This window comes from Miscanthus floridulus, unplaced genomic scaffold (assembly GCF_019320115.1).
Source record: "Miscanthus floridulus cultivar M001 unplaced genomic scaffold, ASM1932011v1 fs_329_4_5, whole genome shotgun sequence".
Lineage (NCBI taxonomy): Eukaryota > Viridiplantae > Streptophyta > Magnoliopsida > Poales > Poaceae > Miscanthus > Miscanthus floridulus.
The window spans coordinates 1-60000 of record NW_027096594.1 but is presented as its reverse complement, the minus strand read 5'-3'; the positions used below and the strand labels follow the sequence as shown (position 1 = coordinate 60000).

Here is a 60000-nt window from a genome sequence, read left to right as displayed (position 1 = left end):
GTTGAATTGTGTGAATTGTTAGGTTTCTTCAAAAAAAAAGGTGAATTGTTAGGGTAGATGATGGCACCTTTGAACGTTTCAAAGGAAACGTGATATTTGCTAGAGGATAGGATGCCAGACGGAGTACTAGCCATTCATTTAGAGACTACTGTAATTTGCAAGGTTCAGTGATGTTATCTTCAGCCTCAGGTAAATCCTGCTCTAGATTCAAAACTAGGTATAATTTGCGAATGGCCTAATGTCTATTGTTCTATGAGCTGCACTCGCACTATATAGTTGCATTTTGCCAGCTTACTTACAATGGTACATAGGGTGCAATTTCTGGTATATTATGTCAAATCTAGTGTTTCATTTCCATATTTTTCCGTCGAATAATAGTGAGTACCTTGACTCAAACTGTCTGACCTGTTGGATAACTGAAGCGAATGTTAATGTTCCGCATATTTGTTGTTGATTGTGTGCATCACTGTAAAGCACTATACCATGTCAAACTGTGCTCATTATTTTTTTTTCTTCTACAGATTTCCATGTTCCTCAGTCTATTATGTGGAGGCATTTCTCAATGTCCAGGCCTAGTTCTCTTGCAAGACATGACAACTTTGGTCTGGTTTCCTGTTTGCACACTCAGATAAGATGGGCTTCGCAGGCTGCTGCTGTGAAAGAAACTGAAGCCAGTGGCAGCAAGATAAGCATCGGGCCCAAACCAAAACAGATCAAGGAGGATGACGAGGATGCTAACCTGGTATATCAAGGGCCAATATCATCAACCATAAAGAAAGTGAAGCTTCTCTCTCTGTCCACCTGCTGCCTCTCCGTGTCGCTAGGGCCAGTGATAACATTCATGACTTCACCGGACATGAATGTGATCCTCAAGGGAGCTGTTGCATCCACCGTCATTTTCCTCAGTGCCACTACAACTGCAGCCTTGCACTGGTTCGTGAGCCCATACATTCACAAGCTCCGGTGGCGTCCTGGTTCAGATAGCTTTGAGGCTGAGGTGCTGACATGGCTAGCTACTCCCCTAAAAAGGACTGTCAAGTTTGCCGATGTCAGGCCTCCCGAAACAAACAGGCCTTTTGTCACCTTTAAGGCTGAGGGGAACTTCTACTTTGTCGATGCTGAACACTTCTCAAACAAGGCCCTGTTGGCTAGGCTAACACCCCAGAAGCTTCCTCATGAGTCTGCGTTCAAGAACTTGTGATTGGAAGTTGTTCCACTTGCCCATGCCTGCACTTTTGGTCCTGAGCTTTCGTAGGTCGTTTGAAAACATTTCTGTGATAATTATTCCTGCTAATACTTTCCTGAAGATGTGTTACTATATATTTGTACTGTTGCTTACATTCTATATGTGGAGATTTGCTAGCTGCTTGTGCGTAGCAGTTTTAGTTTAGGAAACACTATGAGTTCTGGTGTTGACAGTTGAGTCTGCACTTTGAATAAGTAGGTGGTAAGATATCTGCCTGGGATCCTTAATAAATGTCTTTTTCAATCTGAAATTGCCTACTTCGCCTTGCTGCCGGAAATGGCTTGGAATCTGATTGCTCAAATGTAATCTGGTGCTCCTGTGTTGCCTTGGGGCAGCATGACAACTATTTGCGTGGGGGACATTATTGAGTCGTTGTACAAGAGTTGTGTGTACCTTTTCCATTTGCTTCCTGGTTGATTCGTGCACCTAAGGTTCATCCATGCACGGAGCACGGTTCTCGGAACGGTGCGGATAGGCCTCATTTGCCGGCGTTGCTAGCTGACATTCTGCTTTGTGTGACAGGCTGACAGCCGTCGAATGGCTTTCAGTTAGGTTTTGCGGCAGCTTCATGTTACCATCGAGGAGACCAGCACCCTTCGATATGATCTGACCACGTTTCTGCTTTACTAAGAACTCAACATCTATGACAGACCAAACTTTTTTTTTAAAAAAAAGTCAGTTCGACAATCATTCTCACATTAACATGAAAAGAAAAAGAATAAAGGATAATGTGGTATATTTATCAAACGGAACTCTCAACGCTGCCGTTCTGCATTTTGTCTCACAATCCACATCGGCTAAACTATGGTTCTTATCTACTATAAAACATGTCTTAGGACACCACAACTCAAAATCTCTTGATTTGATTACTTCAGCGAACAAATCCTTGTTGCAAATCAACACCGATGACACCACCACCATTAGCGTTTCAGTCAGAATCACATACAGACAGCAAGCAAAATGTGGACATTTCAAACCATGTGGACAGCAGCAAAATTCCACATTAGTCAGTTGAGATCAGGTCTATTCGGACACCAAATCCTCAACTTCTTTCGGAACTTTGGAACAGCGTCAGCTTTAATTGCCATCACTAAGCCCATCTCTTTGTAATTCTTCATCTGCATGAAGAAGCCAGAAAGTTCAGTTTAGGAACAACTTCTAATTTTTACAAACAGGCATATCATTTGAAACATTCAGCGATGGATATCAATGGCAGATTACAAATAACCATCAGGAGGTAGATTACATACACATAATTATCAGGACGGGACTATAACAAGAGTTTAAGACATGGTGAGAAGGAACAAAAGTTCCAACTTCACATTCTTTGGCTCTGGCTACTAGTATTTTCTCCAGTTTTTAAGGACACGATATGAGTGATGTCATGCAATCCAAATACCAACTAAAAGTACCATAGATATAATAGAACCAGTCAGCAATTGCATATTTCAAGAGCACAAAGCAGCAAATGATAAAATGCAACTGACCTCCTGTTGAGCAGACTGTTCCGAACGTATTGGAAAAGTGAGAGACCACGAGCTAAGCTGAAGAAAAAAGAATTTGTTAGCATCAATAAAAGAAATACATACAACGAATATCTGAATAGCATTCTTTGATACCTCGTGAAAAATTTCATCCTCTAACTTCGTATAGATAACAGGTTTGTCATCATCTTTGCTCTTCTTTGATTTATGTTCTGCAGGGGTTTTCCTCTGCAGCGCAGCAATCGACAAGTGAGTAATGGCCAAAGCAATCCACAACAAAATGAACACTCATTCACATATAGGGGGACACAAATACTGGACATTATTGATCAACACATCATCTTACATGGTTCTACTCCACTGAGCATGGAAACATGCCCCTTTAAACATTGAGTGAAATCCACTGGGTCCCTAAACTTGTCCTGTGTTCTCAACTAAGTCCATGAACTTTGAAAACCTGGAATTTCGGGCTCCTAAACTTGATAAATGTATTATTGGAGGTCCAATCCGGGTTTAGGCAGCCTGTTTCGCCAGCATGGACTGCCACTGTGTCTGTTGGGCGCGTGAGGGAGCAGCCTGTGGGTTGGCAAATATTGGAGGAGCCCCCTGTGCGCTGCTCATTTTCATTTCTCATCCCCGCGACCTCACACAGCAGGCGGAGGCGGCGAGCTTCGAGGTGGCCGTCAGCGCCATCGGCAGAGTCGAGGAAGGCTTCACACCTCGCCGCCTTCCTCTACTCCGCCGACGGCCGCCTCGAAGCTCGCCATCTCCGCTGCCACGAAGCAACCAAATGATCTACTTGACATCATAAATCACAGCTGACATTTTTGTAGCCGAGACAAAACAAACAACTTCTAACAGCAAGATTTTTTTTATCATTATGCATTATGTTCTCAATAGGTATAATTGTAGTGAGACTTCTTGAATTATCACCTTAACAAAAATGGTCCTCATCACTAAAAACAAGACTACTGCGTTATCACAAATGCAGTATGTTATGCATTATCATAAAGGATTTAGTCTTCGGTGTGGAATCTAAAACAGGTGAGGAAAAAATGGCAGGCAAGTTTGTTTTATCATCATCAGCTTGAATAGAAGTATAAGAGCTTATGACATCAGCTTTTGAAATGCAATGTTGATTAAGGAAAACGTTGGAAATACTAATGGGATACTCTGCAAATAGAAAAGGACGTGTGCAGGTGCAATATCTTTCATTTACTTGGAGATAGTAAAATGTTTCATGAAGAAATATATATTACCTAGCTAGCAGCTGCTTATTGACCAGAGGAAGAATTAATCTGATAACTTGCTAATAGTGATCAATTGAGCAGCTGATGTCCTAATGTTCCAATAATAAATATCTTGGAAACAAAAAGGAAAGGTTAGGATATGTCTATTAACATAATTTGCACATTCCATCCTGTAGATAGATCAAAATGTGTAAACTGCCATATTTCCTTGCCTTTCTGAAAGGCATGTAGCAGAGGACTGTCAAGGAGATTACAGATCCTACAATGACACAGTATTAGTTCAAATCATAACTGTGTAATTCTAAAAAAAAGTTCAAATCATAACACATAGAACCAATTTATTGCAAGCTAGTGTCAATTTGATGAACAGAAGATCAAGTTAATAACTCAATATTGGATTTTTAAAGAACATAATAAGTGCTGAGTCAGAACACAGAATTAAGATAATAAAATTACAGTTTGCAAGCAACGCCATCAACTCTTGGAAGACATGCTGTTAGGACAAAAAAATTTTTGTCAAGTACAACTTATATAACTTGGCGTTGTCTTAAAGGAAACATCATTTCTATTGGGATGCAAATTCAATATATAAAGTACTGCAAGGAAACAAGAGTAGCGATTAATGAAAATCACATTATTGTAACAAAATCTTTGTTATGAATGAATAAGTTAATGCTACAACTTACAACAAATGGAGTATAAAAAGTACTCCAGCATGAGCCCATCGGCATATTAAAAAAATATGGATGATCTCTAAGGCCTCCAAATCTCATCCCAACAATTGTCAACCACCTTTTGAACTCTCTTAGTCTGACAAACTCCTCTCACTACGGTATACCAAATGACAGCCTCTGGCACAATATACTTAGCCAGCATGACCATTACAACATCTCCTGCTGCCCTATATCTATCTCTATAGCATAGCCTCATGACCAGTCCCTCTAAGAATTCCCTACCTTTCCCCTCTACAACTCCAATCTCCCGCAAGAAAATATTGCATGTTACTGTGTCTGGATCACACATTTGATCAAGCATCTGGTTAAGCAAGTCCATTGCCCGAGGTAGGTCATTTGTGCGGATCAGCGCATCCAATAGAACATTATAAGTAATGACATCTGGTTTGGCATCACCCTTTGCCAGCATGTCATTAAATAGACGGAGACCACCATCTACCATCCCAGACATGCATAAACCTTTCATCATTGAAGTATAAGCAATGGTATCAGGTGCACAGCCACGACCAAGCATGTTTTTCCAGACCATCATAGCATCTTTTAATCTCCCTACATCGCACAACCCACTGATCAATATGCTGTAACTAATGGCACTTGGCACACAGCCAACCTTTATCATCTCCTCCCATGTAGAGAGTGCCCGTGATGAATTACCAATGTGGAAATATCCCCGAGTCATTGAGCTGTATGTCATGATATTTGGGATACATTTCGCATCAACCATTTCTTCAAATAACGTTTCAGCTTCTGTCATCCTCCCAGACCGTGCAAAGCCATCAATCATTGCTGAATACAAAACAACATTCGGCTTTACCCTAGCTGCCACCATTGCCTCCCACACCATCAATGCCCTGTCAACCTCTCCTGACTTGCAAAACCCAGTGATCACAGCCGAGAACACAAACTCACTGGGTGCAAGCCCCTTACTCCCCATTTCCTGAGCCACCTTCCATGCATCCTCCACTCTCCCACACTTCACCAGCCCATCGACCACTGCTCCGTAGGTCATCAACCCTGGCACAATACCTTCATTCTCCATTCTTCTCATGATGTTCATTGCTGCCCTCGCCTTCCCACACAACAGTAGACCATGCAGCAGCACATTGTATGTCACCGCGGTCAGTGTGCAGCCCTTCAGCTGCATAAACCGAAATAGCTTGGCTGCCCCATTGACATCCCCTGCACGCAGCATCGCCCTCAGCACGGGGTTAAAAGCCTCAGCAGACACCACTCCATCAACCACCATCTCATGAACCAGTGCCACCGCGTCTTCCACCCGCCCTGCATCGGCCAGTGCAGAGACGACGGTAGAGTAGGTGAACTTATCCGGCACAAGATTCCACGCTGGAATGACATCGTGGAGGATTCCCAACGCGATTGCAAGATAGAGGCCGGGGTTCCTTGGGACCATAGAGGAGCAGATGCACTTGAGGAGGAGGTTGAAGGAGAGCAGAGTGGGAGTGAGGCCAGGGAAGCGGCGGAGGGAGTGGGAGAAGAAGGCCGGAAGGAGGTGAGGGGGGAGGGGAAACCGGAGTAGCGCGGAGTTGAAGGAGTGGTGGGTGGTGGCGGCGGACGTGGGCGGGGAGAGGAAGAGGCGGAGCGCAAGGATCGGGCGGGGCGAGCGGGCGAGGGCGGCGACGAGGTGGGGGAAGATGTGTGGGGAAGCGTCGTGGGGAAGGCGGCAGAGGAAGCCGAAGACGGACGCGGCGGACGGGGGCGGGGAGGCGACGGCGAGGGATCGCGCGACGGATAGGAGCGTAGGCCCGGCGGCCGGGAAGAGCTCGTCAGCGAGGGGCAATTCGTCGTCGGATGAAGAGGACGAGCGGCAGCAGCGCGCGATGGAGGCGGCAAGGGAGGGTAAGCAGGTGAGACGGCGGAGGGAGAGGGGGAGGCGGGTGGCAGGATGGGGCATAGGGGGAGGCGAAGCATGGCGGTGGGGAGGACGGCGGCGGTGTTCAGGCGGAGGAGGGCCGGCCTTGCAGCATTTTTGCTGCGGGGTGGGCAATTCTTGCAAAATCTTGGTCTAGGGTTTATGTGAGCTAATAAAATACAGAGCGTTCGCTCGATCATTTCTAAAGCTTATTGTTGTTTTATTGTAAGAGAAAAATACTATATCATGGCTAATAAATATGACTAATACGATCAAGCCAACAGGGTGATTATCCCGTCTTAGTGGGGTCATGGCCGTGTCATATGAAATGAAATAGAACTGGGATAAAGCACTCATTCTGACAGTTTAATTCTATGATTTCATATGTATTTAATTTCCAGACTCACAGAGAGTTAGGCCTTGTTTAAATTCAGAGGCTAAAGTTTAGTGTCACATCGAATCTCATATCAGGGTGTTACATGGGAGTGTTCGGATAGTAATAATAAAATAAATTACAGAAGTCCTCCGCGAGACGAATTTATTAAGCCTAATTAATCCATCATTAGCACATATATTACTGTAGCTTATTGTAGCACCACACTGTCAAACCATGGACTAATTAGGCTTAAAAATGTCATGTAAATTAGTTGCAATATGTGCAATTAGTTAATTTTTTACTCTATATTTAATACTCCATGCATGTGTTCAAACAACCGATGAGATAGGGACTGAACTTAGGAGGAAAAACTAAACAAGGCCTTAGTAATCGTGCCACGAGAGTTTCATCATTTCTTCTCTCTCTTTTTTGAATACACTGCTGTGTTATAAAAAATGCTTACGTAACAACCTATTTAATGCAAATGAAAATCACAGGAAACTCCCGCTGAGACTTGCCTTATAAAAGTTTGTAATTTCGCCTATATAGTTAAAAAAGTTGAAAGACACATGTTCCCTGGCCTGATTTTTTTGTTTGCCCTCCACACTGCTTCCGTTAGATTTGGCTCTAACGGTGTCAAACTGTGATGGAAAACGTCAAAAATACTTTTGAGTCTGAATGTGCTATTATTATTTTTGAGCGTCTTACCGCCTAAAGTAAAGAACTCAGAACTAGAAAATTATAGATCTCGTCACTACTATTTAGATATAAAAAGTATCTTCATTTAATTTCGTAAAAAATGATTTTTCTAAGGCATATTAATCATATTTTTCTGTACAAAATCATATCTTTTTTGTACGGAGTAAAATGAAGATATTTTTAGATGAAAATTATACAACTTTCTAGTTTTGGATTTTTTCATTTGAAGTCATTAATACGCTAAAAACAAGAATGACACATTCAGATTTGAGGGTATTTTTAACTTTCTACATCAGACACCGTTAGTGCCAAATCTGATATGAATGGTGTGAAGCCCCAAAAAAGTTCAGACTAGTCACTAGTGGCACTGGAATTGTAGACTTTTCGGGTCTGTTTGGAGCAAAGGAACGAAAAACACACGAACGGAAGAAAAACAGAGGAATAGAAGGAATGGAGATGTAAAACAGAGGATTGAAAAACATAGGAATAGGTGTTTGGAACACGAGAATAAGACTCGTATAGGAATTTTAGAGTTAGCTGCAAACTCAATGCTTTAAATTAAAATTAACAGCATGTAATATTTCTTTTCACAAAGCCCGTACGTGTGTGTGTGTATATATATATATATATATATATATATATATATATATATATATATATATATATATATATATATAATTGATAAGCATGGCTAATACGATCAAGCGAGCAGAGTGCTGGTTGTGGGATTGGGGCCCTCTTCCATGCTCTTTATATATATATATATATATATTAGCCATGCTTATCAATTATAATATAGTGTTTTTTTTCTCACAACAAAACAACATCAGCCGGCTTATAAGCCACAGAAACCAACAAGCGAAAAAGGTGTAGCATCTTGTCCGTTCTTCACTCAATGGCTACCGTACACTGCTGCTGTCTTTTCTCTCTTCCTCACGGCAATAGCAGCAGCCGTTGTCATGAGCTTGATTAGCCCATGAGCGTGCACGCAAGCGCCGCAGGAAACATTCCCTCGGCTCAGCGTGGATGTTTTCTTTCCTCCAAAAGTAGATGATTGCTCGCCATTCCAAAGGTAATGTCACCGTTCATTCCTTTGTTCCAAACGCGACTACAGTTGGAAAAAAAACCATAGGAACTTGATTTCTCCATTTTTCCTATGCTTTTCCCGTGAACCAAACGGGGCCTTAGACTGTCTCCAACGGAGACACCCAAACGCAAAATCGGTGTTGTACAATACTTTGCATACCCGGAATCATCCTCCAACAGATGACCCATTCAAAGGACCCATTTTGGGTCCGACGCCATCCGGAACGCAAAAAAGCATCGTCGACGAGAGACGACGCAAAAATCTTGCGCCCGTAGTGGTGGCCCCGCGGACGAGACGGCGGCCTGGGTCAGAGCTTTGGAGCGGGGGAAGACGGCAGTGGAGGAGCCGCGCTCGCCGCGACCGCCGGCTATGGAGGAGCCGTGACCGCCGCGACCGCGACTAGAGGAGTGGAGGTGCCGCGACCGCCCAGATCCACGCGCGCCTGCGGAGGCGCTCCAGAGCCGGATCCCGCTGGGGCGGGCTCGATGGAGCTGCTGCTAGAGGAGGTGGCCGTGGCGCAGGGGCCCGGCGCCATCGACGGCGTGGACGGGGAGGACGTCCCCAGGGGCGCTCCCGCGCCGGAGGTGGCAGCGCCAGCTACGGTGGCGGTGCCCGACGTCGTCGTCGTTGGGCGCGTGGAGGGCCGCGGGCACGAGGGCGCTCCAGCGCCGGAGGTTGCTGCGGAGGTGGGGTGCACCATCGTCGGCGTTGGAGGTGGCATCCCAGCGCCAGCCGCGGTGGCTGTGCCCGGCGTCGTCGGAGGCAGGAGCGCGGAGGGCTGCAGAGGCGCCCCAACACCAGATCCCGTCAGGGAGGCCTCGGAGCTACTGCTACCGGAGGCGGTAGCGGCGGCGGCGGGGTCCGATTCCAGCGGCGGCACGAACGATTGGGGATCCCCCAGACCAGTGCCGGATCTCGCGGCTGGTGTACTACATCATAGGTCAGCTATTGGAGAAAGGAATTTTTTGGTGGGAGACTCAGTCACTGTGCATGACCCAATTGTTAGAATAGGTCTGCTGTTTGGGTTTGAACCGTTGGAGATAGCCTTATAATGGTTAATGGCACACATGGAAAAAAAAAACTCTAAAATATATAGCGTTATAACAGGAACTACCCATTGAATAGGCCCATTCTATCTCCGTCCGAAAACCCTAGGGTAGTCCCCCACACCACACCTGATCGATCGGAGGCCACGACGACAGGTGACACAGCCGTCGAATAACTTTCACTAAGCTGTTGCTGCTTCTCGTAACAGGAGGACCCATGATATGGTCTGATATTCTGATCGCGTTTGTGTTTCTGCTTTACTAAGATCGCAACGATCATTCTCACAGAAACATGAAAAAAAGGATATAATGGTATATGTATCAAACGGAAATCCCAACCCTGGTGTTGTGCATTGTGTCTCACAATCCACATCAGCTAAACTATGGTGCTTATCTATAAAACATGTACTGCCCTGTTCGCTTGGCTGATAAGCCATGGTTGAAAGTACTGTTGGCTGATTCATTGTGAGAGAAAAATATTGTTTGTTGGCTGAAAAAGTACGGCTTATGATAAAATCTCTTGATTAGTTCATGGATGAATCCTTGTTGCAAATCAACACCAAAAACAGTACCACCATTCGCGCTTCACAGTCAGAATCACAGTCGTTAATGACATCAAGCGAAATGTGGACATTTCAAACCATGTGGACAGCAGCAAAATTCCACATTGGTCAGTTACGCAAAGGACTATTCGGACACCAAATCTTCCAACTTCTTTCGAAACTTTGGAACTGCGTCAGCTTTAATTGCCATGACTAAGCCCATCTCTTTGTAATTTTTCATCTGCGTGAAGAGCCAGAAAGTTCACTTTAGGAACAACTTCCAATTTTCACAAACAGGTAGTTATAACTTATAAGCCACATATCATTTGAAACATTCATCTATGCATACCAATGGCAGATTACAAATAACCATCGGGAGGCAGATTACAAATAAATCATCAGGAGGGGCTATTAACAAAAGTTCAAGACACACGGTGAGAAGAAACAAAAATTCCAACTTCACATTCTTTGGCTTTGGTTACTAGTATTTTCTCCGAGTTTCTAAGGACATGATATGAGTGATGTCATGCAATCCAAATACCGACTAAAAGTACCATACAGACAACCAGTCGGCATTGCATATTTCAAGATCACAAAACAGCAAATGATAAAATGCAACTGACCTCCTGTTGAGCTGCCTGCTCAGAACGTATTGGAAAAGTGAAAGACCATGAGCTAAGCTGAAGAAGAAAGAATCTGTTAGTATCATAAAAGAAATACAAACAACAAAAACCTGAATAGCATGCTTTGATACCTCGTGTAAAATTTCATCCTCTAACTTCGGATAGATAACAGGTTCGTCATCATCTTTTCTCTTCTTTGATTTATGTTTTGCAGGGGTTTTCCTCTGCACGCAGCAATCGACAAGTGAGTAATGACCAAAGCAATCCACAACAAAATGAGCACTCATTCACATACAGGGGGATACAAATATTGGATATTGTTGATCAACACGTCATATTACATGGTTCTAATCCACTGAGCATGGAAACAGGCCCATTTAAACATTCAAGGCAATTGGTACCAGGCTAGGCAATAGAAAGGGAAAACAGAATATAATTCTCACCTCGAGCATTCTGACGACCAACAGGTAGTGCTTGAACCGGAAGGAGTCCCGGAGTTCTTTTGTTGGCTTAAGCCATGCAGACACAGTTGCAAGTTCATTATCCGAGTAGAAATAGACAGATAATAAGGTGCTTCAGAACATAAAATTACCTCATCTTCTGTTGCCCAGGAGACCTCATCAAAGAGCGCGTCATACAGCTTAGGCACGAGTTCATAAGGGAAATTCACAAAGCGGCGGCACACCAGCAGGCCCACACTTGACGCTTTCTCTTCAAGCAGATACCTGAGCTGCTTCTTAGTACCGTTGTCGGCACAGACAGCAAGCAGATACTCCTTAAGATCCTTAATGCATTTTTCCTCCTGCGAAAATCATCAGCAACAAAGAGATATAGCATGAGCATCAACAGATCAAAATCGAACATCTTGTTCATAAATGAAGCCTGGATGCGCAAATCATACAGCGTATCGTCCCAAATTGAGCATGCTAATGAGACCAAATAGATCATCATCGTCAGTGTTGTTGCTGGAATTGGCCTTCTCAGCACCGTTTCCTTCCCCTTCCTCGTCGTCGTCATCAGCCAACTTGACGACCGTGCCTACTGTCGTCTGTGCCAGGATAAGGTCAACGAAGCCGGTGAGGTCCCAGGGCTTGGAGTCGAGGTACGTCTTGAGCAGCAGCCTGACGCCGTGGAAGTCGCTCAGCTTTGGGTCGAAGAAGGCGAAGTCCGCTTGCACCGTCTCGAGCTGCAGGTGCCAGGTCCCGCATCCAAATTTAGGAGGGGGGAAATCAAAGGGTTCCTGGTAAGAGGAGAGCTACAAGTTCCAGGTAGGCGGTCACCTCCTCCGAAGACTCCTCGCCGTCGTCGCTGTCGCTGTCGCTGCCGCTGGTGCTGAAGCTCTCCTCTTCGCTTCCGCTGCTGCCGTGGTCCTCCACTTCGTCGCTGGAGGGCTCGGTCCGCTTCGCGCGCTTGGACGGTGGCCGCGGCATGTCGTCTGGTGAGCAAGCGAGACGTGCATTGAGTGGCGTGATTCGAGCAACGGGATAGGGGTAACTCGTTCCGGAACGAGCGGAAGCGTACCTTGGCGAGGGGTTTCGGCGTCAGCGTCGGCGGCGGAGGTGGAAGCGTCGGGGAGAGGAAACGGTTTTGGACAGCTTGAGGCGGCGGCGGAGAAGATGAGGGAGCGAGCAAAGGGGGAGAAACCGGCGAACGGGGCCGGAAGCTTTCGGCCGCCGGGCATTCCTCAGAGGTGTCGGGGGCAGGCGGAGCGGCGGCGGCGGCGGGGGAAGAGGGCGGCTGGCGGCGGCGCTCGTGAGCTGTGGCTTGTGTGGGAGTTGTGGACCGATTGATGTGGAGCGGACTGGTCTGGGCCTCAGGCGGGCTCTGTTGGCTGCTGGGCCGTGTGAAAAGCCAGGAGTAGAGATTAGAGAAGCCCTTCTTTGTCAGTTCAGCTAACGTCTTACTAGTCCTTCGGACGCGCCTATGCGCGCGGGCCACTGGCCACGGGCTGACCAATGGCTGAGACGACAACGTCCTGGGCGCATCAGGGCTCTGATCAGACGACGCCTACGCCCGTCGATCAACGCAACGAGAACCACCCATCACGACTTGGACAGTCAGCATTCCATTTGCTATCGTCGACAGCCTCAGCGCGCGTGCTGGCCACAACAAATGTAAACTTTAAATTATTCCGGTGAGTCCCCCCCCCCCCCCCCCCCCGCGGCGGTAGCGGCGGCGGCGGCGTTGGGCGCTCGTTTGGGAGAGGAAGGCGTTGCGCGGCGCAAAAGCCTAGCTCCTCGTCGGCGTCAAGTGCTTTCTGGCCTCGCCGACCTTGGGGGCGCGATGAGGGTGAAGGTGATTTCGCGCTCCACCGACGACTACACGCGCGAGCGCAGCCAGGACCTGCAGGTAGGCGTCCCTTATCGCGACGGTGATTCCTGTCCTTGCTGATACAACTGCCTGTTCATCCGGCTTCTCGTTGTTGTAGAGTCTAATTCTATGCTATCCTTTTAGTTTGTTGGATTGGATTCCACTTCCAACGCTGGTTGGAGTCTTTGCCCAACTGCATGTCAATCATTTAGGCATCGATAAAATTTCACCTCACTCCCTAATGCACTTGTTGGTCTCAACAGAAAGTATTCCGCAACTATGATCCAGCGCTTCGTAGTCAAGAGAAAGCTGTTGAGTATACTCGGGCACTCAATGCTGCCAAGTTAGAGAAGGTATGACACTTACTCCTTCCCTGCATTCATGTTTTGTTTCTTTATTACTTTCTATTTCTATTGGGATGATGATTTTTCTGCTCTACTTTGTGCAGATATTTGCTAAGCCATTTATCGGAGCTATGGATGGGCATATTGATGCGGTATCGTGCATGGCCAAAAACCCCAATCATTTGAAAGCAATATTTTCTGGTTCAATGGATGGAGGTAAGTACCTATTTCTTGACTAGCTTTTGTCTTATTGACTATATTTTCACACTATTATCTGCTGCTTGGTAAATTGCATCAATCAATTACTTATATGATCACAAGTACACACAACAGATTTATGGTTTTGTGACTTTAAGTGGCGGCCTTGTTGGTGATACTAATGTAAGGTTGCATTCCTGAGTTAGTTTGCATCTTTGTAACTGGCTAGCTGCTTCAAGTGAACTATTGTCACGCTTCTCCTTTATAGACAATCCTCCAGTCCTCATCTTCGAATTATGTACTGGTTTGGTGATATTTTGGCATGAATGAAAATGCTATCTGGGTGTTATTATAAAATAAAACATGGGCCTGCTATGTTTCCCTGAATTTGTTTGTCAGGGCCTTAAGCATGCATTGCACTTTCTTATTATCAGGAAATTGTAAAATGGCTTCTAGGATGCAGTCTATGGTAATTCCCTTTTGTCACCTATTGTTATTCTGAGTGATCACCAAGACTTACAGAAAAGTGATTCCATATTGGTGGACTATGTCTTATTATTATTATTATACCTAGTGAACAAGTAATCCGGCGCTTTTCGAAAATATTATAGTTTCGTTGTCAAGGCTCTTGAGCACCTCAAGAGTCTTGTGTCATATATTTATGAATAGGACACCATTGCAGTATTCACTTGTGCTTGTTGTAGCTATTGTATGCAAATTTGCAACCTGATAGATTTTGTTAGTCGCTGAATTCTCACTCTTGGTAGTAGGAGAATTCTTACTCTCATCGAGAGAAGATAACACTAGGAGTTGGGGCAATTTTCTTGTCTATTTCTCACACAAACTCACACAAATGCCATACCAACCTGAGGGGTTGGGGTTACATACTTATAGGTTGCTAGCCAGCCAAGCATATGCCAAGATGCTAGTCTAAAATGCTAATATGCTGTCCTAGCTAAGATGCTGTCATCTAGTCTAAGATGTTGTCCTCTAAGATGTTGTCCTCTAGTCTAAGATGCTGTCCTAAAAACAGAAAAACAGTCACAAGGACCATGTGAGCAGCACAGGCCCACAAAGACCAGCCACACATGAGACTTATCCATCATTCTCCCCCTAAGTCTTGTGCGTCGTCTTGTGGGAGAGTTGAACCATCCCGGTCCTGGAGCAGAGCTCAAGGAATTTGATCCTCCCAAGGGGCTTGGTGAGTAGGTCCGCAAGCTGGTCCTTGGTGTTGATGTAGCTCGCCTTGATGCTCCCTTCCTCCAAACAGCCTCGGATGAAGTGGTACCTCACCCGGATGTGCTTGCTGCGTTCGTGGAACACGGGGTTCTTTGCCAGGGCCAGAGCGGACTTGCTGTCCACCCTGAGCTCTACCGCTCTAGTGTCTCTGCCGAGGAGATCACCAAGCAGTCGAGCGAGCCAGAGCGCCTGAGTCGAAGCGGTGGAGGCCGCTATGTACTCGGCCTCGCAGCTGGACAGGGCCAACACCTGCTGCTTGACCGACTACCAGCTAACGAGGCACTTGCCGAGGAAGAAGAGGATCCCGCTCGTGCTCTTGCTGGTGTCGATGTCACCGGCGTGGTCACTGTCGCTGTATCCGACGAAGTGTGCCGCCCTAGGGCACCTCGGGTAGTAGAGGCCGTGGTCGAGAGTCCCCGCAACGTAGCGGATGATCCTCTTCATAGCCTGCTGGTGCTCCGTCGTTGGTCGCTGCATGAACCGACTAACATAGCCGACGGAGAATGCCAAGTCCGGCCGTGTGTGGGAAAGGTAGCGAAGGCTCCCCACAAGACGCCGGTACTGCGTAGCGTCCACCTCCTCCGTCGTGCTGTCGCGGCTCAGCTTCAGCCTCTCCTCCATTGGAGTGAGAGCTGGGTTGCAGTCGGTGAGCCCAGCTAGCTCAACGACACGCTTGGCGTAGGCGGTCTGTCGAAGAGTGATCCCAGAGTCATCCTGGTGCACCTCGATTCCTAGGTAGAAGGAGAGAGGCCCCAGGTCACTTATCTGGAAGGTGACCTTCATCTCTTCCTTGAATGCCGCCACCTCCGCATCCTTTGTGCCGGTGATCACCAAGTCGTCGACGTAGACACCCACCAGCAGGGCATTTCCTCCATTGCCCCGTCGGTAGATGGCCGCCTCGTGCGGGCTTTGCTCGAAGCCCATCTCCTTTAGCGTGGAATCCAACTTGGCATTCCACGCCCTCGGTGCCTGCCGCAAGCCATAGAGGGCCTTGCGCAGGCGGAGTACCTTGCCCTCCTTGCCGGGGATCGCAAATCCCGGTGGCTGGTGCACGTAGACCTCCTCCTTCAAGTCGCCGTTAAGGAACGCCGACTTGACGTCCATGTGATGAACACGCTAGCCCTCCAGGGCAGCTAGCGCAAGGAGGAGTTGCACGGACTCCATCCATGCCACGGGAGCAAAGGCGTCGTCGAAGTCGACCCCCTCCTGCTGCACGAAACCTCGTGCCACCAAGCGAGCCTTGTGCTTGACGATGGCGCCAGCTTCATCCCTCTTCAGCTTGTACACCCACTTAAGGGTGATCGCGCGGTGACCACAAGGAAGGTCACCAAGCTCCTAGGTGCGGTTCTTCTCAACCGCATCCATCTCCAACTGCATCGCGGCGCGCCATGCCGCGTGTCTCTCGGCCTCTGCATACGACCGAGGCTCGCCGTCGTCACACGCAAGGTGCAACTGTGCCTCCAGGTCGTGAGGCACCGGTCCTGGCACCGGCTGGTCGCTGAGAAGGTTCTCCATCGTATGGTACCGCTATGGCTCGCCGTCGTGGTACGCGTCGATGCGCTCCTCGTCGTGAGAGAGCAGAGTAGCGAGCTCAACCGGGCTGTGCTCGCCACGAGCTGGAGTAGACGTGCCCGGAGAGGTGCCTGTCGATGCTGGAGTGCGTGGCGTTGCCGGCTGTGGTGGAGCTGGCGAAGAACTCATCACAGCCGAGGTCCTGGCTGGAGAGCATGGTGCTGTCGGAGTAGCAGGCGCCGGGGTCGGTGGAGGCTCGCGGACTGGGGTAGACGCGCTCGCCGAAGAAGAGCTGCCTACTCCCTCAGCTCCCTCGAAGTGGACGTACTCGACAGTGAAGTCATCGTACGTCGGAGCCGAGCCATCGTCCATCGCCTTGTCCCACGCCCATCCTCGCCCTTCGTCGAACACAACGTCGCGCGCCGTGCGCACACGCTGTGTCTTCGGGTCGAGGATGCGGTAGGCCTTCGAGCCTTCTGCGTAGCCGATGAACACTCCCAGAGTGCTCCTGTCGTCGAGCTTGCTGATGTGGCCAAGCTCCTTGGCGAACACGAGGCAGCCGAAGACCCGCAAGTGGGAGACCACCGGCTTGCGCCCATGCCAAGCCTCGTACGGCGTCCTGCCGCCGAGCGCCTTGATAGGCGAGCGGTTGAGGATGTAGACGGCCGTCACCACCGTCTCTCCCCAGAAGACAGCCGGCATCCCCCTCTGCTTGAGGAGGGCCCGAGCCATCCCCACAACCGTCTGGTTGCGCCACTCGACGACGCCGTTCTGCTGCGGGCTGTACGGCGCGGAGTAGTGGCGCTGAATGCCCTCGTCAGCGCAGTACGACGCGAATTCAGCCACCGTTGTCGGTGCGCTGCACGCGCAGCTTGCGGCCGCACTCCGCCTCCGCAGCAGCCTGCGCGCGTCTGATGGCGTCCGCAGCCTCTCCCTTGCTGCCGAGGACCATCACCCACATGTAGCGGGAGAGGTCGTCGACGAGCAGCAGGAAGTAGCGTCGTCCTCCCGGTGTGGCCGGTGTCACCGGGCCACACAAGTCCCCGCGTATAAGCTCGAGCCTCTCCTTGGCTCGAAAGCTAGCCCGCTGTGGAAAGGGGAGTCGCCTCTGCTTCGTCAACACGCAGACGTCGCAGAGCTGCTCCACATGGTCGAGGCACGGCAGGCCTCGCACCATCTCCGTGGCACTGAGCTACTTCAGGGCCTCAAAGTGAAGGTGCCCGAAACGCTCGTGCCACTGCCACGCCTCGTCGTCTCGACGAGCAGCGAGACAGAGGGGTTGTGCCACCTGCACGTTAAGGACGTAGAGTCGATTTGCGCTTCTGGATACCTTGGCAAGAAGGCGACGACGACGATCCCAAATCCTCAACCACCACGCGCAAACCGTTCTCATCCAGCTGTCCCAAGCTGATGATGGAGTTCCTCAACGCGGGGATGTGGTAGACTCCGGTGAGCAGCCTGTGCTCACCAGACACGGTGGTGAAGATGACGGAGTCGACGCCCTTGATCTCCACGCCGGAGGCATCCCCAAACTTGACGGAGCCTCGGACGCTAGAGTCAAGCTCGGTGAAGAACTCCCGTCAACCGGTCATGTGATGGGTGGCGCCGGTGTCGAGGCACCACCCGTCAGTCTTATCGTTGCCGGAGCTGTCGCCGAGGAGGGCGTGTGCTTTTGGCTCGTCAAGGTGGAGGAGAGCCGCTGCGGCCGGTGCCGCTGGAGGTAGCTCGATGCTGGCATGTGCCATGAACAGAGCCGGCTCCTCCGCCTGTGCGATGTGGGTCTGGCCACGTCGTGGCTATCGACAGTCCTTGGCCTAATGGCCAAGCTGGCCGCAGTTGCGGCAGGTGTCGTCTCGTGCCGGCTTGTGCCTGTTGGCGACGCCGCCTTGGGCGCCTCCGCGGGCATCACCCTCGGCACGTCCTCGCGCCCTGGCCTGGGCGTCTCTGCGCGCCTTGCGCGGCTTGCCACGCTTGCGGCCGCCTGTCGCGGAAGAAGGCTCCCCCTTCCTCCGGTCACCTTGGCTGGCAAGCCACTGCTCTCGAGTGAGAAGGAGCTTCCCGCCAGTGGTGATGGGCCCCGAGACGGACTGTGGCTCATCGCTGTCGACGACCTTGAGGCGACCTATCGCCTCCTCGATCGACATCGTGGAGAGATCCAGCAGAGACTCGATTGAGCGAGCCATCTGCTTGTACTTCTTGGGGACGCAGCGGAAGAGCTTTTCGACAGCTCTCTCCTCGCCGTAGGTGTCGTCGCCGAACTGCACCATCTTCTGCAACAGAGTGTTGAGACGGAGAGCAAAGTCATCAACGTCCTCACCTGGCTTGAAGGCCAGGTTCTCCTACTCATTGCGAAGTGCCTGCAGTGTGGACTTGTGGGCGCGGTCGCTGCCGATGCGTGCCGCAGCGATGGCGTCGCAAGCCTCCTTAGCAGTCCGCTTGCTGGTAAGCGAGAACTGCATCTCGGGCGGGACTGCAGCGATGAGAGCATCCAGCGCCCGTCGATCTAGGTCGTAGTCGACGTCGTCGTACCGGACTGCCTCCCACATGTGCCGCACCTGGAGCTTTACCCTCATCACCGCAGCCCACTCGACGTAGTTGGTCTTGGTGAGGGTAGGCCACCTACCGCCGGGGATGACGTCCCTGACAATAGCCTGGAACCTGTGGTAACCACGGTACCGATCCAGGGAGAGAGCCACGCTGCCTGTGAAGGCCGCGCTCTCCATCGGCCCGTCGGTACCGATCCGGGGAGAGAGAGCCACGCTGCCTGTGAAGGCCACGCTCTCCATCGACCCGTCCGTCACCGTTGCCGTGCGCGCCTCCTCCAGGAGCACCACCGCCGTGCCCGCCTCCTCCAGGAGCGCCGCCAGCGCGTCCGCGCCTGTCTGGACTGCCGCCGCGCTCGTGGGCGTGCGCGGCTGCCCCAAGAGCGCCACCGCCGTGTGCGCCTCCTCCAGGAGCGCCGCCAGCGCGTCCGTGCCTGTCTGGGCTACCGCCACGCTCGTGGGCGTGCGCGGCTACCCACTGCGCCGCCCGCGCTCGCGCTGCCTCTCTCTCTAGCAGGTCGAGGTCCGCGTCGGCAGTGTCGTCAGCGGAAATGGAGCTGCCGATGCTGCCGCGCAGAGCCTCGACCTCCGCTGCCGCCGCACGCGCTGCATTCGCCGCCGCCGCTACTTCTGCCTCCGCTCTGGCTGCTGCCAGCTCCGACGCTGCCAACCTCGACGCCCTTACCGCCGCTGCAGCGGTCTCTGCCGCCGCTCGCTCGCGTTCCTCTGCCGTGGCAAGTTCGGCCTCCTGCCGACGCCGCGTGCTCGAGGCGACCGAGCGCTGAGACTACCCTGCGGACATGACGCGCTACCGGGGGGCTGCTGCGTGGGGAGAGGGCTGCTTCAGACGAGCTGCTGCGCGGGGGAGGAGTGAGTAGGAGCGGCCGGAGCTGCTGCTCGCAGCTGGGGCTGTTGTGTGGCTAGGAGAGGAGATGAGCAGGAGATGCTCAGGCTACAGGATAATACGTCTCTGATACCAGTTGTTAGTCGCTGAATTCTCACTCTTGGTAGTAGGAGAATTCTTACTCTCATCGAGAGAGGATGACACTAGGAGTTGGAGCAATTTTCTTGTCTATTTCTCACACAAACTCACACAAATGTCATACCAACCTGAGGGGTTGGGGTTACATACTTATAGGCTGCTAGCCAGCCAAGCATATGCCAAGATGCTAGTCTAAGATGCTAATATGCTGTCCTAGCTAAGATGTTGTCCTATAGTCTAAGATGCTGTCCTAAAATCAGAAAAACAGTCACAAGGACCATGTGAGCAACACAGGCTCACAAAGACCAGCCACATATGAGACTTATCCATCAGATTTAACCACTTCTTAAACGTTGAACATGGTCCATCATCTTCATTATTTTTCATGATTTTTTTTGGATCCATGCTTTACCTTTATCTGTCAATCAACTTGAAACTTGAATAATAAATGGTAAAATCCACCTTTCTGTTTTCTTGGCAGATGTTCGCCTTTGGGACATCGCTGCGAGGTACTGCTACTGTATTGAGGATTACCTCATTCCTTAACCATCTGATATCTATTTCTTCCATTTGTTCTTGGATTTATATCATATTTCATGCCGTACATCGAAGTAAATTTGTGATTTTTACAACAATGACAACAGGAAGACAGTTTGTCAGTTTCCCGGACACCAGGGTGCTGTAAGAGGTTTAACAACATCCACCGATGGTGATCTTCTTGTATCATGTGGCATTGACTGCACGTAAGTCAATTGTTGATATCACTTTCATTGTCTTCTATAGACAGAGGCGTTCTAGTGTCCACTGGATTTCCATGTGTCAAGTTGCTTTATATCTCTAAACGATAGGTAGCAATAACGCATCTTATGCACTTACATACAGCCAAGAAAAACTTACTGTAGGCATGATTGGTGGGGTTAGAGATAATAAATAAAGCTTAAAGATGCCTTGATGCCAATATTTTAGAGCATCAACTGATGGCCTATTTTTGGAGTGGTTTATACGCCTAAGCGGCTAAGAACCATCTGTACTAAGTACATTGGGCTGCCTTCCAGGGTTTATACAGATGATGCATGTTATGCTGTACCATCCCGTGCGGGAAAAAACACCTAACGACGCCATCCACGACGTTGAACGGACGTCTCGCTCACATCTCCCTGCTCGCCTCCCACCCCTTCGCTGGTTCGCCCTTCTCCTCCGTCTCGCCAGAACCACCGGCGGAGCCACACAGACTGCTGGTGCTTCCTTGCATCTGCGGGCTGCTCCTCCAGACTGCATAGTTCCCCTTCCCGTATCACGCTCTGTAGTTGCCGGAGGTGGTGGCGCGGAACGACGCAGCCACGCAGAAGATGCACAGGATGACAGGATGCTGCTCCTGTCTAACGCTTGGCACAGCCCCGAGGCTTGTGTGAGTTCAACTGGGCTCTTGCCTTGCTTTCGTTCGCTTCGACTTCGATCTGTGAACGACCGGCTGTGATTTCCGTCCGTCTTTCCATTTTCAGAAATAAAAAAATTGACCCTTTGCCGTGGTGTGCTGCGGTGCTGCCTGATTAGATGGAAGAGGCCACGAATCGGGTTCTGTTTTTCGGATCTGTAGTTCTCTATAGGATTCTGAAGTTATTATGAACTGTTGCTGCGTTCATAACAATAAATTTTCACGTGTGAAGTATGGACTCGTACAACCAAACAAACATGACCTTGTACTAAAATATACTATTCCATACAACCATCCAAACAGACAGCTTGTATCGTCCCGTACACCTTACCAAACATCCAATGATAGGATTCCTGATCCTACCGGCAACGTTGCGTAGCTTGTATGGGTGTGAGGGAGGAGGAGCAGGCCTGGAGCCTCGCTGCCGGCGTCGCGAGGTAGCAGGCGTGGAAGATGACAGGGAGGGCAGCTAGGGCAAATCCCGGCTCCCTGGGGGAGCCGGAAACAATTAAGATTGTTTCTGCTTAATTCTCAATAATCCCAATTACAATAATTTATACTCTAAAATATCCTTTTACGGAATAACCCTCAAGCTAATAGATAAATATTTATTCCCTGTAAACAATAACTAAACGGGCCTATTCAGCCACTATTGGGCCGGTTGCGCCTCTTATACTGTACACCGGTCATAACATCTCTTCCCTCCTCGGCAAACAGCTCGTCCTCGAGCTGGACCTCAGGATATTGCTCCTTGAATTCTTTCAGCGGCTCCCATGTCGCATCATCCACTGGAAGCCCCTGCCACTGGACAAGAACGCGCCATGCGCCGCGACTGAGTTGAGCGCGCAGCACGCGCTCAAGCGCCTGAAGAAGGCGGCCATCCTGCACCGGCGGAAGAGGAACTGGAGCACCCGGGGGAGCTCCCGTGTAGGCCTTGAGCTGACTGACATGGAAGACGTCATGAAGGCGAGCGCCGGCAGGAAGTTGTAGACGGTATGCCACCGGCCCGACGCGCTCGAGCACCATGAACGGCCCAGCGTAGCGTGGGCGGAGCTTGCCCTTGGAGTGCGCGACGAGGACCTGCATAGGACGGTGGAGGAGACGCAGCAGCACCCAGGCGCCCACCTCGAAGGACACGTCGCGGTGATGCTCGTCATAGTACCGCTTGGCGTACTGCTGTGCCTGAAGGAGACGCTCCCGGACCTCCTCCAGGAACGCGTTGCGATCGCGAAGCATCGTGTCAGCCGCCTGAGTCTGAGCCGCCCCATGCTGGAGCGGAAGGAGGGGCGGTGGGGGGCGGCCGTAGACCACTTCGAACGGCGTTGCCCGGAGCGCCGTCTAGAAGGACGTGTTGTAGCAGTACTCCGCCCAAGACAGCCAGTCGACCCAGGAGCGAGGACGATCCCCGGTGACGCAGCGTAGGTACATCACGATGATCCGGTTGACCACCTCGGACTGCCCATCCGTCTGTGGATGGAAAGCCGTACTCAAACGCTGCTTCACGCCTGAAAGCTTGAAGAGATCACGCCACAAATTGCTGGTGAAGACGGGGTCGCGGTCGCTGACGATGGAGGTGGGGAAGCCATGGAGGCGCACAATGCCATCGAAGAAGGCACGCGCCACCGACGCAGCCGTGTAGGGGTGGCTGAGGGCGATGAAGTGCGCGTACTTGGAGAACCGATCAACCACCGTTAGGATGACCGATTTGCCATGCACCTTGGGAAGGCCATCGACGAAGTCCATAGAGATGTCCGCCCACACCTGCGATGGAACAGCCAAGGGCTGGAGCAACCCCGCTGGGTGCGTTGTCGGCGTCTTGTTCCGCTGGCACGTGTCGCAAGAGCGGACGTAGTCCTGCACCAGAACGCGGTCACCTGGGAAGTAGAAGTCTTGGCGGAGGCGAACGAGGGTCTTCTGTATGCCCTCATGGCTGGCCTGATGTGCCAGCGCAACCACCTGGGGACGGAGGTCGCCATGTGCCGGGATGAAGACACGCTTGCCGTGGAGCAGCAGCCCGTCCTCGGCGCGCCACGGAGCATCCAGCACCCCGCTGGACAGCTGCTGGAGGAGTTCACCGGCCTCCTGGTCCAGCGCCAATGCCGCCCTGATGTCGTCGTAGAGACGGAAGGAGGGCCCGGACACAGCCAGCGCCGTGGGGCCGTCCTCGTCACGGCGGGAGAGCGCGTCGGCGGCGGTGTTGAGGCGCCCCGGCCGGTACTCGACGGTGAAGTCGAACCCGAACAACTTGCTGAGCCACTGATGTTGAGGAACCGTGGACAGCCGTTGATCGAGGAGGAACTTCAAGCTGTAGTGGTCGGTGCGGACGAGGAAGCGGCGGCCCCAGAGGTACGGCCGCCAATGGCGCACAGCCTGGACCAAGCCGATGAGCTCGCGCTCGTAAGCCGCCAGCTTGATGTGACGGGCAGCGAACGGCCGACTGAAGAAGGCCAGGGGACCCGCCCCCTGGTGCAGCACCGCGCCGAAGCCGGTGCCGGAGGCGTCGCAGTCGACCACGAACTGGCGATCAAAGTCCGGCATCTGCAACACAGGAGCCGATGATAAAGCGCGCTTGAGGCTGGAGAACGCCGCGTCAGCCGCCTCATCCCAGGCGAACGCCTCCTTGCGCAGGAGACGTGTGAGGGGCGCAGCGATGGACCCGAAGTCCTTAATGAACTTTCTGTAGTAGCCGGCCAGCCCCAAGAAGCCCCGTACGCCGCGGGGTGAGCGGGGGGCCGGCCAAGCTGCGACCGCCTCCACCTTGTCGCTGTCCATGGCGACGCCGTCTCTGGAGATGACGTGGCCCAAGTAGGCCACGGAGGAGGCGCCGAAGGAGCACTTGGACCGCTTGAGAAACAAACCATGCGCGCGAAGGGCGCTGAGGACGAGGCCAACGTGCTGGAGGTGTGCTGCCCATGATGCGCTGTAGATGAGGATATCATCAAAGAAAACCAGCACAAACCTGCGGAGGAATGGCCGAAGGACGTCGTTCATCAGCGCCTGGAAGGTTGCCGGCGCATTGCAGAGGCCAAACGGCATGATCAGGAACTCGAAGTGCCCCTGGTGAGTGCGGAACGCTGTCTTGGCGATGTCCTCATGGTGCATGCGCACCTGATGATAGCCCGAACGGAGGTCAAGCTTGGTGAAGTACTTGGCGCCGTGTAGTTCATCGAGGAGCTCGTCGACCACCGGAATCGGGAACTTATCCTTTGATGTTTTATCGTTGAGAGCCCTGTAGTCGATGCAGAAGCGCCAGGAGCCATCCGCCTTCCTGACCAGAAGGACAGGGGCCGAGAATGGGGACGTAGAGGGCCGGATGATGCCCTGTTCCAGCATGATGGCGCATTGACGCTCGAGCTCATCCTTCTGCAGCTGTGGATATTGTACGGCCTGACCGCCACCGGTGCCGTGCCAGGAAGGAGATGGATCCGATGGTCGTATGGCCGCACGGGCGGCAAGCCGCGCGGCTCCTCAAAGATGGCGCCGTGCTGCTGTAGTAATCTGTCCAGCAAGGGCCGGGGCTGGTCGGCTGCGTCCGTGGCCAGCAGGTGTTGAGGCGCCGGTGGAGAGCCTTCGCACTGCCATGTAATGCGTCGGTTGTTCCGCTGGAAGGACACCGTGTGGGCGTCGAAGTCCCAGGTGAGCGGCCCCAAGGTGCGCAAGAAGTCGACGCCGAGGATGAAGTCGAAGCAGCCCAACGCGAGGCCGACGCAGGTGACCGGGTACGACGCGCCACCGATGGAGAGGGGTATGTCGCGGCCGATCCCCTCGCATGGCAGGCGCTCCCCGCTGGCGACGGTGACATGGAGGTGCGTGGCGCCCGAGGAAGAGAGCCCCAAACGGCGCATCACGTGGCCCTGGAGGAACGTATGCGTGGACCCGGTGTCCAGCAAGGCGAGGAGTCGTTCGCCCTTCAGCGACACAGGCAGGAGCATTGTGTTTTCCGTTCGAATGCCTGCTAGAGCATACATCGAGACAACAAGGGCATTAGCTGTAGGCTCCTCTGCCGGCGTAGCCGAATCTTCTGGTGGCACAGCCCCTTCGTCTTCGGCGGTCGCGGATTCGTCGACGGTCTCGAGGTAGAAAAGGCGCTTGCACACGTGTCCCCGCGCATACTGCTCATCACAATTGAAGCAGAGGCCCTGGCGTCGCCGCTCCAATTGTTCCGCCGGAGTCAGACGTCGAAATCGCGGCTGACCGGTGGCCGCAGGGGACAGGGCCGGCGACTGGTTGGCAGGAGCCCCTCCCATTGCTGGGGCAGCAATGGACGGCCGTGGAGGTGGTCGCCCACCCCGCTGCTGTGGCGGCTGCGCCGGCATGAAGGCCGCCGCTCGGCACTCGAAGGCCTGCGCGAGGTACATCGCGGTCTGCAGGTCAGGCGGGTGCTGCAGCTCGACGTCCACCTGGATGTGCTCCGGAAGACCGCCGACGTAGAGCTCGGCCTTCTGCCGTGGGTTCAGATCACGCGCATGGCAGAGAACCGCGTTGTAGCGGTTGGAGTACTCCTGTACCGAGGAAGTGAAGGGCAGCCGCGCGAGTTGAGCGAGTCGTGTGCCCTGCGTTGGGGGCCCGAAGCGGAGTTGGCACAAGGCGCGAAAACGATCCCAAGCTGGCATGCCTTCATCCTGCTCCAACGCGTAGTACCACGTCTGGGCGTCTCCGCGGAGGTGGTACGAGGCGAGCCAGGTCCGGTCCGAGTCGAGGGTTCGCTGTCCGCGGAAGAATTGATCACAGTGGTTCAACCAATTGAGTGGGTCGACGCTGCCATCAAACGTCGGGAACTCCAGCTTGTAGAAACGCGGTGGCGCGTGAGCTCCGTGGACAGCTGTGGCGGCGGGAGCGCCACCCTCCATGGCGATAGCCATCGCTGCCTCGTTCCCAGAGGTCAGCACAGCCGAGGATGGGGCGCCTCTGTAGAAGAGGTTGCCCGCAGCGTCACCGTAGAAGACGCCGGGGGCGAGAGGCAGGGACACATCCCCACCCTCAAGGGCATGCGGTGGTGGCGCCGTTGACGTGGAAGTAGCCATGGTGTAGATCGGAGCGGCTGCGGAGCCCGCCATCGCCCATGATGGGATTGGTGACGGCGAAGGCGGCCACGGGAGCATGTGGAGGGGGAGTCCAGTGCTCGGAAGCCCCGGCAGACTCACGGGCGGCACCGCCGCGGAGTGATCTGCGGGCACGGCAGCCGGCGCGGGGAGGGTGGGTTGCGGCGGGGGCGGTGGAGGCAATGACGCGGGCGGAGGGTGTTGCTGCGTGAGCCCCGTCCAGGCGGCTTGCATCGCCGCGATACTCCGGTTCATCACGGCCATAGTCGCCGACATCTCGGCGACAACCTCGGCGAGGGAGTCCAGCGTAAGGGGCCGGGCACCCGAGGACGCAGGGGAGGCGGCCGCAGAGGATACCGCCGACACGGCGGGGGCAGAGGATTGCGGCAGCGGAGGGGTGGGGGGAAAACTGGACTGCGGCAGCGGAGGGAGTGGAGGAGAACCTGACATAGCTGATACCAGGTTGATAGGATTCCTGATCCTACCGGCAACGTTGCGTAGCTTGTATGGGTGTGAGGGAGGAGGAGCAGGCCTGGAGCCTCGCTGCCGGCGGCTGGGCGCCGTCGCGAGGTAGCAGGCGTGGAAGATGACAGGGAGGGCGGCTAGGGCAAATCCCGGCTCCCTGGGGGGAGCCGGAAACAATTAAGATTGTTTCTGCTTAATTCTCAATAATCCCAATTACAATAATTTATACTCTAAAATATCCTTTTACGGAATAACCCTCAAGCTAATAGATAAATATTTATTCCCTGTAAACAATAACTAAACGGGCCTATTCAGCCACTATTGGGCCGGTTGCGCCTCTTATACTGTACACCGGTCATAACATCCAACATGTACAGTTTTATCTGGAATTGTCCCATCCAACATCTGTGCATCCAGAATGATCCATCCCATTCATCTCTATAAACGGAACCAAACACTACCTAAAGCAGTTCTATTATTTCTGTTATCTGTATTATTACCATACACTTACACTCTCATTGGTTGCAGTGTTCGGCTCTGGAAAGACCCGATGCTTAAAATGGTGGACACTAGCAAACATACTGGAGATAATTCCCAGGCATGCACTGTATAGACACATCTATCTCGTTTTACTCAAATCCTGTTTCTCACTTGTTCAATTCACTAATTTGGTGTGCAGCCATCAGCAGTCTACACCTGGAAGCATGCATTCTGGTAAAGGCATCATTTATTTTTCATATCTTAGCTTCCTCTTGCTTTTATATCTGAAAAAATTGTGATAAGAGTCTTTGTTCTCATTACTTTTAGGGGTGCTGACCACCAGTGGGACGGTAATCTTTTTGCAACTGTTGGTGCTCAAGTTGACATATGGGATCCTGACAGGTATATTGATTCATTTCTAGCTATTTCAATTTTGTGTCTATGTGTTGCCAGCGTCAACGCTCACTTTATCTGTACAGGTCAGAGCCAATAAATAGCTTCGAATGGGGAAAAGATACGGTTCTTTCTGTGCGATTTGATCCTGGAGACTGTAATATTTTGATTACATCGGGCAGGTCAATTTTCTATTTATCTGCTAATTTTGATATGTTTCAAATTGTTTTGCTATGGTTTTATTAGACCCAGGGCACCATGCAGTAACTTAAATGAATTGAATGTACATTTTTCTCTATCTTTTCATGCTTGGTAACACTGATGCCATTTCTTGTTGTCATTGTTATCATAGTTGTGAAGGACCTTATGAGAATATCTCAGCCCCTTTCTTATAAACATTTTTTCCCAGAGGTCAATCACTCTGGTTGACATGACATCTCACAGTTATGTAGTGGTATCAACAAGAGGAATAGATAACTTTGTTTCTTGTTTGTTGGGACGGCTGTTCAAATGGCCCGCTTATGGTTGCACTAGTTTGGCTACTCCCTCCAGTTTGCAAATAATTGACTTTTTGGACAATGATATGGTCTTCTAAATGTAGCTTTGACCAATGAGCATCTTAACAAATTTATGCTTCTGTGATAGTACTTTTGAAGACAAATCTATGCATATGATCTCCAGGTTTTTGAACTAAATACTTTAAAGTTGTTTTTCATCAAAGTTTTAAAATTTTGACTCAAACCTTGTCCAAAACGTCAATATTTGCAAACCAGAGGGAGTATATGAGTTCTAGACTGTCAATGTCTTCTCTCTGTCAGTTACCTTTTCTATGGAGCAAATTGTTTGTTTGCCTGTGATCACCATAAAATTGCTCTAGAGATCAGGACATATGTAACATCTCAATGAGGACAATGCTCTAGAGATCGCTAACTTTTGTGGTCTCATATATTCCAGTGATCGGAGTCTGACACTCTATGACCTGCGCATGTCATCTCCAGCTAGAAAGCTAATAATGAAGGTCAGTTGGCTCTCGTTTTTGGAATCCTGATAGATGTACATTTCTTCTAGCTTCTATTTTGGTATCTACTGAATGGCATACAGTCTGACATATTATTTGCTTATGCAGACAAGGTGCAATTCAGTATGCTGGAACCCCAGAGAGCCCATGAACTTCACTGCTGTAAGATTAAAAAATTATTTTTATATTTACTTGAGCTGTCACATTAAGGGGTGTACCCAGTGCAGAGAGCTCCCGCTCTGTGCGGGGTCTGGGGAAGGGTGTTAGTGGCAAGCCTTACCCTCGCCTGTGCAATGCGAGGAGACCGCGACTCGAACCCGGGACCTTCCGGTCACAGGCGGTAAGACTCTACCGCTTGCACCAGGCCCGCCCTTCAGCTGTCACATAATTCTGACTAATATATTATAAAATATTTGTTAAGTCTGGCACTCCAGCATATTTTTTTTTTAATTGATGAAGTAAGTGGCACTCCGGCATTTGGGAACTGATGTTGTGAACTTGTGTTGCCTTTTGTCGCTAGGCAAATGAAGACACAAACTGTTACTCCTTTGATGCTAGAAAGCTAGATGAAGCTAAAATTGTTCACAAAGGCCATGTTTCAGCAGTGTAAGTGTATTTTTCTGCAAAATTACTTTTTTTGCTATTTATTTAGTAGGTGGGTCTGTAAAGATTTATTATCTTGACTAGCATATATCTCTTATCCATATGAAGAGCATATGAATATTGAGGAAAGATAGAAGAACCTATGAATATTTCCCTTTATGGCATATATCTCTTATCAAATTGAAGAGCATCGGAATAAATCATGGGATACATAGAGAAAATAGAAACTGGAATTGGCACTTAATTCCGTGGTGGGGTTGCTACATTGTCATAAAGTTGATTATTCATTAAACGTGGCTTAATCCTTCTGAAGATGCATATGTTGCATTAGCTCATAAGCACAGAAGATATCATTTCATGCAGTTGATCTGTACTTTTGACATTCGTAGCATACTGTCTAGTTTCTTTTACTTTGTGGGGTCATCTTACATGAATTTGGGTTTCCAGGATGGATATTGACTACTCACCAACAGGGCGTGAATTTGTCACTGGTTCATATGATAGAACAGTATGTTTACTCCTAAGAACTTACAATGATTTCATAGTCTAAGTATGTATTTGTTATTCCTATTCAGTGATTGATATATAATATAATACTTTTGGCAGGTAAGAATTTTTAATTATCTTGGAGACCACAGCAGAGAGATTTACCATACCAAGAGGATGCAAAGGTTCTTCTTTGTTCCTACATTATTTGGCAGTCTTCACCTTTTCTTTCTAGTTACTGTTGGTGCCCTCATTTTTAGACCAAAGTCCATACTTGGTTCCTTATACTTAACTTCAATGGCTGCCTTTTTTTTCTATGGGACCAATTGACCCTCAAAATCTCTATGATGTAAAACTGAGTGGATCGGTAGTGTGAGGTCTATTTATGTTGATATAGGGGTCTCGGAATGGGGGCATGGAGCATGCTTTAACTGAATTTTGTTTTCTATATAGTTTCAGAAAATAGTTTTGTTTAGATGAGTTCATCAAATTTGCATTATATGCATTTTTTTCCGAAAGATAATTTCCCTCTATTTGCCACGGACACTTTTGTAAGATTCTAATCAATTTACCATACTACTTTGCAGGGTGTTTTGTGTGAAGTACACCTACGATGGGACCTATTTAGTCTCTGGCAGTGATGATACAAATCTTCGTCTGTGGAAGTCCAAAGCTTCAGAACAACTTGGAGTTGTAAGTTTTTTAATGCCATTCAGTGTTTTGAAGTTGCTGTTGTGTTTTGGCATGCTTGTTGCCTGCTGCTGTTTAGAGTCATGCAGAATTCAGGTGGTAGCTTTTTTGGACAAGTTCACATGGCGTCTGGCTTCTCACTGTGGATGCTGTGACTTAGCAGTATTGCAATAGCCAACTGTGTATGCCCTGATTTACTTCCTAGATTATGACTATAGTTGCTCTTTAATATGTATTTTCATATCTATTAAGGGATGCAAGAGGGCTGGATTCTACAGACCATGTGACCCATTTGTTGTTATTTTCCTTTGCCATTAATGGCAAGATCCATGTTTGAGAAAAAACTTATGACAAGAGCCATGCATAGAGAAGTGAATCAGTAGCTACATGGAATTAGACATTGAGATGGTCATCAGGCTTCCCTTGATCATGTTTGGTCATCGCTTGGGTTTGCTTTTGGTCAGTTGATTTTATCACCAGAATTATCCTGCTTGCTTGAAAACGATTGCATTAGCTTTTTTGGTACTCGGATCCAGAATGGATCTGGTCCTGTGTGCATTAAGTCGTAATTTGCTTCAAGAATATTAGATGTATAGGAGATGTATCGGATGTATATGTCTGTTCCCTCTACTTGGAGGGCCTCTTTGCATTTGTACACGGTATATTTAACCAATTGGGCTCGTAATACAATCTGGTTGGCCTCATTCTAACATGGTATCGAAGAGCTAGGGTTTCGATTCCACTCACCTTCCTCTGTTGAGCCGCCGCGACCTGTCGACTCTGCTGCCGGTCCACGCGCCTCGGCGCTCTAGCCCCCGTCGCGCGGCCTCGTCCTGCACTCGCACAGGCCGCGCGCGCTTCACCGAGCTCGTTCGCCCGCGCAGGCCGCGCGCGTCGCCCCAAGCCCGTCTGCCTGTACGGCTCCCGCGCTGGCCGAGTGCGCGCCGCCCCGACCTCGACCGTCGGCGCGGCTCCTGCGCGCCAGTCCGAGCCCGCCTGTCCGCTCATGCGGCTCCCGCGCCGGCCGCGCGCACCGCCCCGACCTAAGGTCCGCGGCCCTCCCTTGCTCGGTGCCCGCCAGCGCCTCTGTGCGAGTGCGCCTCCACGCGAGCCTTTTCTCTGCCTATTTGCCTTCTTCAAAAAAAGAAAAGAAAAAATGAAACGAAAAGCAAAAAAAACAGCAACTAGTTGCCTTCTTCCATGGCGTCCCCTGGCTGCCCTGGTGCTGTTCCTGTCCCCCGGTGCCTGTTATCTTCAATGGCATCAATTGGGGCGACTTTGTTTTTCATATGGAGGTCCACATGGATGACCAACTGTTACGGGAATACCTCACAGGAGAGCGGATCTGTCCTTCCCGTCCTGTTTCTCCCCATACCGCCCACGTATTTGTCGGATGCTGATGATGATGCCAAGAGTGCTTTGCTTGAGGCATTTGAGGGTCAGATGGAGAGCTATCAGTCTGATCTCGGTGCTTATGAGACTTTGCTGCGCGAGGAGAAAGCTGCCAAGGCTATCTTACTTGCGAGCATGGAGGTTGATCTCTCGCAGTCCCTCAGAGGTCTTGCAACTTCACACCTTATGTGGGATCACCTCCGTCGCAGTTACGAGATCCAAAATGAAGCGATGTACCTTGCTGTTGTTGAGGAGGATCAGGCGCTTCGTCAGCTTGACTCCACAGTTGAGGACTTCTACCGTAGGACAGCTGTCTGGCATCACCTCGACAGTTTGGGCCTTGAGTTATGTGGTGGTGGTACTTGCTGGTGCTGTGATCGTCACCGGGACTAGAGAGACACCCTTCACCTTCACGAGTTTCTCTCTCGGCTTCGCCCCGAGTTCGAGACTGTCTGTGCATAGTTGCTGACTCGTCGTTTGCGCTCATCGCTCTCAGAGGTGTTGCCTGAGCTACGAGCCGAGGAGACAAGTCTTCGAGCTAGGGGTGTGGATCGTGTTCCGCCGCAGCCCTCCGTCCTAGCGGCCACACCTCCCGAGGCCTCCCCGCCTCCGTCTCAATCCTCTCCGGTGGTGGCGGGGGCACCTTCTAGTGTTCAATGTGGCTACTGCAAGCTTTATGGCCATGAGGAGAAGGATTGTCGCAAGAAGCAGCGCGATCGACAGGGGCGTCGTGGCAGGCGCCCCTCTCAGGGGCAGGGTACTTATTCTATGTCTGCAGCGGAACAGGAGGTTCGCGCTCTATTTCGTCGCTTTACTACTGCAACTCAGGCCTCCGCTCCAGGGACTACTGCTCAGGCTTCTAGTTCCGCTCCTCCACTGTCAGGTACATCATTGCCATGGTTTCTTGACTCTAGCGCCTCTTTTCATATGACACCCCATTCGACACACTTGTCCTCTCTGTCTTCCCTCGATCCACCTCTTTTTGTTCGCACCGCAGATGGCACTCCTCTTCCTGGGAGAGGTGTTCTTCCGACATCTTCTTTTGATGTTCCTACTGTTTTGCATGTTCCCAAACTCACCATGCAATTGCTGTCTCTGAGTCAAATCACTGATCATGGCTGTCACATAATCCTTGAAGTCTGATTCTTGTTGTGTTCAGGACCTCCTTACGGGCCTTTTGGTGGGAACTGGGCCTAGGCGTCGGGACTCACAACGTCCTATGGGAGCTTGATTGGATTGCGTCTTCCTTCACCTGTTTTGGCTCCCTCGTCACCCAGGCTCCAGCTTTAGCGTCCACCACTTCGACTTCTCCTACTTTTGCACAGTGGCATCGTCGTCTTGGCCACCTCTCTAGGTTCTAGATTGTCCGCTCTTGTTGGTAGTGGTGTCTTAGGTCCTGTTTCTAGTGACACTGCTCTCCATTGTATGGGTTGTAAACTTGGCAAATAGCTTGCAACTCCCTTATCCTTCTAGTGAGTCTAAGTCTCAGAGGCCTTTTGATCTTATTCACTCTGATGTATGGGGTCCTGCACTCTTTTGTTTCTAAAGAGGGTCAATCATATTATGTTCTGTTCATTGAGGACTATTTGAGATTTACCTGGATTTATCTAATGTCTTCTTGTGGCCAATTTCTTTCTATCTACCAGAAATTTGCCACCATGATTCAGTACTCAGTATAACTCTCCCAGTCGAAGTTTTTCGTGCGGACTCTGCTGGTGAGTACATCTCTACTGCTCATCGTTCATATCTTGCTGAGCAGGGTACTCTTGCCCAGTTTTCATGTCCCGGTGCTCATGCTCAAAATGGTGTTGCTAAGTGAAAGCATCAACAACATTCTTGAGACTGCTCGTGCTCTTTTGATCTCCTCTGCGCTTGCTCCTCATTTCTGGGCTGAGGCAGTTTCTAGGGCTGTTTTTCTGATAAATCGCCAACCCTCTACTGTTCTTCAGGATTGCACTCCCTATGAGCGTTTTTTTGGCACCCCTCCTTCCTATAGGCCATCTTCGCTGTTTGGGGTGTGTCTGTTACGTCCTTCTTCCACCTCATGAGCGCACCAAACTCACCGCTTAGTCCGTTGAGTGTGTTTTACTTGGGTTACAGTATGGAACATAAGGGTTATCGCTGCTATGACCCCGTTGCTCGTCGAATGAGGATTTATCGTTCCTTTGATGAGTCCCGACCTTACTATCCTCGTTCCTCCTCCGGTACTTCTGGCACTGCTGAGTCCCTCTCGTTCCTCACTTAACCTGGTGGTATCTTCCACTGTCGTCCCCACCCTCTTCACCACCTCAGGTACCTTTTACTCCACCTCCGCCATGTCCTCATACTTCTCCACCTCCGTCACCTCCTCCCACCTCTCCACCTTCGCCACCTCCTCCTACCTCTCCACCACCAGTCTCTCCTCCCCCATCGCCGTTGTATCCTTCACGTGAGATCACTCACTACTACACTCGTCGTCCGTGACCTGTGCTGCCACTTGACTCTTCCCCATCCGTCCTTGGACCTCCTCCTCAGTCTCCTCGCTATGCTCTTCGTGACCGTAGCACCCTTCGTCCTCCCGATCGCCTTGGCTTCGCTGCTGTCATTTTGGCTGAGCCCGCGACCTATCGGGAAGCTGCTGCTCACCATGCATGCTATGGTTGAGGAGATTGCTGCCCTGGAGCGTACTCGCACCTGGGATCTTGTTGCTTTGCCACCTCATGTCACTCCTATCACATGCAAATGGGTGTACAAGGTAAAGACCTGCTCAGATGGCTCTCCTGAGCGCTACAAGGCTCGTCTAGTGACGCGCGGCTTCCAACAAGGGCAAAGTCGTGACTATGAGGCCAGTCTCAATGCTAGTTTCATGCACATTAAATAAGGTGCCACCTCAACAAAAAGAGTGATTTTGGCCTATATTGATGAAGAGAGAGAAGGATATCATTTCATGGGGATGAAACGAGCTGGCGTTGTTTCCTACGACTTGGAAAGCGCACGAAACCCGCACTGAGGCAGGTTCGTTTCATCACCGCGATCCGGTGCAGGGAGCTGCGCGCGCACCTCCTCTCCTCTCCCTTCCCAGCGAGCACGCAGGTCGAATCTCCAAGGCCTCCCTGTTCCTCTCCGCTCCGGGCTCTCCCCAGCCTGCGGTTGGACGCGGCTCCAGCGGCGGTGGCGGCGATGACGGAAACCTCAGGGCGACGTGGGTCCGGCAAGGGAGGAAAAGGGCACGGGGTTGGCCAGCGGCCCAGCGCAATCGTAAATCGGCGTCATTGCCTGCGCCACTGCTGTGTCCATCCCCCTGCGCCGCTGCCGAGTTCGTCGCCAGCGCATGCATCTGCATCACTGACCTATGCGCCACCGCAAGGAGTAGAATGGGGACCCAGATCAATTTTCTATCCATACATGGTAACTTGTTTATGTTCCAGATCCGTAGTACTTCTGTTCGTGCTCCTGAATATTGTTTAGTATAGAAATTTTTGTCCGTACATGACACTGCTGCCATGCCCCTCTGCTGTTAAGTCTGGAGGTAAAGATTCATGGTAAGACTCGTGTTTTGATTGCAGCTTCAGTGCCAAGTTGGGATAATTTAGTGGCTTGGTAATTTCAGAGTAGCATTTGGCTCAGTAATTTCACAGTAGCATTTGGCTCAGTATAATTTCAGAATCTTTAATTTTCTTTGTAGTTTTAGACCACTGAGTAGAACAAATTTCATTCTGAACATAGGATTGACCAAAAGCTGCTTGGTGAAGCATTTGGTTAGTTGTGAAAACTCGTCCTGAATTCCTTTTCGTTTTGGTGAAGATAAATCTGTGCACTCTCTATGTGTATTTCTTTTCCTGAAGTTAATTTTGGTGAAGATGAATCTGTGCATTCTACAATTTTCAATTTTAGCTGCGTCTAGTGAGAGGCTCATCATTACATTCTACGCGCTGCTGTGATCAACTTTTTGCCAGAGTTCTGAAAACTCCTATCTGAATGTGAATGCTGCTGCCTGTAGTGTGGAGATAGCTATCTGAATTTTCAATTTGAGTGTGGAATGCTGCAGCATGTAGTGTGCCAATCGAATATTGAAGATAATTAATACGTAGTTTAAGATATATTGTATCTAATTATTTTCATATATGCGACTCCATTTCATATCCTATGAATATCGAAGATAATTATTATATTTTCATTTGCAATAATATCAAATGGCTACATAGTTCATATGGCATACTTGATCCTAACATAATGTAGGAATTAAATGTTGCAGCTAGCCTATGAAACCGTGAAATGAAACTGTGCATTGAGAGAGCATGTTTCATACTCAGTTTTCAGTAGTGTCACGTCTTGGAAACAGTGACATGAAACTTTGCATTGAGACTGGCCTGAGGAGACCTTCGCTCCTGTCGTCGCTCACATGACTACTGTTCGAACTCTTCTTGCAGTTGCTTCTGTTCGTCAGTGGTTGATATCTCAGTTGGATGTCAAGAACGCCTTCCTCAACGGCGAGTTGCGAGAGGAAGTCTATATGCAGCCACCTCCAGGATACTCTGTTCCTGATGGCCTGTTTTGTCGGTTGCGTTGTTCTCTCTATGGCCTTAAGCAAGCTCCTCGGGCTTGGTTTGAGCATTTCTCCTCTGTTGTCATCGATGTTGGTTTTACACCTAGTGACCACGACCCTGCTCTTTTTGTCCACACTTCCCCTCGTGGTCGCACCCTTCTTCTTCTCTATGTCGATGACATGATTATCACGGGCGACTGATTCTCAGTACATTGCTTTTGTGAAGCAACGTCTCAGTGAGACATTTCTTATGTCTGATTTGGGTCCCCTTCGTTACTTCCTTGGTCTTGATGTCACCTCCACATCTGATGATATTTTTCTCTGAGGAGAAGTACACTCAAGAAATCCTTTCCTGTGCTGCTCTTCACTGATCATCGGACTGTTGATACTCCTATGGAGCTTGGTGCTTCACCTCAAACCCACCGACGGTGCACCACTTGCTGACCCCACTTCGCTATTGTTAGCTTGTTGGGAGCCTTGTATACCTTGGGATCACCCGTCCTGATATTTCTCACTATGTTCATATCTTGAGTCAGTTTGTCTCGGCTCCTACCCAGCTCCATTATGCTCATCCTCCTCCATGTTCTGCGCTACCTTCCTGGAACTATCTCTCGCCGCCTTATCTTCCCTCATTCTAGTTCTCTTCAGCTTCAGGCGTACTCTGACTGCGACCTAGGGCGAGTGATCACTATGATCGCTACTCTCTCTCTCTCAGCCTGGAAAACCAAGAAGCAGACTGCAGTTTCCCGCTCGAGTGCTGAAGGCTGAGCTGCGTGCTATGGCGATTGTGACTGCGGAGTTGACATGGCTACTGATGGCTTCTTGAGGATTTTGGTGTGCCTGCCACTGCACCCACTCCTCTCTCTCTTCTGACAGCATCAGGTGCGATCAGTATTGCTCGAGATCCGGTCAAGTATGAGCTCAGCCAAACACATTGGCGTTGATGCTTCCGTACATGAGATCGCAGGTGCATGATCAGGTTGTGACGCTTCACCATGTGCCTTCAGGAAGTTCAGCTAGCGGATTTCTTCACGAAGGCACATACACGGGCCCATCATAGATTCTTGCTCTCCAAACTCAATATTGTAGATCCACCATGAGTTTGAGGGGGGGGGGGGGGGGGGTTAGATGTATAGGAGATGTATATAGGATATATGGCTTTTCCCTCTACTTCGGAGGGCCTCTTTGCATATGTACACTATATATTTGCCCAATTGGGCTGGTAATACAATTCTAGTTGGCCTCATTCTAACAAAGAACACCTAGCGAGGAACATCTATGTGGAAGCGAAGCAAATGCTCTTTTGTTCATATTATTTTATTGAGAAACTGTGTTGCAATCATATATGCTTAGTTTAACCTTTGAGGATTAAGACTTGAATGATTGAAACCGTGTAAACTGATGAGGGGAACATGTGTTCTTGTACATGGTTGCATTCTTGTTTCTGTATTCGTTTTATGTCTCTGTTGTTAACTTATGGATACCTATTCTGGAAAATGATTGTACTAGCTTACCATTGATGCCTTAAGATTTTGTTGTTAGTTTATAGGCAATAATTGTCATCAGTTGTACTTACCATTAAATCGAAGAGTTTATGAACGTTTTGCTGTTGAGTTCTTGTATGTGACTGAACAAATATCTTGTGCAGCTTCTTCCTCGGGAGCGCAAAAAGCAAGAGTACCAGGATGCTTTAAAGGAGCGGTACAAGCATCTCCCAGAAGTGAAGCGGATTGTAAGGTAAGCTACTGTTGCCTCCTCTGGCATGCATGGGGAAATCATACCTTTTTTTTCACAGTCGCAGGTAGTTGATGAGGTAGCCTCTTACCATTTTGGTTTGCTAAATAATAAGTTCCATCATGCATGGCTTTGTTGTTAATTATTATTACAGGCATAGACACCTACCGAAGCCAATCTACAACGCAGCCAACCTACGGCCCACGATGATCGAAGCAGAAAACCGTAAAGAGGAAAGAAGGCGAAGCACAGTGCTCCGGGGAGCATGACTGTGCAGCCCTTCAGGAAGCGGAGAATCATCAAAGAAGTTGAGTAGCCATAAAGTTTGCATGGTCGTGGAGTTTGTGTTGTTGAGGTGGTGCTTAGATGAGAATGCATGTTTCCATTCAGAGTTGAGCTCCAGTTTTGCCCTTCCTACATATATGTGCTTGTATCCATGATTTTGTTTTACTAGTTATATATTTGAAATACCAAACCAAATATTCGTATCGAGCCTAGAGTCTGTAACCATGAGCAATCCGAATCGAAGAGGCACGGAGAGTGTAGCCAAATATTTGAAATACCAAACCAAATATTCTCAGGGAAACTGACGCTTGATGCCTGAAATTGGCCATTCAGTTTCAGTGAACTGGACTACTGTAGAGGCAAGGCATCATCTGGAACAGGAAAGCTGGTCCGGGCCAGCAGAATATATCTGTGTAAATTGCTGGCGGTTGTTAACTGTATAAAGGCCCTTATACTAGAGGCCCATGAGGCGCTCTCTCTATATATATAGTCATCTCCACCTGTGGAGTGATTATTGACTTAGATCCCAAGGTTAGTAACATGGAATCAAAGCCATGGATGTCTCAAATTATGGCAATTGTCATCAATATTACTCTTGATGGTCTGAATTATTTGGAATGGGCATTTTCATGTTGAAACTACATTGAGAGGTGTTGGTCTACTTTTTCACTTGATGATCCACCGACTCTCAAGCTTGATGGTAGTAATGCTGCTGCAGTCAAAAGTTGGGAAATCAATGATGGGAAAGTAATGGCTGCTATGGTTAATAGTGTTAAGCAAACCATGATTATGAGTCTGCGTAAGTTTAAGCAAGCCAAACCTATGTGGTCTTATTTGAAGGCATGCTATGTTCAGTAAATTGGTGCTCTTCAACATACTCTCATGCAGCAACTTAATGTTATTGAACAGAGAGACATGTCCATTGATGAGTATTATTCTTTCTTTGATCGTTTGATGGGTTCTTTGATGTCCATGGTACCCCAATATATAGCAGGTCAGAACTGTACAACACTTTCCTTTATTGAGTAGTTTCTTACTTACAAATTTGTCATGGGAGTCAGGGCAGAGTTTGATTCTATTCGTACAAGGTTGCTTCATACTTCCTATACTCAACCATGGCACATGCATTGTCTGCCTTACTTGCTGAAGAGACACGTCTTCAGGTCCTTGTCCCTTGTGTCTCACCCTCACAGCGTGTTGGCTGCTTCTCGGAGAACCATTGCATCCAAAGAACCTTGTAAGCATTGTGGCAGGACTAATCATAGTTCAGATACCTATTTTGCTAAGCATCCAGAGAAGTTGGCTGAATTTCGTGCCCGTCGTGCTGCTCATGGTCATGGTACTTCTTCCACTCCTTGAGGTTCAGGTTCTGTTGGGTCAGTTTCTGTTGCTTGCTTCCTCGACTGTTAGTGCTCCTTCGTCTTGGTGCTTGATTCTGGAGCCTCCTGATGGTGATTCTATTTAGACAGCTGATGGTACATCTTGTCCTATCACTCATCAGGGTTCACTTTGCAATAATCATTTTTCTGTACCCAATGTTTCTTTTGTACCTCAGTTGTCTATGAATCTTCTGTCGGTTGGTCAAGTTACCGACCTAGAATTGTTTTGTTGGTTTTGATGACTCCACTTATTTTATTCAGGGACCGTTGTAGCAGGAAAGTGATTGGGACTGGCCATCGCCGTAATGGTGCTTCTAGCCTCTATGTTCTAGACACCTTACATCTCCCTTCGTCTGTTGCATCGACAGCTCATGTCTCATCTGCTGCATCGTCTTCAGCCTCCTCCTTCGCCAAGTGGCATCATCGTCTTGTTCATCTTTGTGGGTCTCGTTTGTCCTCCATGATAAATAAAGCTTGTTTAGGTCATACATCTATTGAGTCTAGCTTTCATTGTAAGGGTTGTAAACTTCAAACAAATACAACTTTCACATTCTTCTAGTGTTTTCCATTCTGCTAGACCTTTTGATCTTATTCATGCAGATGTATGGGATCCTGCACCTTTTGCTACAAAGGGTGGCCATAAATATTATGTCATTTTATTGATGATTATTCTCACTATACATGGATTTATTTTATGAAACATTGTTTGCAGTTGTGTTCCATTTATCAGTCTTTTTGTTCAAATGGTTCGCACACAGTTTTCTGCTCCCATTAAAATTCTTCGTTCTGACTCTAGGGGTGAATATTTGTCTGTTGCTTTTCACCTAATTTTTGTCCTTCGAGGGTACCCTTGCATAGTTGTCTTGTCTAGGTGCTCATGCTCAGAATGGTGTTGCTGAACTGACAACATCGCCGTCTCATAGAGACAACTCACACCCTTTTAATTTCATCTTTTGCCCCTTCTCATTTTTGGGGTGAAGCTATTTCCATTGCTGTCTACCTTATCAATAGGCAGCCCTCATCCAAAATGTCAGACCAATGCCCTGGTGAAATACTTTATGGTACTCTTCCTAGCTATGATCATCTTCGCAGTTTTTGGATGCACATGCTATGTTTTGCTTGCCCCTCGTGTGCACACTAAATTGAACTACACAGTCTATTGAGTGTGTTTTTCTAGGATATAGTCCTGAGCATAAAGGTTATCGATGCTATGACCCTTCTTCCCATCGTATACACATCTCTAAGTGATGTTAATTTTATTGAGGACCATCCTTTCTTTTATAACCCTTCTGCCAAGTCCTCCTATTCTCCCACAAAGTCCACCTCCTTGTGTCTTCCTCCTCTTTCATCTAGCGATAACGCCTCCACACCTTCTGCTCCTATTTCCATCCCGCCACCTTTACCTCCTGCAACATCTCCACCTCCACCACCTTACTCTTTTTTCAAACCACCTATCACACGTGTCTTCAGCCGTCGTGCTAAAAAACCCCAACCAACTTCCCTTGAGTTCTACCACCTTGGCCAGTCCTGACGAGCCCGCTGTTGATGATTCTAATAATACTATTGATGAGTCATCTATTGTTTCTGATGAGTTATAGGTTGGTCCACGGTATAATCTTCGAGATCGGACCACTGTTCGTCCTGCATACAAGTATGGTTTTCCTCATGTGAATGCTATTGTTGATGAGCCATCTACTTATCAGGAAGTTTCTCGTATTCCAGCATGGCAGCTAGCTATGTCTGAGGAACTTGCTGCCCTTGATCATCAAGGCACTTGGGATCTTATTCCATTGCCATCACACACTGGTACCTATTACATCTAAGTGGGTATTCAAAGTTAAGACCAAGTCTGATGGCTCTATAGAGAGATATAAGGTCCTGTCTTGTTGCTAGAGGTTTTCAGCAGACTCATGGTCTAGATTATGATGAGACATTTGCACCTGTTGCTCATATGGCGACCTGTTCGTACTTTACTTGTAGTGGCTTCTTCTTCTTCATTCATCATCTTGGCCTATATCTCAAATGGATGTCAAGAATGCTTTTTTCATGGTGATTTGACTGAAGAAGTTTATATGCAACCACCCCCAGGTGTTGTTGCTCCTCCCGGATATGTTTGTCGTCTTCGTCGTGCTTTATATGGTCTTAAACATGCGCCTCGTGCTTGGCATGAGCATTTTGTATCTATGATATGGGTTGCTGGTTTTTCATCTAGTGATCATGATCTAGCTTTATTTGTCCATTTGCACCGTAAGGGCGTACTTTGCTTCTTCTATATGTTGATGATATGCTGATTACTGGCGATGATGAGGAGCACATTTCTCATGTGAAGCAACAAGCTTAGTGCTGAATTTCATATGCCCGATTTGGGTCTGGTCAGTTATTTCTTAGGCATTGAGGTCAAGCAATCAACCAAGGGATACCATCTTTTTTAGTCTAAGTGCATACACGATCTTATAGGAATCACCGATAATCGAACTGCACCTACACCTATGGATCTTCACTTGCAGTTTCGTCTCACTGATGGGGTACCTCTTTAGGATCCCTCCTGATATTGATATATTGTGGGCAGCCTTGTTTATCTCATTGTCACCAGGCCTAATATTGCTCACGCCGTTCATATTTTGAGTCAGTTTGTTTGTGCTCTAACTTCTGTTCATTTTGGACATTTATTTCGCGTATTGTAATACTTACGGGGGACATCATCTTAAAGTTTATTCTATGTGCATGATAGTCCGCTTTAGCTTCATGCTTACTCGAACTCCACTTGGGCGAGTGACCTAATAGATCAACGTTTCATCATTGGATATTGCATTCTTCTTGGTTCTTCTCCTATTGCATGGAAGTCCAAGAAACAAGCAGCTGCATCTTGTTCTAATGATCTGGTGCATTTTCACTCCAAATATCTCGTACAAAATGCACCAGATCATTGGATTCTATGCATCCATTCTTTCAACCATTTCTTCCCAGCTTTGGCATACGACCTGCATTTCAAGTATAGTCAAATGTAGGGTATGTGAACCACACAAATGATCATATGCTGAGAAGTGTTCTGATTATCGCCCTGTTCGCTTGGCTTATAAGCCGTACTTTTTCAGCAAACGAATAATATTTTTCTCTTACAATAAATCAGCCAACAGTACTTTCAGTCATGACTTATTAGCCAAGCGAACAGGACATATACCTTCACACTCGAGGGAAGTACTTGCCAATGCTTGATGATATCCTTGCACGTCCTCAAGAAGTCACATGGATCCTTATCACTGTACTTCGATGGAGATGTCCGTGTTTTATGATGTGCCACCATTTCACGCAGAGGTGATTGCAAATTTCCTGAAGGAGTCCTGGGCCAAAAAAAATATCCACACCCTGAACCTTTGCACTTGCCTTGTTCTTGTCGGTGGACATAATCCTCAACAAATATTTTTGCTTTCCGCAGGTATATTTTTGCTTTCCGCAGGTTATGTAGGGCTCGTGGCAGACCTTGTCGCACTGGTGCATATGTACAACATGTAGACCGGACTAGATAACAAACTACTTAAGATCTAATTTCACTGTTTGATTAGTTAGACTATCGACTGAACCAAGTTATAATAATATGAGTTTTGCTTTTAATCAAAATTGCATTAATAACTTTATGATGGAAATCTCTCCCAGGGCCTATTGTGTGTTGCTTTTATTCTTTATTTTATTATTATTAGTCATCTATCAGTTTTAGTTGAACAGGTTCGAAACGGAAGAAAGAAAACATAGAAATTGGCAAAAAGAAGACATCCAAACCGAAATAGAAATGGGGGAAAATGGCATAGACCATAAATGGTACCCGTATGCATGAAATCGGAACTTCCTCATGAAAAAACAGAAAATTAAATAAAAATGATAGAAAAACAAAAACCAAAAAGGCTGAAACCAAAGATAAGATTCACCTAATTTTTACTTTTATCGTTTTCTATTTAAATTAGGACTCCTATTCAGTTACTCAAGATCAGATGATTTATTTGGATTACAACTCGTAGTTATCTAGGTTACCCAAGAACCTGTATCAAATAGAGACAGCATTTGTGGAGTTGGAGGAAGGTCAGACTAAAAGAAGGAGAAGAAATTTTGACTCTTTAATATTAGGTATAAATTCTTTTATATACTAACTTTTGTTTTCCTTATTAATACATAATTCATGTTTGGCGTCTTTTGTAAGAAAAAAAGTGTAAGCTAATAATAAAATAGGACCAATTTACTTACACTTCAACATTAAAAGTATTAAATAAATGCGAACTGATCATAGATCGGTTGGTTTCCTTGTGGTAGAACATGTCCATCCAAGTTAAGTCCTCGACTTGGCATGGGTGTTTGTATTTTCTTGGATTTATTCCAGGATTTAACGGCGCTATACTTTCAGTGGTAGGTGACGTCCCGTCGACAGCGAGGCGTCTGTGGTGACTTCGTCAATCTCGAGATCTGTCAGAGGTGCTCATAGAGGTTGGGTTTGCGTACGTGTGTTCATAGGGGTGGGTGTGCATGCGTGTTATGGGCGTCTGCCTTTACCGTATAATTCTAAAAAAAAGTATTAAAGAAATCACCGACAGGTCAGCACACGTGACCCCAAAATTCTCAAATATTATTATTTGTACATTGCAAGTGATCAAGAGATGATTGAAAAAATATATAACGACAAAAACAATCGAAGACATGGCATTTGTATAACCACAGTACATACCTAGAGGATCACAAACGACGCTCACAAACACGTAGCATTCTCACCTAAGACAAAGGCGGGAGATCTTTAAATTAATAAAGTCACATGTGTCGTGCCACCGGACACTAAGGAGGTGTTTGGTTATTCAGTCGCTCCTAAAATTTATGTCACATCGAATATTTAGATATTAATAAAGAGCATTACATATAGATTAATTATAAAACCAATTACATACATAGAGGCTAATTTGCGAGATGATTTTTTAAAGCCTAATTAATCTGTCATTAGCACATGTTTACTGTAGCACCACATTGTCAAATCATGGACTGATTAGGCTTAAAAGATTCGTCTCGTAAATTAGTCGCAAGTTATGTAATTAGTTTCGTAATTAGTCTATATTTAATACTTTATGCATGTGTCTAAACATTCGATGTGATAGAAATTTTAGGAGGCCCTGTAGTAACTAAACACACCCTAAATTTTAGAATATGTCAAAAAAACACATGACCATTCGACATTCGTAAAAAACTGAGAGCTTAAATTCAGATAGATATATTTCACCACGAGTCTAACCAACTATATCTATACTAATATCTTATTTGACTGCACTCATATTCATGTCGATCCACGTCTGCTAGACTTCCAACGAAATCTACCATTACCCTTTTCCTGACTGTGATGCGGCCACGTCACCGTCAATTTTTGGCCGCTAGATCTACCATCTATGGCCTATAATCACATGTGTCGTCGTTGCCTCCAGATAGTTCTACCACCTGCACACCATTCTTCCTCCCCTTCCGTCCTGTATGTCCCTGAAAAAAAAGAAACTTCCTCTCTTGACGTTCCGGCGCGCTCGGCTTGGCCGCCGCCTCCGTGCCCGCTGGCCTACGCGCTCGGCGCAGCCGCGCCCTACGCGCCTGCTAGCCGCGTCCTTGCGCTCGCCTCCCACGTGCGCCCACCTCAGACTCCGCCGCCGGCTCCCTACCTTCGCCTCTGCGCCCGTCACCCACGCCGCCGATCTACGTGCTCGTCACAGACGTGCCCTAAACGCCGGCCGCGGCTGTGACCCGCGCCCGCCTCCCACGCCGCCGCTGCCGCGGCCCTTCTTCCGTGCGTCCGCTTCGTGTCGCAACAGCTGCGGCATCTCTCTGTGCCACATCCTCCTGTTCCTCTTTCTATCAGGTTCGCATGGTCATCTTTTTCTTTTGGTGGTTGGAGGTTGACTCCGTGTTTTTTGCCTTCATATTTCCTTTGGTTCGCCATGTGTTAGGGTTCGGCTGCTGAATTTTAATTTTAAACCTACAAAGCTAGTGAGCTTCTCGGCCAGAAACCGCTGCCACGTCGCCATGAATTCCTCCGGCCGTCTGATCTTCCGTTGTGTGGCCCAAATTTGTTGGATCGGATTTTGCTAGCTGGGGCTTCTGGGACTTTTCCTTGAAGCCCCAAATCATTCGTCGGATGGCCACCATTGCTTGAAGCGGATTTCACCGGGAGCGGATTCTGGGCCTGCTTCTTGTTTTCACAAATTCCAAGCTATTTTGAATTTTTTGACGTAGCACGTTTGGCAGGGCCGCGCGTGAAGCAGCTCCAGGCGCGTCCGCCCACATTCCGCTTCACTTCATTCCGAGCTGAGACAAGACGTGAAAAAAGGAAAAATTCAAAACCCTCGTCTCCGGTGACGGCGGGCGGCGCCATGAGCTTGTTCGTGGGGGTCGGGGCGGCGCGACGTCCGGGGGCGGCACAGGAAGGGCGCTCCTGGAGCTGACGCCACACAAGATGGCGGTGTGCCACCTCGTGTAGGTCTTCGCGCCGCTGGCGTAGGCCAGGGGCGACGTCGTGCCGCTCTTCCCCTTCGAGTCCCTCGCCCACCACAACAGCCTCGGAGTCTTCCTGTTCACGCTCACTAGGGTACGTCCTCGTGCGCTTGCTTCATTGCTCCCCCCTCGAAAATCGAGATGCTGCTGCTTGTTATGCTTGGTCTACCCTGTGCGGTACCTGTACTTGGAGATGTGGAGTGAGCGCTTTGGATCGGGGAGATTAAACTTTTTACCATTATAACAATCGACACCTCCTCAGATAGCATCTCAACGTTTGCCGCTATATTTTTACCAGCAAAGACGGAAAATAGATACAAAAATACCACTTTTGCTTACGTGGCATGCCAACCCTTGCGCCAACAGGAATCCAAGTCAGCATACGGGCGTCAAATGTCTCTCTTGCCCCTGCTCTCTCCTTCTCCACCTCTTTCTCTCTGCCCACGCATCCAGGACGAGGCCGGCTCGTGCGTCTGCGCCAATCTTGGCGTGGGAGCCGCCAGCTACGTCAACTGCGACGTGACCAGCGAGGACGACGTCGCGGCCGCGGTGGACCACATCGTGGCAACGTTCGGTGCGCTGGACATCATGTTCAATAACACGGGCGTCAGCGGGCCAACGTGCTACAATGTCCGGGACAGCGGCAAGGCTGACTTCGAGCGCGTGCTAGCCGCGAACCTGGTGGCCCCATTCCTCGGCACCAAGCATGCAGCGCGGGTGATGGTGCCTGTGCGCCGTGGCGGCTGCATCATAGGCACGTCGAGCGCGGCGACAGCGGTGACCGGCGTGTCCTCGTACGGGTACGCGTACGTGAAGCGCGTGCTCGTGGCGCTAACAGAGAATGCGGCGGCGGAGCTTGGCCGGCACGGCATCCGCGTCAACTACGTCTCCCCTGCAGGCGTCGCCACGCCGCTGACCATGAGGTACATGGGCCTCGAAGCGGAGGCGTTTGAGCGGGCAATGGAGGCCATCGCCAACCTCAAGGGCGTCGGCACCCTGCGAGCGGACAAGGTCGCCGCCGCCGTGCTCTTCCTCGCCAGCGACGACGCGCGCATCATCTCCTCGAGCTGACATCGAGCAGGGGCAGCTGGAGACCGGTGTCAACAAGGAACACGAGATGCTCCTGTAGCTGGAGCTCGTCGAGGAGTGGGTCCCTGGCGAAGAAGGGCGACGGTGGAGGACCTTCTCCCTGCCCATCTTGTGGAAGGTGGGGGAGCCCCACCCGGCGTCCTCGGTGGCCATCTTGCTGCCCATGTCGAAGACAGGCATGCCCTGGAAGTAGAGCTCCCGGAGCAGCTTGGTGTCCATGGCGCCGACGAGGAGGTTGTCGACGCCGAGGTCGGTGAGGTGGCACACCCAGGTGTGGATGAAGTCGAGGAAGGCGTAGTTGCCGAAGGTGACAACGATGATGTCGTCGCGGGTGTAGGCGGCGACCATGTCGCGGGTGAGTTGGAACGCGCATGGAGAGGGCATCCACGCTCGCCGAGGCGAGGGCTTCCAGATGGGGTGGTTGTACATGGTCGCAGCCTGGGCAGGAATGGGCGCGGAGAGGTTGGCCCCGACGATGGCGGCGGCCGAGAGCGGGAGCGTGGGCGCGGAGAGTGAGGAGAGCAGGAAGCGCCGCTGAAAGGTCCTTGTGTGGTTTTGGTAATTGAGTGACAACCTAGGTGGACTAATTGTGTTTATGTGAGATATATAGGTGATTAGTCCACAGGTACATGTGTGTGAGCAACATATGCCATAAAGGTTAAAATGGCTTGGAGATGTTGCAAAGCTCACACATGTGATGATGAAGGAGCTCATTGCACATGAGACATGACATTGAGTCATGTGATCAAGATGGAGAAGATCAAGACAAGACTTGGCTTGATGGATCGGTTGCAAGCGTGAAGGGCAAGTCAAAGGCTTTGGAGCGATGGACCACATGGCGGTGAAGCTTGAGCAAGACTTGGCGCCGATGGATGAAGGCAACGGTGAAAAGCAAGTGATGTCAAGATCAATGAACCAATATGATCACATGGTGATATGAAGTGGATCATATCATTGTTGATCATTTTGGTGCATGTGTTGCATCAACATTGGAGGAGATGGAATAGAATGCGCAAGACAAAGGTATAACCTAGGGTATTTCATTTCACCAATCATAGGTGTGTAGAGAAGTTGATGAACGGGTTTAGGATAGATGATCGTACTATCAAGAGGGGCAAACTTGTTTGCATATCGGTCATCTAGTGCCACTCGAGTGATCTAACTTTGCATCGTCGCTAGGATTGAGTGGCGTGTCAAGTTGAGTGGCTAATCCTTTGAAAAATGATTGTGAAAATGCTAACACACATACACATAGTGGTGTACACTTGGTGGTGTTGGCACATTTCCAAAGGAGATGAAGTTGGAGTTGATGTGGATCAACTCGGCGATGGAACTGAGGTGAGAAGGGTTTGAAACTCCATCGGCGGAGTGTCCGCCCGTAGAGTACGGATAGTCCAACGGTGCCACCGGTGTACTAGACAGAAAAGATAGGGTCTCATAGAGTGCACCGGACACTGGCCACATGGTGACCGGACGCTGGGTTCCAGCGTCCGGTCAGTGATGGCAGACGGCGTGCAGGCGTCGGTCATCGACCGGACGCTGGCGCTGGAAGTGACCGGACGCTGACAGGGTGCGTCCGATTAGGGTGACGTGTGATGACGCAGGTGGAGAAGAGAAGCTAGAAGTGATCGGATGCTGGTGCTGCGTCTGATCGCGACCGACCGGACACGTCTGGTCATGTCTGGTACCTTACTGGAAATGACCGGACGCTGGGGTTGCTGCGTCCGGTCAGTTCAAGCTCGTGCGTCTGGTCATCAGATGACCATTGAGATCAAATGAACAGCGTTTGAAGAAGGGGACACGTGGCGTGTTTCGCACGACCAGACGCTGAGGTCCAGCGTCCGGTCGATCGGACCGGAGCGTCCGGTCGTCCTGACTTTTGCCCAGTGAAGGGGTAACGGCTCTATTTGTTCGTGGGGTTATAAATAGGAGCCATGGTCGGCCTTGGGCCGGTAGTTGAGCACACTAGAGCCTTGGTGGCTTGTGTAGTAGTGCTTGGGAGCCCTCCATCTCACATATACTTGATAGTGATCATTCGATTATGTGAGAGAGCGATTCTAGTGTGATTGCATCGTAAGGTTGCATCGAGTGGCACTAGGTGATCAAGTTGTAAGCCGGTGGTGCTTGTTACTCTTGGAGGTTGCCACCTCCTAGACGGCTTTGTGGTGGTCTCCGTCGAAGCCCACAAGAAGCTTGTGCGGTGCTCCGGAGAAGAGCTTTGTGAGGGGCATTGTGCTCGCCCCACGGGAGCCGCGAAGAGCAACTCTAGTTGAGCGTGTCATTGAGCTACCCTCACTTTTAGGGTAGGTTCTTGCGGTGCCCGACGTGCGGGCTTGGCGGGTGATGCCAATTAGCCGCCGAACCACCAAGTGAGCGGTCGACACAATGGGGACGTAGCGTGTTGGCAAGCACGTGAACCTCGGGAGAAAAATCATCGTGTCAACCTTGTTCTTCCCGTTGATTTGCATCCTCGTCACACAAGCTTGTAATTACTTTCATATACATTGTGCTTGTGTAGTTGCTCTTGTAACTAGTTAGCTTGAGTAGCTTACTAGTTACCTTCTTGCTTGTGTAGCATAGAAGTAGCTCCCTTGCGTGGCTAATTAGGTTTGTGTAACCTTGTTAGTCACTTTGCTTAGTTTGTGTAGCTAAGTATTTGCGCTCTCTAATTTAGCATTGGTTGCCTTGTTATTGAGCATTGCTAGTGAGCTTAGTTGCCTTTGTGCTTTTGATTACTAGCATATGTAGGAGCTCCCTTGTTGCTTAAAGTACTAGTGGCATAGGTTTGTGTGACCTTGCTCCTAGAATTGGTTAGGTGAGCTCTAGCTAGCCCGGCACCTTTGTTGCTTAATTAGTATCTTTGGAAGGTGCTAGAGAACATAGATAGAGGGGTGTAGTCTTGGCTAAACCGATAGTTTTAATTCCGCACTTGTTTCGGTTAGCCAACGTGATTAAGTTTTAAAAATAACTATTCACCCCCCTCTAGTCGTCATCTCGACCCTTTCAACCGCCGAGCTGCGAGAGAGAGGGAGAGTGGAGGGAGAGAGGTGCGCCGTGCGACGAGGGAGAGAGGGAGCCATGCCGTGCGACGAGAAGGAGAGAGCGGGGGCAGGAGAGGCATTTGACGTCCGTACGCTGACTTGGATCCCTGCTGGCGCGAGGGCTGGAGTGTCACGTGAGCAAAAGTGGTATTTTTTATCTGTTTTCCGTCTTTGCTGGTAAAAATGTAGCGACAACCGTTGAGATGCTATCTAAGGAGATGCCGATTGTTATAATGGTAAAAAATTAAATCTCCCTTTGGATTGGGACATTAGGGTCTCGAGGATTTAGGCATTGGTCCTATGATTTTGTTTTCCCTGTAGCATCTGCACTTGTGCTCAACTGTCTACCATTTTTTTTATTGGACGCGCATATTCCATACTCATACCACACGTACACACACAAAGAAGAGATCGAGCTCTCTAGCCTTCATTGCATGTGAAATGCGCAGTAGCCTCAAGCAAAATAATCAAAACAGTGATGTGATGTCTGGTTATGTACAGATGGTCGTCACAGCGTGCACAGTCAGTCAATGTTGCACTTGATATTGTGGTAGGTACACAGGTCCTCTTAAATCACTAATTTTGTAGTCATGCGAGGATTTTTTGGAGCCTCCGCTGGAAGAATTTTTGAGGCAGCTGAAGGCAGTGGATAATTTGGCTAATGGTTGGTTCGGCGAGCAGCTGACAAGTTCTATGTCTGCGCTCAACTCACCTGATGACTTGTTCAACTTTTTTTATAAGCTACGAGGTGAGGTTCTTTTCTCCTCCTAGGAACAAAAGGAGAATTTGCCTCGTGGAAGATCCTTGCTCAAAGGAGAGCCTAGATTGAATCTGTTGCTATGGACCCTTCTATTGCCCAATGGCCGACAAACTAGACGCCAAATGTCAGCCTCCCAATTTACTAACCAATATGAAGTTCTCAATACGAATTAATACTTCCTGATAAGACGACATTGCCAACGAAAGCGAGCAACAGAGTAAACGGCACTGACGTTTAATACTGACGAATCTGGCGTGGCAGCGCCCGGAGTTTCTTTCGGTCATACGTCATGCTTCTTGCAACTTGGCCACAAATTTGGCCGGAATCTTCAATTACTTTTCGCTAAATTCCACTGCCTCACGAGAAAACAAGCAATTCCAAAGACAGCCGCAACATTTAGTCAGCTTTCTCATGCTGCTGGCTGAATCTTTGACAAGCCGGCACGAAAACGACCACAAAACAGAATTCCATTATCAATTTATCAGTCATACGTCAGACACTGTTTGTGACAATTTCTATATCAACCGCCATGACAAGAGCATCTTCATCATCATCACAGTTTTTGTTTTTTTTTTTAAAAGTCATCATCACAGTTAAAACATTTGCTTGGGTTTCATTTACCACACGCACAGGACAGTATGAACTTTCCTTCCAACATACAAGCAACCTGAATGTATATAATTGTATGCTCCACCGTTGTGAAGTTTTAACGAATAAAAATATCTTCATGTGGATGGAGTCTCAAAATACAAACGCATAATAAGAATCCTCTGTTATCCTCTAGCTGTAGCTGTGCAAGAATTGATTTCAACTGTCGGTGATGCACCAGAAGGGGTATATTCTGGTGCAGGTAGGAAAAATGCTGCTGGCCTCGCCTGCTCAAAGGATTCTGTCCAGGTCGCTGATGAAATTGGAGGCCAAAGATGTCAGCTTCTTTCCAGTCTCCCCAGCTATGTCCTTGAGTGAAGATAGATCCTGTGAAGCCTACAAAACCATGGCAGGAAATGAGACTGTTAACTTACGCGACTTTCACATTGACATGACGTCTCTGCAAGATACTGGTTTCCTTAGCCCAATTCCACTAACTAATACATGAATTATTCGCAAAAAAAACTAATACATGAATTGTCAACTTTAGTTGTGGCTTAAAACGTATGCAAACTTTAAGGTGCTAGAAGCTAAGAGCGTGTTCGGCTGGCCGTTTCTGGCTGGCTGGCTCCTCTTTTTTTCCAGCTGGAACAGTATTCTCCTCCCACTATTTTCCAGCTGCTACAGTAAAAACCAGCTGCTACAGTGCCCCCCATTAATGCCAGCCGAACACAGCCTAACACATCCAAGAAACAACAGATTGTGCCAACAATTTACAAAGGCTACCTGGAAAGATATTCTGTTGATGAGATCAGCAGCACTTAGGTCCAGGTTAGAATTGTCGAAATTATTACGACCAAAAAGATCAGCGCTTGAAATGGATGAAGAACCCTGGTCAAAACAGATGAAATTTAAGAAGAAAGCAAACTTCTGAAAAAGGTTTATTCAAGTACTGGATGCCCCTAGACTACCTTTTTTTTTGCAAAATTTGAACAATAGATTTTTCAAGTAAGTAATTCAGTTTGAACCGAGACAAAACAAAAAATCAATGACATTGTGATGCAAGAGTAAACCCACCGCGAATTTCTGAAGGGATAGTTGAGCTTCTTTCTCTTCTCTGTTTTCAGTACCAAAAAACTGAGATGATGAAATCGCCTTAGCATTAGAGAATTTTTTCCTTGCTTCGTCAGTTTCCTCAATCTGGAAAGAAAAGCATTTAGAGTCAGATCACGTAACAAAGTAACTGGAAATCTGGCTGATGAAAACTATTTGAGCATAATTGCACAATATTTACCTTACTAGATTTAAAAAATGATGTCATTTTACAAAAGCACTAATCATACCATAACTGACTGCTTGTTACAAGCTAAAATAGCAACAGCTAGACATGACATGAGAGCAACTTAAAGATATTTTAAGGGTCATAGCATTATAAACATGTACAATGTATCCAATGTTTTGCAATATCATGATAATGAGTAGACAGGCCAATGACATAAACTGTCTAGGGATTAGAGAGCAAATAGACAATCATAACTTCACCTCGAGCAAGCTACGCCATTAAGCACAATAGTGTACAGTATGTCAACAAAAACAATTCATAAGGAAATCAATATAATCATACAAAAAAATGGTCACAAATGTTTGCATAGAGGCTAAGGTTCCAAATGTTAGAAAAGACTAGAGACCACAATAGTTTGATTTAACTGGGGAAAGTTGCATATAAATTGAGCATACTGGATCATCATGTCACCATCACCATAGTTCTACCTGAGTTTTTGAGGCATTGCTAGATTTCTTTTGGAACCCATTACCCATCCCATACTCTTGAAAGAAGTCTGATGATTTTGGTGGGGCTACATGGCCAGTCACACGAGATCCAGATCCCCCAGTTCTCGAATCAGCTGATGGCTCATTCTCCACGTATTCAAAACGTGAATGCAAGGATGGACCACCTTTTGTTGTAGTTGAAGCAGCCAAGGCAGGTACAGCAGGTTTTGGCTCTTCTGGTTTCTGCTCATACAGGCTTTCATTTGGCTGCAGTACAAATTAAAAAAAAAGGGGGGGCAGGGGTTAGTTCGAATTGAAAATTGTATAATTCTGTGACAGCCTGGGAAGCACAAATTAGCCCTTCTGATATGCAGGTATTACCTTTGTAGTAAGCTTTCGAACACCCAGCCCTCCAGTTTGCCTCCAACCTTCTTTGCGCCAATGGGCTTCTTTACGGAAGTGGCAAAGGTGGGATGCGTGGCAGCTTTTGGTGAACGGGGAGCGGCTTTGGGGGACTTGGGCTCGTGCTTCCCATTCAGATTCTCTGCCGGTGCTGCTGGCGCGTCTGGGAGCTTGAATTCAGGGAAGTCATCAGATGGCTTGGAAGCCTCAGACGCAGCGACGGGTGAGGACGGCAGGGAATTATCCGTCGTGGCACTCTTAGCGACCTCCTTGTTAAGCATCTGCCTGTACAGTTCAGCAGCTCTTGATGTGTACTTTGCCTCAACCTTGCCACCATCGGTCCATCCATGCTGCTTGAAGAAAGCATGTGCACGGTTGTTGCCTCCAAAAGCCATCATCTTCAGCTGGTCTGGAGTCCATGAGTCAAGGTTCGTTGACCTGCGGAAGACACAGATATGGTTTTATATGAAATTGACACGGCATCACTGGTCGAGACACTCTATCTCACTCAGGACGTATGGGGGAGTTGGGAAATTTTGTGCTAGTAAGAAGAGGGCGGAAAAATAAATGCAGCAAAAAAGAAAAGGAATGGTAGACCACTAGTTGGCAGTCAGGGCACATAAATTTAGAGAGAGAGAGAGAGAGAAATGCATGAGCAGCATCTGTGATCATCATGTAGTGGGGCTATGGGGGTTATTATCATGTAATGTGTGGTGCAGAAATAGCATGGGGTTCATTCATGTGGCACTTTTCGTTTGCTCCTAGAGTCCAAGGTTAGAGATGTGGGAGGCCGAGTTCCAAGGGGTATGGAAATAGCACGTGGTATATGTGCCGCTACTATTGTTAGTACTCTATTAGTTTCGTACAGGGCAGAGAGGTTGAGTTGCAAGGCGTGTCGGCAGGCAGCGGGCGTGGTACAGGAGCTCTAAACCAACCAGGCATTTTATGGGGATCATAAGGAGCCGGGATGCTGCCTGCCTTAAACAAAACAGGCTAAGGTAAGGAGCATGATCTGCATTGCAACCCTATCCGGGTAGGGTATTCCCTATTCCAAAATCCAAATGTGATAGGGAGGGCTCTCAGATCCACTGGCATCGAGCATACTGCTAGACGGCTGGAAATTTCTATCCTAGCGCCGCGTCATGATTGAGCGCGGGACGAGATCTGGAGCGGAAGCAACGAGATCTACGTGATTGTGCAAGTGGGGAGGGAGTAGTAGTGGTACCTGACGAAGGTGATGTGGACCCCGAGGCTGCGGTGGACGGCGGAGCAGTCGAGGCAGAGGAAGATGCCGTAGGTGACGGAAGCCCAGGTGGGGTTCTTGGCGTTGCAGTCGAAGCACATCTGTACATGTATGAGGGTTTAGGGTTGGCATGGTGAGATGTGATCTGAGCATCTGACGGAGAAGGAGAAGGCCCTAGATCCAGGCCGGTAGTAGCAAGTGAGGGAGTTGGGAACACGCACGCACCTTGTTCTCGGGTTTGGCCTTGAGGCGGCGGAAGACGGCGTTCTTGTCGGTGTAGGCATCGAAGGCCGTCGCCATGGCTGGTTGCCGGCGGCAAAGCGCGGGGCGGATCCGATCCGATGCTCGGGTTTGTTTGGGCGGAGATCTGGGTCGGGCGGTGAGCTGACGGGGAGAGCGGAAGTCAGGCTATGGTAGGTGTGGAGGAACCAACCAACCACCGGAGGCGAGGGCGGAGGCGGAGTATATAGGCAGGCACGAGTTCTCTCGGCTGTCGGCTCCTCGGTTCTGTCTGCTCGCTTTCTTCTTCGCTTCCTGACTGCTTGGTGCTTCTGCTTCTCTCCGCGTCTATCGCGTATCCTTCCTCGGTCAAGACTCAAAGACTACTACTACTAGTAGCAAAAATAAAAATGTTTATTTATTACTAGAAGGAAGCTTCCCAGCGTCAGAAATGTTTATTTATTACTGGAAGGAAGCTTCCCAGCGTCAGTCAATTTCCAACTGCTTGCAGCCTCTTCGTTTCGTCCTAATCATAGATTATTTATTGCTGACTGATTTAACTAATTTATATGAGCGTCAGTCAATTTCCAACTGCTTGCAGCCTGTTTGTTTCGTCCTAAATCGTAGATTATTTATTGCTGACTGATTTAACTGATTTATATGAAAAAAAAATTATTTTAACTTATAATCCATGATCGTATATGATCGTATAAGCTCAGCCGAACAAGCTGTTGGTTTGGTATTTGCTAGGTTGTAAACAGATAGGATACAGACAGAGATAGACGGAGAGCTGCAGTATTTTTTTATTTAATAAATTTAGATATCAGCTGTATCAGCTAATGTTCTGCTCGTTTGGCTTATAAATCATACTTTTTCAATCAATAAATAGTATTTTTCTCTTATAATAAATTAGTCAATAATACTTTCAGCTCTGACTTATAAGCCAAACGAACGGTCAGCTGAAATATCGGTAAATATTCGTGCCGCATCAATCACGCTTATGTTCGTTTCCTCCTGCGTAAAGATGGCAACGGGCTCCGATACCCGATACCCGACGGATATTTGATCCATTAGGGAACGGGGATGGGATCATATCTTTACCCGCGGGCATCTAAATGGACAAGAATCCATCTCCGACGGGTATAACGGGTATGGGAACGTTCCCTGTTTACCCGTCCCCGTTACCCGTTGAGGAACCCGACTATTTGAGCTGTCATGCGAGTATTAGGCCCAAAGAAGCTCAACATAGGTATTTTGGTCCAAATCTGAACAATCATATATATAGTTTGTGTGTTATAGGAACCATAGTTCAATTTTTTCTCACAATCTCCGCCAGCAGCACAAACACGCCTGCCTCACGAGCGCTCGTGCCCCTCGCGTCCTCAGTTCGGTCTCTCCTGCCACCTCTGCTCGTCCTTCTCGCAACCCTCGTTCCTTCTCCTCGGCATCTCCGAGACTCCGACACTTATACCCGGGTGAAGAAGAAACGTCTCCAATTGCAAAGCTGTGACCCCAAGTGTCCTTGTTTATCGGGTATGCAGTACCCATCGGGTATCTGTTACCCGACCGATACCCGATGGGTACGGAGATGGACAAGAATCTATACCCAAGACAGTTAACGAAGACAGGAACAGGATAAATTCTCCGTAGCAGAAAAGAGAACGTTCCGGCGATACCGACGGGTCAATCCCGGTTGCCATCCTTACTCATGCGAGGGAGTGGGAGGCAGGCAGGGCATCTCAGCCGCCGTGTTCGGTGTCCCTTCACCTACACAACTCTACCAAACTGATGTACCAGTGCCAGTAGGACACGCGCGTCTGCACGCTGCACAGCTCACTAGTCACCCTCGGCGGAACATGGCTGTGCTGTGCGGCGTAAACCAAACCACCGCTAACAAACAAACGCAATGCACCAGCACCACCAAACATTTCGTATCACATCACATTGCATGACGTTAATTTTTTCAACTTTGAGTAATTTGTAGCCGTGCAACATTTATATCTCTAATCTCTAAATAAGGGGGTGTTTAGATTCAAAGACTAAAGTTTAGAAGATATCACATCATATATTTATATACTAATTAGAAAAACTAAACATGAACCTAATTAGGCTTAATAAATTCGTTTCGTAAATTAGTCTCCATCGGTGTAATTAATTTTATAATTAGTCTACGTTTAATACTCTAAATTAGTGTCTAAACACCCAATATGATAGAGACTAAATTTTAGTAGAGAGAACCAAACACTAAGTTTATTATGAAAGTATATTCCACGATCTATCCAATAATACTAATTATATATTATAAATATTAATATTATTTTACATATAATTTGTCAAAGTTAAAAAATGTTGATTTTTCAAAAGGCGAGAACGACTTTTATTTTGGGACAGAGGAGTATACTCCTTGTATGGATATTGTTTCAGCGGCATTCAAGTAAAATTTCAGCCAACTCAACGCGCGGCGTGCATCATATTATGACTTCAAAAAACACTTGGCATCATGCACAAATTTCAGCCCGAACTAAGGTACCAATACAGCCTCATTACCTGTCCCAGACCCCTCAAAACTCCACCAATCCATCCAGCTAGCTAGTGAGACTGCGACATCACACGCCGACCAACCGGCCTCCACCGCACCCTTGCCAACCGTTCCACAAAGACACTCGACATCGAACGAATCCAACACCCACAAATCACCCCGCCCAGCATCTCCAACCCGAGCCGCCATCAAAATTGGAGACCCAGCTGCTGCCTACATGCTATTGCCATCAACATCACAGGCAGGCAGCTTCTCAGTCGTGCTAATACATTGCTACTCAGGTCAGGCATCCCCGGACACCTCCTTCTGCAGTGTCTTCCTCATGAAATCCGAGATCTTCGAGGACGCCGCGACACCTCTCTCTACGCAGTTGAAATAGTCGTCCTCTGATCATCATCGCGCAGCAAGATAGGGAGACAGACAGACAGAGCAGAGCAGCATTTGTCAGTGTGGCAGATCATGCATCTCCAACGGCACCCACAAGGAAGACGCGGGATGTAGAACCGTACCAGACATCGCTCCGTGCGTGATGCAAGATATCAATCCTCGCTCGGACTCCTCATCTTTCTGTGTCGGGTCCTTTGAATCCACCGACTTGCGTGAGTTCGGAAACACCAGGTGAGCAAAGGATTTTGCTTGCTGCAGTTTGATGCACGTACATCGTCAGTTCCATATGCTACCAAAAAATTATTTCAAGGAGAACTTTAGTTTGATATTCTTACTTTAGATATATGAACTGGAAAAGCATGCTCCAAGCATTTAGAAACGGTTCAACAAGAATTCAACACAAAAACAACATATGGTTGGTGTTCAGTAATCAGGAGCACAGCCAAAAACACATTCTGGGTAGGAAACGGGAGCATCATATTCTTTTGATGTTTATTCAGTGTATGCAGTTAAAAAAAAGGGAACAATCTCTGGAAAATTTTGCCTCGATCTAGAGCTGCTGAGGGAATATCAATCCCCTTTTGCTACTATTGTTAGTTTGTTACCATTGCTAATACCTTCTTTTGCTTCCCTCCTACCTTTTTTTGTGTGTGTTGGGTCTCATGATTTCATCGCTAGTGTACCCCAACTTGCTTGGGATGAAAAATCTTTGTCTTTGTTATGGTTGCTGCTGTTAGAGCTATGGCCAGGACTGAAGAAGCATGCTCTGACTTAGGGTTGTAACAGATATAAGACCCCAATGGCTAGGAGACCAAAATTGTAATCCCTAGGACTTATCAAACTTTATTCTACGCAACAAATCACAAAGAAAACAGCATATTGCTGCAGATGCTCAGGAGTTATCGAATAGCACAGTGATCAAGCAGAAGTCAATAAATAAAGAATCCTGGACAGGAAATGGTCCAAATGGAACCATTGACTGTTTTGATTTTTCTACAGTTGATTTATTAAAAAATGAGCAATTTCTACCTGCTCTTCTGCTGTGTTGGTGTCTAAGATAACCGCACCATTGTCCATCACCCCACAGCCAATCGCAACTGCAGCAAATAGAAGCTTGTGACTTGTTAGCTATGAAGTCTGAACGGATGACACACAAAAATATACTAAACTTACCAGCAAGATGTTTCATAGGGATTCCAGCAAATGCAAGGGCAGCACAGGAAGCATTAATTGCACATGGCAGAAGCTAAGCACTGTCAAGGAAACAAAGACTAGCTTCGATTGAAATAAAGAAGGTACTCATATTTTTTAGTTTAAAGGTCTTGTAATGCACATGATGTTTTGGCAACAAACTACATTTCAAGGAAGGGATATAGATATCAGACAAAAGATTCAACTCCCTCTAATTCCACACCTAGTTGATGTTAGCCATTTGCTCATGCTATC

At 48.6% G+C, this 60000-nt stretch overlaps 6 protein-coding genes and 1 pseudogene across 9 annotated transcripts; 3 read left to right on the top strand and 4 right to left on the bottom strand.

Annotated features, from left to right (window-relative positions):
- The first annotated feature begins 122 nt into the window (after positions 1 to 122).
- LOC136531359 (uncharacterized) lies at positions 123 to 1503 on the top strand. Its single transcript, XM_066524026.1, has one exon. The coding sequence runs from the start codon at positions 545 to 547 to the stop codon at positions 1199 to 1201; it is 657 nt and encodes a 218-aa protein (XP_066380123.1). The 5' UTR covers positions 123 to 544; the 3' UTR covers positions 1202 to 1503.
- A 349-nt stretch (positions 1504 to 1852) lies between these two features.
- On the bottom strand, positions 1853 to 6645 carry LOC136531358 (pentatricopeptide repeat-containing protein At4g20090-like). 3 transcript variants are annotated; one of them, XM_066524024.1, is made up of 5 exons: positions 4667 to 6645; positions 3077 to 4239; positions 2866 to 2958; positions 2734 to 2790; positions 1853 to 2364 (listed from the first exon to the last, which is right to left on the bottom strand). In XM_066524024.1, exon 1 carries the CDS (start codon positions 6624 to 6626, stop codon positions 4734 to 4736), a length of 1893 nt encoding a protein of 630 aa, XP_066380121.1. In that variant the 5' UTR covers positions 6627 to 6645; the 3' UTR covers positions 1853 to 2364; positions 2734 to 2790; positions 2866 to 2958; positions 3077 to 4239; positions 4667 to 4733. The 3 variants fall into 3 exon arrangements, with proteins under 3 accessions (XP_066380121.1, XP_066380120.1, XP_066380122.1); XM_066524025.1 differs by having other exon boundaries at positions 1858 to 2364; positions 3990 to 4239; XM_066524023.1 differs by having other exon boundaries at positions 2866 to 4239.
- Positions 6646 to 10316: 3671 nt separating this feature from the next.
- On the bottom strand, positions 10317 to 31757 carry LOC136531356 (protein BCCIP homolog). Of its 2 annotated transcripts, none has more exons than XM_066524021.1 (9): positions 31445 to 31757; positions 12479 to 12791; positions 12238 to 12392; positions 11859 to 12143; positions 11550 to 11759; positions 11401 to 11466; positions 11089 to 11181; positions 10958 to 11014; positions 10317 to 10575 (listed from the first exon to the last, which is right to left on the bottom strand). In XM_066524021.1, exons 2-9 carry the CDS (start codon positions 12636 to 12638, stop codon positions 10480 to 10482), a joined length of 1122 nt encoding a protein of 373 aa, XP_066380118.1. In that variant the 5' UTR covers positions 12639 to 12791; positions 31445 to 31757; the 3' UTR covers positions 10317 to 10479. The 2 variants fall into 2 exon arrangements, with proteins under 2 accessions (XP_066380118.1, XP_066380116.1); XM_066524019.1 differs by having other exon boundaries at positions 12479 to 12788.
- Positions 13124 to 40176, top strand: LOC136531355 (uncharacterized). Its single transcript, XM_066524018.1, has 17 exons — positions 13124 to 13306; positions 13531 to 13620; positions 13716 to 13827; positions 20567 to 20594; positions 20730 to 20828; positions 27556 to 27625; positions 27707 to 27741; positions 27835 to 27909; positions 27987 to 28082; positions 28855 to 28918; positions 29027 to 29080; positions 29439 to 29524; positions 29969 to 30029; positions 30128 to 30192; positions 30595 to 30700; positions 38263 to 38351; positions 38503 to 40176. Exons 1-17 carry the CDS (start codon positions 13241 to 13243, stop codon positions 38615 to 38617), a joined length of 1311 nt encoding a protein of 436 aa, XP_066380115.1. The 5' UTR covers positions 13124 to 13240; the 3' UTR covers positions 38618 to 40176.
- A 6733-nt stretch (positions 40177 to 46909) lies between these two features.
- On the top strand, positions 46910 to 47587 carry LOC136531357 (momilactone A synthase-like). Its single transcript, XM_066524022.1, has one exon. It carries the CDS (start codon positions 46910 to 46912, stop codon positions 47585 to 47587), a length of 678 nt encoding a protein of 225 aa, XP_066380119.1.
- Positions 47588 to 51992: 4405 nt separating this feature from the next.
- Positions 51993 to 55987, bottom strand: LOC136531354 (probable ADP-ribosylation factor GTPase-activating protein AGD8; annotated as a pseudogene).
- Positions 55988 to 58077: 2090 nt separating this feature from the next.
- On the bottom strand, positions 58078 to 59991 carry LOC136531360 (exosome complex exonuclease RRP46 homolog). Its single transcript, XM_066524027.1, has 4 exons — positions 59728 to 59991; positions 59584 to 59651; positions 58677 to 58806; positions 58078 to 58553 (listed from the first exon to the last, which is right to left on the bottom strand). The coding sequence occupies exons 1-4, from the start codon at positions 59741 to 59743 to the stop codon at positions 58450 to 58452; spliced, it is 318 nt and encodes a 105-aa protein (XP_066380124.1). The 5' UTR covers positions 59744 to 59991; the 3' UTR covers positions 58078 to 58449.
- Between the last annotated feature and the right edge of the window lie 9 nt (positions 59992 to 60000).

What these genes read in the sequence shown, in the direction of transcription:
- LOC136531359 (XM_066524026.1), top strand. Translation starts at nt 545, where the DNA reads ATGTGGAGGCATTTCTCAATGTCCAGGCCTAGTTCTCTTGCAAGACAT.
- LOC136531358 (XM_066524023.1), bottom strand. Translation starts at nt 6,626, where the DNA reads ATGCCCCATCCTGCCACCCGCCTCCCCCTCTCCCTCCGCCGTCTCACC.
- LOC136531356 (XM_066524021.1), bottom strand. Translation starts at nt 12,638, where the DNA reads ATGCCCGGCGGCCGAAAGCTTCCGGCCCCGTTCGCCGGTTTCTCCCCC. An exon ending in GCGAGGAGTCTTCGGAGGAG is followed by an intron (nt 12,144 to 12,237) that starts GTGACCGCCTAC and finishes TGGCACCTGCAG; the next exon opens with CTCGAGACGGTGCAAGCGGA. An exon ending in AGGATGAAATTTTACACGAG is followed by an intron (nt 11,015 to 11,088) that starts GTATCAAAGCAT and finishes TTTCTTCTTCAG; the next exon opens with CTTAGCTCATGGTCTTTCAC.
- LOC136531355 (XM_066524018.1), top strand. Translation starts at nt 13,241, where the DNA reads ATGAGGGTGAAGGTGATTTCGCGCTCCACCGACGACTACACGCGCGAG. An exon ending in AGCGCAGCCAGGACCTGCAG is followed by an intron (nt 13,307 to 13,530) that starts GTAGGCGTCCCT and finishes TGGTCTCAACAG; the next exon opens with AAAGTATTCCGCAACTATGA. An exon ending in ATTTTGATTACATCGGGCAG is followed by an intron (nt 28,083 to 28,854) that starts GTCAATTTTCTA and finishes CATATATTCCAG; the next exon opens with TGATCGGAGTCTGACACTCT.
- LOC136531357 (XM_066524022.1), top strand. Translation starts at nt 46,910, where the DNA reads ATGTCTCTCTTGCCCCTGCTCTCTCCTTCTCCACCTCTTTCTCTCTGC.
- LOC136531360 (XM_066524027.1), bottom strand. An exon ending in CCAACACAGCAGAAGAGCAG is followed by an intron (nt 58,807 to 59,583) that starts GTAGAAATTGCT and finishes ATCAAACTGCAG; the next exon opens with CAAGCAAAATCCTTTGCTCA. An exon ending in CACGCACGGAGCGATGTCTG is followed by an intron (nt 58,554 to 58,676) that starts GTACGGTTCTAC and finishes GATGATGATCAG; the next exon opens with AGGACGACTATTTCAACTGC.